The 72,089-nt window shown below is 43.5% G+C and overlaps 1 protein-coding gene, 2 non-coding genes and 1 pseudogene across 3 annotated transcripts; 1 reads left to right on the forward strand and 3 right to left on the reverse strand.

Moving 5' to 3' along the window:
• Positions 1–20,845: 20,845 nt before the first annotated feature.
• Positions 20,846–21,489, reverse strand: LOC114429897 (coiled-coil domain-containing protein 39-like). Its single transcript, XM_028398507.1, has 4 exons — positions 21,437–21,489; positions 21,158–21,349; positions 20,976–21,079; positions 20,846–20,882 (listed from the first exon to the last, which is right to left on the reverse strand). Exons 1-4 carry the CDS (start codon positions 21,473–21,475, stop codon positions 20,846–20,848), a joined length of 372 nt encoding a protein of 123 aa, XP_028254308.1. The 5' UTR covers positions 21,476–21,489.
• A 7,449-nt stretch (positions 21,490–28,938) lies between these two features.
• Positions 28,939–49,890, reverse strand: LOC114429898 (dihydroxyacetone phosphate acyltransferase-like; annotated as a pseudogene).
• On the forward strand, positions 43,024–43,095 carry trnat-ugu (transfer RNA threonine (anticodon UGU)). Its single transcript has one exon. It is a non-coding gene; the product is annotated as a tRNA-Thr (tRNA).
• A 379-nt stretch (positions 49,891–50,269) lies between the features above and the next one.
• trnas-gcu (transfer RNA serine (anticodon GCU)) lies at positions 50,270–50,351 on the reverse strand. Its single transcript has one exon. It is a non-coding gene; the product is annotated as a tRNA-Ser (tRNA).
• Between the last annotated feature and the right edge of the window lie 21,738 nt (positions 50,352–72,089).

Consider the following 72,089-nt stretch of genomic DNA (forward strand, 5'->3'; position numbering starts at 1 on the left):
CCATCCTGAGTATGCATCAACACACATCAGAATGTATCTGAATCCCCTCACAGAGTTAATCATGTCAGTGTAGTCAATGATGATTTCTTTGCCCGTCTTGGCCTCTAGTGGGTAGTGTCCTGCTTCTGGTTTGATGGTTGGTCTCGGATTGTATTTATTACACTGATCACATGTTCAAATTACATACTGAGCCATGTCTTTCATGTAGGGGTGCCACCAGTGCTCCAGATTTCTTAACATCTGAGCTACCCCCACATGGCCTAGCCCATGTGCTTCTTCCATGGCAGTTTGTCTCAATCCAGGTGGCAGTATGGGTCGTCCATCCGGTCCCCTCCATACGCCTCCTGTGTCAGTGGGGTGAGTGTGAATGTCTCTGAGTTTACATATGCGACTACACTATGTGTTGTGAGTACATACAGCTGGTGTCCCATGACCATGTGTTCAGTTTTCTGAATTAGCTTAGCTATTCCTGCATGTTGTGTGCACTGCGGGTGTCTTTTTTCCATGTTGTCTAAGAGGACACTGATGTACATCAGTATTACTCTCTCTCCCCCTTTTCTCTGGAACTCCTTCTGCAAACTTCCTCTATCTTTCACCATCAACTTTCACAACATCTTTCTGCCAACAACTTATCTACAGCATCCTTCATAAGAATCACTTCTGCCGCTGCAGTCTTAGAGTCATAAGTCTGGTTCAGTATTCCGCCTAAGACCGTCAGCTGTTCTTCTACCGTCTTTAGTGGGCTGTGCGGACCCCACCCGTCGTCAGTCATGTCTCGGTGCACACTTAAGTCCATGTCGTCAGTCATTAAAGTCTTAATCTCGTGCTCACGTAGGAATTACAAAACTATAGTTTAAGTTCAAATTTACAAAACTGCAGTTACAATGTTTCTATGTCCTCTACCAAACTATGTACACATCAGAAGAAACAACTAATCCAGTTCGTGAGTGAACCTACTTCAACAGACCACTGCTTTACATTAGCACCAGTTAGGTTTCCAGCAGTGCTGCTGCTTCAGCTCACACGTCCCTGGCACTCATCCACATTTCTCATTCATGCATTACCCGTAATATGAGCGCTCAATATGTGTGTGTGTGTTACAGCTTCACTCTCAGCTGTGTGTCTCAGTAAGGGGTGCTTTTGAACTCACAGGACTTTCCTCTGTTCTTGTAGCCGGTCCGACTACTCACAGTTCATCTGTTCTTGCCGTCTCTCTTTTAGACGGCTCACAGTTATAACAGTGTTCTTCACTGTCTAGATTCAGGCCGACTGAGAAATATGGCACGCTATGTCCCTAGTACTCAGTCCAGTGGATTTGAGACTAGCCTCTCTTCCACGACACCAGAATCTTATATGTCTGTAATTTGGAAGCCTGCAGACTTACTACAACTTCCGCCTAACTAGTGCGGTCGTTGTTTCAGTTTCCAGTCATTCCAACATCCATACCATGTGTTTGCCTGTTGTTCTTTTCCTCTCTCTTTTTTTAGTGATTTAGGGTTCCTCAAGCCCCGGGACTCAAACCCAGCTTTTCCGGCCTCTCGTCAGAGCACCGGTGGAGTCGCCACACTCAGGATTTTGCAACCCCTTTTTCCTTTTCCTTTCTCTTATTCTTTATCTTTACTCTTACAAGAATTCTTTAACCTCTTTTTTTTTTTTGTTTCAGTCAATGTTCGTATAATTTACAGGCAGATTACTACTAAGACTCGGGACATGTTACACTTTAGAGTAGTCAGTGCAGATATAAAAGGTCTGCTCACCTTATTGTGTTCAATTGACGGATCTGAGAAGAATATAATTACCTTCTATCCTGGACGGGCCCCCAAAATGTCGTGATCTTCCCTGGTCACCCCGGATTGTCAGACTCCGTCTTCTGTAATCAGAACATTGAGTGAAAGAAAATACCCTGGGTGTTGTAGTTTCACCTTTTGCAAAAGGGAGAACACCTAGTGACCACAGGCCTCTCAGTCTGCTTCACTCCCGTCCATAAGTGTTCTGCCCCTCCCTGGACACAGGCTCGTTTTATTGAAAAGTGGAGGTACATTTGCATAATATATAAACAGTTTTTCAAGACCTTCGTTGGTATTCCCATATTGGGACATGTTGCCCTGTTATTCCCACCTACCAATTATAATACTTGGTCTAACTGTTATTTATGACTGTGAAACACTCTCTATCCCCCCTCTGTTGGATGCTTTATCTTACGTCCACCTTCACCATAACAAAAGGGCTCCAGTAATGTAAACATCCTCCCTAACTCTCTGTAAGGGTGTATGTGTGTGTAAAAACTCCCTTTTTCTCTGAGTGTAAGCATATACAATCGAGTACATATGTGCTCTATATCATGTCAGTGCGTAGGTACCCTTATATAATTCCACAGCTGCTAACTAATTAAACAAACTAAACAGCCTTATGTTATTTATGCTAACTGACGGTAACTTCAACGGTAAATAAACAAAGCACAGAGCTCTGAGGAGCTAAAGCAGAGAGAGAACAGCTGGAGGGACACATTTGTAGCTCCAAGTCATGAAGTCAGTGTCCTCCTGTCAGAAACACTATGTGCTGAATGTCACTCTTTTCACACAGAGCCGTTGTTGTTCCGTGACATTGTCATGTTTACATACCTGTTCTGTGTAGCTTGATCTCAGGCTTCAGGAGCAGATCCAGCAGTTTGCGCTGACGGTCCAGCTCTCCCTCGTACTGGACGATAGTTTGTTCAAACACTCCCAATATTTCAGCAGCAGCAGCAGTTAGCCGCTCGCTGATAAAAGCTCTCAGAGACTCCGCAGCAGCCATTCAGATGTAATAAAACACTTACAGCGGAAAACTTCTGTTGAACTTCTGCTGTCACTGTGCTCGTCTTTCTAGTTCCTCTTCCCCCTCCTTCTCCTTGTTCAGTTCATTTGTTTGATTGCCGTTGCTAGGCAATAAAACACTTGTTATTCACCCTCTTTCATCTTTTTTGTTTGATTTCCGTTGCTAGGCAACTTGCCGTTGCTAGGCAATCAACTCTTGTTATTCACCCTCTTTCTTCTTCTTCTTTGTTTGATTGCCGTTGCTCATCTGTTGTTCATCTCCCAGAGGACATTCCGGGTCAACTTCACGTTTTTTCCAATATTAAGCAATTTCGGTGTCATCTGCCAAATGTATCTCCTCCTAGAAATTTCAAGCTGCAGACTCCATTTTAGTCTTAAAACGCTCATTAGATGCTGCTCTATCAAACTTGTATTCAGAATTTTCTAATTCCGAATCGTTTCCACACGCCAGGCGCAGCCACAAATTCTGAGTGCTGTGTTTACTTGTTTTTGCTCCTTGCTTTATAGTTTTTTTACAAACCATACATTTTGTATGACTTACAAATGCCAATATTTCCTTCAGACTAGGTTTCTATTTGCTTTATATTTCATTATATTTCCATTTGAATGACTTAATTGGAATTGTGAAAAGTCTCCTACCCTGAAATGACTGAGCTGTTTCTGAGGTATGCCGTCTCCTTCCTCCTCTCTGGCGCTTACTGTTTGTAAATGGCAGATTTCAAGCCCAGGAGACTGGTGGGAGTGCATGCAGCCTGTGGGAGTCAAATGAAAAAAACTGGAAGATTGTAAACAAGAAATGTATATAAGAAATGTGAATAGCTGGTTCATAGAGTGGAGGCTGACCACCATTTTAAATCTGTCCTAAAGTGCATATTGTGCAGAATCAGAAAAACCTCATTAATCCCTGCAGATGCTGCTTTGTTCAGTCACTCAACATCATAAATTATCCTGGATAGTATGAGAGATGGATTGATTTGTCATGTTCACAGTCCTCCCAACATCAACAGACAAGTGCCTCATAATGCACCTGTAAGGGCTACTGCTGTAATAAAAGGAATGACGCAAAAATGTGTGACATCATCTTTCACACACACATTTCCAAGAATCCGTCTGTATGTTATAATACAATAGGCATATTTTATAAATGCTGTTGCCCAGAACATATACATTGGTTTGTGATGAAACGGTACCCTAGCTTCTATATCGTATGCTCACTCAGACTTGATACGGGGCAGAATCTTGTATTCGTATATGTACTTCCAATATGAGGCGCCCTCACATTTAGGCTTTAGCTAGTTCTGTGTCTGAGTAAACGCTCTTACTTGACACACATATATGCATCAAATACAGCAAGCCATTGCCATCACACAAGGACATCTGGCATTCAGCACACCAGCTGTTTGTACTTTTATAAAATATAAGCGTTGTTGTTTTTCAGTGTTCTCAGGCACTGATGTGACATGAATAAGCATGTTTCTCACAAATGATGGTCTTGTTCCGCCTGCTATTGAGGAAACTGACAGTTAAGGTTGGTCAGAGATGGGAGACAAAGCCTTATGTAGCCTTATGCCTTCGACCCTCAGATTGCCTCCTCTGCTGAGGCTTATTAACACAGACCTGTATCCATAGTAGTTCACATGTACAAGTGGCTTGGATGACGTCCCTGAAACTATGACAGGTGGAGAAATAAATTCAACTCTGAAGAAGATAATTGTGTTGTTACAAAGCTTGTTGTCAGTATAGACTTTCAGGTATTTTCTGTCTTATGTTTTGTCACAGAACATGTGTTTACTGCAGATGTATTTATGAGAGAAGTTAAAGGAGTTAGCTCTTTTTTATGCTGCTGTAAACTAATATAAGGTTCATTTCATCATAAAAATGCAATTGGGCCACTTTACAGATATTCACACAAACTCAGATAACTTGTCTTCCACCTGATACGTTCTTTTGGTTTCATAAGAGAAGAATATTGAGAAAGAGGTCAGCTGTAGTTCCTCCTCTCAGTTCCATTGCAGTGTATTATTTTGTGTCTGTCTCCTTATTTCATTTCCACTGTGTTTGGGGACTGCCAGGTGAATGCCTGTTTTTTCCATCTCCTGGTGTTGTATGTTACTAACAGTGTTGGGAAGAATACTTTTAATAAGTATTCAGTTACTGAATACAGATTACAGGCCCTACAACTTAACATTGCTCAGTCTAAGTAACATATTCTGAATACTTGGATTACTCACACATTAATTTGTGTAGCATGTGTATGATATACTCTACAAATCTGGATGTATTGAGTTGGACTAGTGCAGGGGTCGGCAACCTTCAGCATTAAAAGAGCCATTTGGGCCGGTTTCCCACTGAATAAAGCACACTCGGAGCCACAAACCCCTAACTACTAATCTACACCTATTTGACTAAATTAAAGGCAAAATGAATCTATATATAGGCCTAATATAGATAGATATAGATAATATTTATCTGAACAAAAAATGCCAGTTTATATGTTATTTTGATTTCAGTGTGCCGTCATAGTACAGTAGTCAACCTGAATATGAAACACGTTAGTTCAGGGTCCGATATAAAAATATGTATTTTCAGAATAACAGCTTGTTAAATTATTTCTTTCACCTGGTTAATGTGAGTTCTGCTCTGGAACTTCACTGCACAGCGTATCGTATCCACTTCAGGGCTGGAAGACGTCGCTTTGATTTTCACGAAGGACTGAGCTCTGATCTGTGAGGCTGGAGCGATGTTTACTTTTAATGTAGTTCATGATGGAAAACACCAGCTCGCTCAAGTATGAGGATCCAAAGATTGACAGGACTCAAAATGCAAACTTTTCCATGTTCATATAAGTGTCGGGAATGTCATTGCATGCAGGCTGTCGAACACCAGTTTGTCCGGTGTCACAGGTGCTGCGCACAGGACGCGACCGTGACGCATATTTTGACAAAATATTAAAAGTTTTATTTTAATCACGACAGCATCTCAATCTCCAAAGAAACAACTATTACTATGAAAAAACTAAATGAATAAAATAAAATACATTTAAATTAAACGGCCATTATTTATTCATATTATTATTATTTTTTTCCAAAAATGAGCTCGCTGCCTGGGAGCCACAACAGAGGGATGAAAGAGCCTCATGCAGCTCCGGAGCCGCAGGTTGCCGACCCCTGGACTAGTGGCTCAGAAGTGTAGGAGCAGCTCTGGGAATGAGTAAAAGAGAGACAGGGAGATGAAGATTTGCTGAAGTACCATATATATTTAAATGACACACAGTTAACAAACCCAGCAATGGGGGGCCACACGCAGCGAGGGGACAAAAGTTCAAAATAAAGGGGGCTGCAGGAGCCTCCTACCACTCCTCCAACCAGCAGAGATCTGGGCCAGATCCAGACGTTGAGCTGAATCGTATTCTTCGAGCCTAAGCAGAGCTCAATCCTAGCTCGCCATCAACCCTGGCCTGCACACAGCACAGGACCAATTAATGTGCACACAGTCCATCTATCTAATAATAATACAGTACAAATCGTATCATACATAGTTCTAAATTAGAGTTCTCATATCATCAAATATATACATACAAATATAGATATTCTATTATTAGTCAAATTGGGAAAATAAATGCTATATTATAATATCAATTCTGCTAGTGTAGCAATATCAAACATGATCAAACATTAAAGGTCAGACAGAAATACTTTACAGACCTCTCACATTGATTCAATGTAGCACAGTTAAGGATAGTCAGAGAGACCTGGCTTTTTTCTGGACTCAGTGCAGGAGGTGGGTGACAGGAGGGTCCTGACAAAACTGACTCCCATGATGCACCACTGAGACACAGGAAGTCATTCCTGCCTGTCTCAATCAAACTACTGAACTCTGAACTGGAAGATAAGACAAGATAAGACTTTATTAATCCCGAAGGAAATTCCTGTGCCAGAGGTATCAAGTTACATTAAATGCAGTTAAGTACAGAGTATAAGAGTAGAAGTGTCACTCAGACACTGTACATTCATACTGGTGCATTCATGTCCTGCTCTTTACTATGGAAAGGTTTTATACAGTAGTGAATATGTTCTTTAGATACAACTCAGGGATTTAAATGCTATCTAGGTATTTAGATATTTATTATATATTTCAATGTATCTTTAATTTCTAATGTCTGTAACAAAAAAGAATTTCCCCTCGGGGACAAATAAAGTCATTCTGATTCTGATTCTGATTCTGATGCTGGACAATGAGTCCACCCCCTGCAGGACGCCCTGTCAGCTCTGCAGAGCAGCTTCAGTGGCAGACTGCTCCACCCTCGGTGTGTGAAGGAGAGATACAGAAGGTCTTTCCTTCCTGCTGCTGTCAGACTGTATAATAACCACTTCTGATAGGAGCAATATTCACACACCACAGTGTACAACACATTATTTATTTAGTTTCTGATGCACTATGTACAGTTTTCTTACAGACCACTTCTCCCTCCACTCACCTGTGCAATAACTGTTCCTATGTAAACTGTTTTTTTATTCTATTCTATTCTATATTTATTGGTAGTTTATTTTATCATATATATCTTTTCTTAACTTATCCTTTGCTGTCTGTATCTGCTGTTGCAAAAATGCAATTTCCCCATTGTGGGACTAATAAAGGTTTCTTAATTCTTAATATCCTGTGCTGACCGCTCCATATAAACCAATGGAAGCGGCTAGGCTAAATTACCCAATGGGAATGAATGAGCAGCTGAGCTAACAGTAGTGAGACTCACCAGTTCTGTAGTTTAAGATTAGTTCAGACGATCCACTCGACACATAAAGACTTTGGTAGTTGGCTCCTATAGATCGACATTCAGTACATTTAATTTGAAGAGATGACAACATGAATTACAGCAAACTTTTCCTACTCGTGTCCCAGCGATCAGTCCCTGTTTACTACAGAGGACGCTATAAAACATTCAGTCAAACCTGTCCAGACTGTTCCAACTGACTGCATCACATCAATGTTATTCTACTTAAAGAAACAGGAAAAAAAACGTAATGATGACAGAACGCTCCTCCTACAGCTTTAAAGCTACAAACATGCTTTCAAAACTAAAGTGTCTAAATGTGATGACACCCTTGCTATGACTTTGGGACAATCTGAGAACATTGTAATTAAAAATGTGCAACTCAGAAAGTAGCCATGCTATACAGCTGAAACTTTGAACATATTTTAAAAGATGTATTTACTTAAATATAGTTAAACCTGTCAATCATAGCGCCACCATGTGGTGAGATATAAAGTGTCAAAAACTTCGGACAAAACATTAGTGGACAACTTTAAATAGTGTAAGATTTTTTATTTTGGAATATCTAATAGCGTTTCATTTCTATTGGCTAATAAACTTTTGTGGGCGTGGCCATGTGTACTTAATGTACTATAACTGATGCATACTGTAACATATAGCTGCCAAATTTGTAGGCTAGTACTAAGATTTAGTGTACCAAGTTTCATGCGGTTTGGCCACTGGGGGGCGCTATAGTGAAAACATATGTATTACTCAACATAAATCCATCCTGTTTTTCAAATGCTTCTGTGAAATACCTGATATGACTTCAACAGCACAGCTTTCAGGTGTGAAATGGTCGCCTGTAATAGCTGATATCCCAACCCAACACTATAAAGCTTTACAGCCTCTGTACTGCCTCATGCTTTGTGATGTGCCCGTGCTTCTGGTTCTCAGCTACTCAGCGTGCTGCAGCTCTTTTAAAGCTTCATCTGCAGCATGCTGTATGTGCTGCTAGCTGCAGCAAACAGCTCTGCAATCACACTCGCAGTTTCTTCAGGAACTGCCATTCTAGTTAAATTAAGAGATCATCATTTTTAACCACACAAAATTATTGGCTACTGCACCAACAAAAACTCTTATCAAAACACTATGCCAATAACATTCTGACAAAGAATGTTATTGGCATGGTCTATGGGACAAACACACTAGACCGCGTGGGCATTGGAAAAGGCGTCTGACTTCGGATCAGAAGATTGAGGGTTCGAGTCCCTTTGTGGTTGAGGTTTTATACAGGTAGGAAACCAGCCAACTTCTATCTGTGGTTTATCCGCAATTCACTTCCACTGCTACAACCTAGTGGGTCTACTACGCCAGTTTGGAGTCGCCCTCGGAACCTGAGACCTGACTATTTATTTATTTATTCAACATCTGTCCAGTCAGCAGTCTTCCCCATAATTGTGTCTGCTTTGCAGGTGTTTTGAGTTCATCATCTGATCACAGTGTGACATCATTAGTTTATAATATTGAACTTTTCCACAATATTCTCATTTATGGAGATGCACCTGTACATGGTGGCTGATTACGATAACAAACTGAATGAAGTGCTGTGAAAAAGAGTAAAATATACAAACATGAGACAGTGGGGACGTGATTTTGGATTCAATCGCGTCCATGACTCTCAAGCCTGTAAGGCTGCAGAAAGAGCCTTGGCTGAACGAGTCCACTCGTGCGCTCAGACGCGCATCTAGGCAGGCAGAGAGATGGAAAAAGGACAAACCTAAAATTTGTGGGATCTCCTCCAAAACGATCTCACATCATACCAGCAGGCTGTTAAAGCTGCAAAGACAGAATATTTCTCCGCATTGGTGCCTGCAAATGCTCATAAGCCTCAGGTTCTTTTTAATGTGTTTGATTCTCTGGTGAATCCATGTGATGCTGTCTGTATTGAGCCGTCTCCTACTCTGTGCAAGGCTTTTAATGAATTTTGTATTGGTAAAATTTTAGCATTTAGACACCTGCTCTCTCAGTCTGCCCAGGACCCCTCAGCTCTTCTCCCAGCTCCGCTGTCTTTGACAAATTTGAGCCTGTCTCACTATCTCACCTCACTGAGATTGTTAAAAATTTACGGCCTGCCACTTGCCAATCTGACAGCATTCCATCCTGTCTTTTTAAAGAGGTCTTCTGCACAGTTGACACTTTTAGCTTACAATTTATAAATCTGTGTCTGAGCTCTGGATCTGTTCCATCCTCTTTTAAACATGCCACGGTGCAGCCTCTTTAAAAAAAAGAAAGGCCTAGACCCCTCGGTTTTAACCAATTTCCAAGCTCCCTTTTATCTCAAAGGTTTTAGAGAAAGCTGTTCTTACTCAAATCCAAGAATTTTTAAAAACAGCAAATGTCTGTGAACCGTTTCAATCTGGTTTTAGGCCTCTCCACAGCACTGAAACTACTCTTTTAAAAGTTTTTAATGATCTCTTGCTCACCCGTGACTCTGGCAACTGTGCCATTCTCTTGGCTCGCTTAGAGCACCGTGTTGGCATAAAAGGCACTGCCCTAAAGTGGTTTGAATCGTATCTAACAGACAGATCCTTTTCAGTTCAGATAGGGCAGTTTTCTTCTTCAGTGGCCCCTCTGACCTGCGGGGTGCCCCAGGGGTCGGTTCTGGGCCCGCTGTTGTTCTCTCTCTACATGCTACCCCTGGGGTCCATATTCAGGAAGCACAGCATCCCCTTCCATTGTTTTGCTGACGATGTGCAGGTGTATTTGCCGCTTAGAGTTTCTGCCAAAGATTCCCTCCAATCACTGCTAAACTGCATGAGTGATATTAAGAAATGGATGGACCTAAACTTTCTAAAATTAAACGAAAACAAAACTGAGGTTGTCTTGTTTGGTCGCCCCGACCTAGTCCAGGTCCTTGCCAGCTCCCTTGGCCCACTGGTGCCAAACATACAAACTCAAATGATTCAATCTAGGCCACCTGCATTGCTGCATTAATTTCAGATTGCAACCTTTCTCCCAGTTTTTGTCTGATGTCAACAGGTATCAAGTAGAAGCAGACATATGAGCTATGGTATGATGATAATATATGATGATAATATATGATGATAGATATATTAATGCTGAATGAATCTTGAACCTCTTTTTTCTTTCAGATGACAAAGCCAAAGCAAATGCTCACCTGTCCTGTATGTGGTGGGAACTTTTGGTATGTGTCCAGGCACCTCATCAAGGCCCACCACATACTAAACCCACAGGAGCGAAACTTGCTTAATGGCCTGGCCACAGGCCATATATCAATCGGCTGTGTGCAGTGTCCCGTGGCTGGCTGCACACAGCTGGTGAAAGACATAAAAACACACCTTTCCAGGCAGCACATTGACAAGTGTAGACTGCATGAAGCCCTGATACACCGGCTTGTGAGGGCGAAGGTGGTGGAGAAGGTACTGAGATGCTTGATTCTATTCTTAGTTGTTTTTTTCATGCCTATTCTGCCATGTATAATCCCCCCCCCCCCGCCCCCGGATAAATAAAGTTGTTTAATTTGATTTGATTTGAAGCTCTCGGCACTGAGGGCGACCAACCCACAACCGCCTATGGTGTCAGAGCTGGACCTGCAGGCCAGGGAGGATGAGGCGGGGACGACCTGCACCAACTGCCGGGAAATGGCAGCCAAAAACCGGGCCCTTCGCGAGAAAGTGGCACAGCTGGAGGTGAGTGAATGGTAACAGTACGGCTTCACTTCTACATAAATTGTACTCACATACAATGCACAAAACTGCAGGGGGCTGGAAAAGTAGGCCCCAAAAATAAACCTACTGCTCCAGCCACTGAGGCAAGTTGTTCCCGAGCAAGAATTTCACTTTCAGCGGCAGGAAAATGCCAGGCTCTGATCTAATGTTTCTTTTACAGACTCAGCCGTCATCTAATGAGGGTGTGGCGGTGCCGGCAGAGGTCGAGGTGGAGGTGCCTGAGTTTCATGATGGTGAGTTCAAGGAATAGGAGCAGGCCAGGAAGCCCAAAGCCGGTGACGACAGGGCAAGCCTGCCGGCATTCCTGGCCCAGCTCATAATGGAGGACAGGGAGGAAAGGGTGAGTGAGCTCACTGCACAGCTCACAGTGTACATTCAGAAGGTTGAAGCGAAGCACAGGAAAAAAGCGAGGCATCTGGACGTGTGGCGCTATCCAGATGCCTCGCTTCAACCTTGTGCCTGGCCAGCATCTTTAAAGGCCGCAGCAAGGGGTCAGCCCGCCGGCATTTGACATTCCCGAGCTCAATTGGTGAGTAGCAAAAGGCTGTGGCATAAGATAAGAGACATTTACTGCTGCTCTACACATTTTTTTCCTGTGTGTCTTCACAGAGAGCTACATAGAGTCATATTCTATGTTTATATTCTGTCCGGAGGGCACCCCAAAAATGCAGGAAAACTCAGTATCGAAGATGAGCAGAACCAGGGTGTTCTGCTCATTTATGGCCCTGGGCGGGTCCAGCAAGAACACCTGGACGTGGGAGTTTCTGGGCAACCTGGCGCACCTTGCTGCGTGAGCTTGAATTTCTTCTAGTATAAACATAGTACTACTTTTGCAGTGTAACTCCAGCTAAATCAATTTTCTTTTGCTTATATTTTTCACAGTTACCTGGCTGTGGTGCGGAGGATGGCCATGTCGCCAGTGACCGTGGCACTCTACATCGGCCAGGCCACTGGCTTTGTGGAGTGCTTGCGAGACACCCCTCCGCAGCACAGCCGGCTCAAGGCACAGGATGTGGTCGTCCTGTTCAGGTACCTCAAAAAAATGTACAGGGACCTGAACAGGACGATCCTGGGGCACCAGATTGTGAAGGCTCGGAAACAACAGCAGCTGGTGAGCCAGGAGGCGCTCGGGACCTGCATCCGCCTGGCCAGAGACAGGATTCCCTCACTGCTGGGTAATGCTAGACTCCACACACACAATCCCAGCTTCACATACTACACATACTTCATCAGTCTAATCGTATGAACTGAAAGTTAGCCTTACTAATGCATCTCTCTCTCTTCTTTTCACAGACGATGTGGAGAAGGCCGCACCCAACGATCCGGTGACAAGATACCGGTTCTTTGGGTACATGGCCGCCTTCCTGACCTGCATATATGTAGTAAGTAATAAGATCATTATTTTGCATGTATAAAAGGTATGCCTGTGCGAATATGAGTGAATTAAGTGTTATAATGGTAAGTGGAACCTTTGGCATTGTCATTGTCACTCCTCAGTTGTCTACTGCGGACCAACTTCCTGTTTCCTGTTAGAAGCAACCCGGAGAACGAAGCGAGTGCTACTGTGTTTCTTTTGCTAACATTCTATTATTCTCAGGTCAGTATTTGGTTAAAAATGGTCACGAATGAAAGCCTTAAGCTTCGAATTGATTCTGTATTCGCTGACAGTGATTTCATAATGATTTGGGTAACTTTGAGTAACTTTAAAAGTAGTTTGTAGAAGCTAACGATGCAGCTAATTGGAAGGTAGTAGCGGTATAGCCGAGCTGTGGGTAATCTCGCGCTACTTCGAGTAATTATCGCGCTGAAATGCTCCGCTGTAATTTGTATCAAGTATATGTATATAGCACACTTACGTCACTCCAATTGAATGTATGTCTCCTGATGTGTTGATGTGTGATTATAAGATAGAGCTGCATTATTTGTTCAGTGTTAAATGTAATGTTTGATGAAAGAATGCAAATATTATTGGGTTTATTTTGGTGCAATGTCCAAGTCTGTGTAAACTTGTATGTTTATTTAGTGAGAAATACTGTTATACTGTTTGGTGGGGAAACATGGTTTATATGTGGTTACAGACCTGCTGGAAAAACGGAGGTGGTGGCCTCAGACATCATCTTTCTACCACATACAATGCAGTGGTTCCATCCATTCCAGGAAGTTTGCACATACTCACAGCAAGAACTGTGTCAACCAGAAGAAGGACTGTCAACCAGTCCCCCTCCGGCAGTCTCACAGTCGTTAGCCAGTCGTTAGACACACCTGGCCCAGGCAGCCAGAACATCACAGGTAACTATGGAAACATTTAGTGCTATTGTTTTTTTAAGTTTTACCCAGACCCACCCACTGAGGTCCTCCACCACATATAAACCATGTTTCCCACCAAACAGTTAGAACTGATGAAGCTGCTTGGATGAGCAGCGAAACGTCTTCACGAAAACTCTACAAGTCCAGACGCCTTGTGTGGAAATATATGGTCAAACCTGGTCAAAATATATGTTTGTTTGCACATATGGTAAAAGTGTATGGTTGCTCATAGATCGAGACCTCTGACTGAGGCCATAAAGCATTCTGATGTTTAATGGTTAGTCTAGAAATTCGAACTGCAAACCCCTTAGTTGACCCCAAAGATGAAAACACAAGCTTGCCAAAGAGATAAGATATACTCAAGGTCATGTAGCAGGAGGACCTGTGAGAATACACACACACACTCACATCAAAGATGTGAGTGGAGAACTTCAATGTCTTTTAAGTTTCGTATACGCCCTCCACCTTGTGATTATTGAATATGCATGTTTCACTGAAAAACATTACCTTTTATGCCTTTCTATGTAAATGTAACCACACCTTGTTGTAAGATTAATAAAACGAGCCTAATGCATGGGACGGACAGAATGCAAATGGTCAGCTGCTGGAGCAGATCGAGGGGTCTGTATTGAGCTGTGCATTCTCCCTTTATAAAGGCGAAACTGAAACTGATCAGTACTGGTTTTCATTCAATGTTCTGTGCATCGGGGACGGAGTCTGGGAATCCGGGGTGACCAGATCAGGTCACAACACTTGCTTCAATCTTCTCTACGTATGATGACCTGGATGACTGAGAATCTTCATCAACAGGAAACATGACCCACAGCCTGAACAAAATGTGCTTAAAAATACACATTATGAGGCTGGAAAAAGAGAAAGACTTCATGAGGATGTTTTAATGGAGATGTATCTCACCCAGTCTCTCATGAAGGAATGTGATTTTAAGTTTCACAAGGTGCCTGGATATATACAGCATTACCAGGTTGATCCATTTGGAGTACATATGTACACAGAGACTGGAGTAAGCATCCTCATGCGGGAAAAAATGTGGCTGTATATCTAGATGCTACAGGGAATGTGGTATCCAAGGTCCCTAATCAAAGTAAACGACTGCTATACTATGCCCTAACCCTTCCAGGTTGTGGTCAAAATGCACCCCCCTCCCAGTCTGTGAAATGATGACCAATGAACACTCCATCCTACTTTCTGGCTACAGTAGGATGGAGTGAAAAGTATCACAATACACTCAGAAAAGTATCACAATACACAACCCTGAAAGTAAAACAGGTTGAAACAGAGAGGGAGAGCATTGACAGCTATTTAGACAGAGCTTTTGCAATGTGTTCTAAATGGAAGACAGAGAAGGACATACAAACATTCACAGTCTTGTGCATATGCTCTGCACATGTGATTAAAGCTGTCAGTAAGGCAATTGGGAAAAAAAACTGCAGATAAGAACTTGAAAAGTTTTGCCACATTTGCATTTGCTAGGTTGCAAAACAGTACTTCAATGGCTGCAGTACTCACCATCTTCCGTTCTCTCTGCCGTGTGTTAAAAGCCAAACACAAGAGCAGTTGTGTCCAGAAACATCTTGAGACATTGCATGACTTGATTAAAACAAACATCATTCCAGACATGGAACAAACAGGAAATGCTGACACACCCCTAGCTCTGGAAGATGACAAACAAAGAAGAAATGTCAACACCATTGTTGGAGGATCTCCCTTTACACATGTGTTTAAGAGCATCTTGGAGGAAGTACAGACAGAAATGGAAGAGGATTCAGAGACCTCACTTCCTGAAGACATTCCCTACTTCTGTCCTGCCGTCCTTGATGTTCTCTTTGACAACTGCCTTGGCATATTTCCCCTTTGGAGTGGTCTCATGTTGAGACGTGTGAAAAGGGATGCATGTGACCAAACAACAAATCACAACCAAAACCAGAGAGACAAACTGCCACGTGGAGAGATGGTTTGGAATAGTTAAACATTGTATTTTGAAAAAGCAGAGGTGCCTGAGGCCAGCAGCATTTGTTAGAATAATGTATGGGTCCTTACAGGGAAGATACAGAGAGCATATCATGTATCATAACTCTGAAAACCTGCTCATTGAAACTATGCTCAATTATGCTATGCTTATATATCATAGCATAAAACACAGGACAGGAGAAGAGCAAGCAGAGCAGAGAGCAGCAACAGAGAATTTGGGTGTAGCTGTTTTTCCTCTGTCCCCTTGGAGCTGTGACTTGTGCAATATGTCACACTAAATAAAGACATTTTTGTGACTGTATTTATGTATTTGTTTCTATTTGTTGTATAAATGTTGTACATTATATACATAAGCTGCATATACACAATACACCCAGTAGGCATATTATGTCAGATTTGGAGCACCTCACCTATGGATACAGGGATAGGCTCCAGCCCCCAGTGATAATCATCACTGTACATGTCTTTGTGTTTGGGGCGGCATTTCTATAGAATCTAGTAGCCCGTAGGGCCCCAGTGTTACCTTCTCGCCTAGGGCCCCTATAGTGTCAAGCAATGGCTCTGTTCAAGAGTTAACAAGACACAGGTGACAACAATCAAACCCTTTGCAGTGCGCAGTGCAGACTTTGCAGTGCGGACTTTGCAGTGCACAGTGCGGACCAGTGCAGCCTTTGCAGTGTGCAGTGCGGCCTTTGCAGTGCGGACTCTGCAGTGTGCAGTGCGGCCTTTGCAGTGCGCAGTGCGGACTTTGCAGTGTACCCTTTGCAGTGCGCAGTGCGGACTTTGCAGTGCACCCTTTGCAGTGCGGACTTTGCAGTGCGCAGTGCGGACTTTGCAGCGCAGCCTTTGCAGTGCGGACTTTACAGTGCGGACTTTGCAGTGCGCAGTGCGGACTTTGCAGTGCGGACTTTGCAGTGCGCAGTGCAGACTTTGCAGTGCGCAGTGCGGACCAGTGCAGCCTTTGCAGTGTGCAGTGCGGCCTTTGCAGTGCGCAGTGCGGACTTTGCAGTGTACCCTTTGCAGTGCGCAGTGCGGACTTTGCACTGCACATGCAAAGTCCGCACTGCACACTGCAAAGGCCGCACTGCACATGCAAAGGCCGCACTGCACACTGCAAAGGCTGCACTGGTCCGCACTGCACGAGCCGATATTTTGTGGCCCCCCACTTGACATCAAAGTTTAGAGTTAGTGCGGCCCGCACATTTTTCTCACATGCACTTATTTACTGAGTCCGCACTGCGCACCTCAAAGTCCGCACTTCACACTGCAAAGGCTGCACTGGTCCACACTGCGCACAGCAAAGTCCGCACTGCAAAGTCTGCACTGCGCACTGCAAAGTCCGCACTGCAAAGGCTGCACTGGTCCTATTTTTACTACTTTTACTATTAAACTCGGACAAGACTGAGGTCATTGTTTTTGGACCGAAACATCTCAGAACTAGTTTATCAGATAATACTTTCTCTCTGGATGGAATTACTCTGGCCTCCAGTACGACTGTGAGGAACCTTGGAGTTATCTTTGATCAAGACATGTCGTTTGTCTCTCATATTAAGCAGGTCTCCAAGACCGCTTTCTTTCACCTGCGTAATATTACTAAGATCAGGAGCATCCTCTCTCAGAGTGATGCTGAAAAGCTCATCCATGCTTTTGTCACTTCAAGACTGGACTACTGCAACTCTTTATTGTCAGGATGTCCACATTACTCCATCAACAGTCTGCAGCTGATCCAGAACGCAGCAGCTAGAGTTCTGACAGGAAGCAGCCAAAGGGATCATATCTCTCCTGTTCTAGCGTCTCTTCACTGGCTCCCAGTGGACTCAAGAATACACTTCAAGATCCTTCTTCTAACCTACAAGGCTCTTCATGGACTTGCTCCATTGTATCTGCAGGACCTGATTGTACCATATGTTCCTAATAGGACACTCAGATCTCTGAGTGCAGGTTTACTAGTAGTTCCTAGGATTCATAGAAGCAGAATGGGAGGACGAGCTTTCAGCTATCAGGCACCGCTATTATGGAACCAGTTACCAATCTGGGTCCGAGAGGCAGACACTGCCTCCACCTTTAAGACTAGACTTAAAACTTTTCTGTTTAGTAAGGCGTACAGTTAGCCTTAGACCTAGTGTGTAGCACAGCTATGCTGCTCTAGGCCTACGTTGTCGGGGGGCACAAACATGATCCACTGAGCAGTTTCCCTCTCACCCTCTAACCTCTCCTTTTCTCTCCTTAGTCTGGCTCACACTGGTCTCAAGACCTGGATGATGACCTGCAGTCCGGCCCGTGAAGTCTCTCTTGCTCTACGTTGTCGGGTGGCACAAACACGATCCTCTGAGCACCCTCTGACCTCTCCTCCACTCTCCTTAGTCTGGATCATACTGGGTAATATCGTCTCATAATCTGTGTTTACTGTCTTCCTTGTAGTTCTGTGCCTCGCTCTCGCTCTCTCTCTTTGCAGGTCTCAAGACCTGCATGATGACCTGCAGTCTGGTCCCTGATCTCTCCTGTGCTCATCGACTTCACTAGCCCCTGCTGCTCATCCTTGCTATCAAATTACTATTCCTACTTATGGACTGACGATATATATAGATCACAATATAATCACTGTTTCATCTTGCTGTCATGTTTGCTCTGTACTGTATCATGTTTGTATCATGTTTGCTCCTCTCTCTCTCTCTCTCTCCTTCATCCTCTCTCTCCTCTCTCTCTCTCCTTCATCCTCTCTCTCTCTCTCTCTCTCTCTCCCTCATCCTCTCTGACTAGCAGCAGGACTGGTTCCCCCTTAAGTTGACGGGTCCTGCTCAAGGTTTCTTCCTCTTAAAGGGAGTTTTTCCTTGCCACAGTGCTCTTAGGGGGGTTCCTGTGAAGCGCTTTGAGACAATGTCTGATTGTAATATGCGCTATATAAATAAAACTGAATTGAATTGAATTGGTCCGCACTGCAAAGTCCGCACTGCGCACTGCAAAGGCCGCACTGCACACTGCAAAGGCTGCACTGGTCCGCACTGCGCACTGCAAAGGCCGCACTGCACACTGCAAAGGCTGCACTGGTCCACACTGCGCACTGCAAAGTCTGATTCGTTATACTCTGTTTATAGTCGTATTCATCTTGTGCATTTTTATCACCAACACCTTGCAGCTGTGGAGCTGACTGACTGTTAAAGGTGAACTGTTATCAGTGTAGTATTCTAGTGTGACCCATTTCAGGGTAAGTCTGACCTGGAAGTGGTCGAGCTGTGGGCAGAGTTTGTCCTGAAGCTCCGCTGGGTGGAAGGAGTTGAAGGAGGAGGTGGAAGAGACACATTGGCCTGTGAGGGGTAATAGAGAGGAGCATTAAAGGGTACGCTGCTGTGGCTGCATTAGTCCTGCTGTTTGAGCTGTTTGAGCTGTTCTGCACCTGCAGGAAGTATTTCTCCAGCGCCGGTCTGACGTCTGGGTTTTTCTCCATGGCCTCATTCAGCATCTTGTCAATAACCTTGTTAAATTCCTTCATCTCTGTCACTTTAATGTCCTTCTCTTCAAAAGGAGAAGAGCACTTGGAGCACTGGAAAACAGCAGGACATTACAGAATTAAACAGGTGGTGTTCTGTATACACACACAACACCCCCTGTGTTTACTGCCGCGTCATGAAATGAGCAGTTGATTTTAAACCTGTTTTGTGGCTCTGTCGAGTTTCTCCTTCTGAAATGTGATGTCTTTGTTCAGTTTCTCCAGGAGTGTCTGATTTATTCTCATCTTTTCTCCCTCCTCTAGTCTTGTTCCTTTCCTGGAAACAGACACACACCCATGAATACACTAAAGCTGAACATGCACATACACAGAGATTCATACGAGATCAATGTCAGGCAGATAGTTTAAACAAGTTTATTTTTGGTCTAAAGCTTTCACAGGGGCGCTACATAATACACCCTCTGTATTCCCTGTAGTATTGTGCAGTGATGGCTGCACAAAAGAGATGCAGCTTTAGGCCACATGGTCTGTGGGCGACTTCTACAAAGGAGGGATCTGTGTGCTCCATGGGTGCTGGACTAAGTGTGTAAATGATTGATTCTCTAACTTGGCCCAAAGCATATCCATCACTGTGTTGCAGTGATAATACACTGACTTCCAACAAAAAAACAGTAATTTAACTATTACTGCCTGCTGAATGTTGACCATTATGCTAATGATATATGAGCTAACAAAGTATTTGCATGGTTAAGATCCAGTTAATCCAGAATCAGTCTGAATGTAACCTGAGCCGTCGAAGACTAATTGCTTCGTTCTCAGTGATCTGCTCTACACTGGCTATAAACAACAATAACCTGCATGTCCTGTTGGAGCTCTTGGATCGTTTGTTATCCTTCAGCTTCACTTCAGCAGCTCTCAGCTGCTCCTCCAGCTTCAACTTCTCCTGATAGTCCGGACCTAAAACGAAAACAAATTACATTGTGGCCAATTAAAGCTGCCACCATCATTTAACAATCAATCAATCAACAAGTATACAGTTGAAGAGGGCTGTGGCTGGTTTACATACTGGATTCTTCAGCTTTGTTGAAAGATTTGCGGTATACAGAGTTAGAGTTGCTGAACAGCTGGTTGGTGTTCTCCAGAGCTCTCTTTTCCTGCTCCAGCTTGTGGATTTTAGCATCCAGCTCATCACCCTTCTGCTTAAGTTCCCCTTTCTCTTGTGCAACCTGGTGAAAAGCACACACAGATGATGCAAAAGTCTGGAACCATGGTGTGTGCTTCAGTAGACTATGTGTGAAGAGCTCCGACCTTAGTGATGTAGTAAGCCTGTGACTGCTCCCCCTCTGCCTCAGGACCTGCCTTGGTCAGGGTCACAACCTCAAAATGTTTCTTAATGGTTTCAGTCTTGGACAGTTTCTCATTGAGTTCAGCACTGAGACACAATGATTGACATTGAGTGATGTGACAAACCTTTGAGAACTGAGTGATTTGTTTTTTTTTTACCTGAGTCTCTGCCTCTCCTGTTCACCGAGCTTCAGCTGCTGGCTGAGCATTTCTTTGTACACCTTGATCTCATCCTCCCTCTCTGTCATAGCTTTCTGCAGGTTCAGCTTCCTCTTCTCCAAAGACAGCACGCCGTCTGCCTTGTTGTACAGCAGATCCCTCATACGCTCCACCTCTAGCTTCATAAACTTGTGCTCCACCATGCTGTCCTGATAGGGAACCCATGAGTTTAAAATCACAGTGCATACAGCCTTTCTGTCAGGTCCATTCTTAGCTTTGAGGATTAGCTTTGAGCATTGTGGATCTTGGCTTCCTTCAGTCTAAAATACACAGAAACATAAAACAGACATTGTGTAGTACATTACCACAGCTCCAGTCAATACACACACAGAGCCCTGCTGTGATACACTGACTTGTCATTGTAGTCCTGGATGTCCTTCTTCATCGTGGATATGTGGGACGTCAGCATCTTCACATCAGAGGTTGTTCTCTCTAGGTTGCCTTTGCAGCTTTTCAGCTGCGGGACACACGAGAGTCAGTTCACTTATAATAATATCAATATGAAGGCAGTTTATTATTAGTCCACATTCAGCACCTCATCCTGCAGCCTGCCACAGTCACTCTCCTGCTCCTTCAGCTCCTGCTGCAGTTTTACTGCCTGTTTGTTGGCCACCGCTGACTTCCTCTCGGTTTCTTTCCTGTTGTTCCTCTGGATCTCCATCAGGTGCTTCTTCTCTGCAATGGCGGCCCTGTTTTCCCTCAGCTTCTGGTTGGCTTTTGCAAGTTGCTGCAATAATAATTTAAAAGAAAAGACTCCTGTGTGAATTCACTCTAGAATGAATGACCAGGAGATGTTTAATGTCCCATGCTTTACCAGTGCACACTGCTGCATCTCAGCATCTTGTTGCTTCATGTACTTGATAGTGTTTTCCCACAGGTGGGTAAGCTGCTGTGTCTCCAGGTGAGCCTGCTGCAGATTCTCTGTCACCTTATCCAATGCAAGCTGGTACGACAGCAGAGGGATTTCAATGGGAAACCACAACTGCCTACACATACTGTTAGTAATAACACCATGGATGTGCTGTTTTTACACATTACCTGGGCTAATTTTGTCTCAGTCTTCTCTTTATCGAGTGCTTTGAGCTTTTCATTGGCCTCCACAGACTTCTTCTCTATCGCCAGAATGAGCGACTGCACCAGGGGAGGTTAGACAGCTGTTAGCTGATGATAACTCAAAGCTGTAAGTGCTGCAGAAGAGAGATGTTTTCATCTCTTTACCTTGATCCTCTGCTCATCTTGCTGAGCGTATTTGTTGATGGCCATCGTGTCCTCATATTTGCCTGCTGACTCCTCCAAAATGCAATCCATTGTCTGCTGGTCCCAGTTCATCTGCTGCCTGAACTCCTCCAGCTTCTGTTTGGCCTTGAAAATGTTGTTCTGGGGATACAGATACATGTTATTGTGGCATCACAATCTATAGCTACTTCTCTTTTCTATTTTTTATTTATGAAAGGCTCGGACCTCCAGCGTGTTTTTCCTCTCTCCTAAGGAGCTTCTTAGCCGTGTCCTGAGTCAGACGGCTAGTTTCTCTCTCCGCGAGGGCTGTCAGGTGTTTCTCTAACTCTATCTCTCTCCTTTGCCTCACACAGAGCCTAGACAACACAAATAACACACACTGCATAACCCACCACAAAACAAACATATCACAACTCATAGATACTGACCTCAGTGTTTTCCAGCTCTTCTTTAATATTCTTTAGGTAATTGGCCATGTTCTTCTTTTGTTCCTTGTTTTTCTCCAGTTTGTCTTCCAGTTGTGTCCGCTCTATCTCTTTTCTACAAATCTGTTGACATCATCATGACACAGCACACAGTGAATCAAAATTCAGATACCGAAAACCGATGTGCAATAACATTAAGAAAACACAATCTAAAGTGTAAAGTGAGGACCTTTTGTCCATACATACATATCTGACACTTAACAAGAAAAAAAGATTCAAATGTTACATTTTATTTGGAAATTTCAGCTGCTTTTAAATATTTAAAATAATGAATTGAACAGTGACCCTGGTGTCACTGCAGGAGGACCGTGTGCACAACCTGCACTCAGTCAAAACAAACCTCATCAACGGTTTGTGTTACAACATTATTCTTCAGTGAGTAATTTTAAACGACCCACATGATGACACCCAAAAACAAACAGAGAAAAGGAAGCTAAACACGTCTGTGCCATTAAACATGTTAATAATAAGTTTCCTCACCTCCTCCAGTAAGGCTTTGTTTTCAGCGTTGAGCTCGGGGACAGCATAACGGCTACCCCACCCCACTTCAGCCAAAACTGGGTCGAGAACTTCAGACATAGATTCCATTTTAACACCGCGCCTAACAAATGCTATGGAAAGCAACAACGCAGTAATTCTCAGCAATATCTCTTGACTCCGGCTTTATACAGCGTCTCTCTGCCGGTTGCTAGGGCTCAGGTCTGTTGTCAGTCGCCCCTAGCAAACCCCCCGTTCGGCATGTCGCCACAAGGAGGCAGCGCGAGACCAGAAGTAATGCTTCCGGTCAGCTTGTAAAATACATTTAAGAAGTAATTTCATAGTGTGTCATATAACTTTGTTTTCTGCAGTTCAGGCTGTGGCAGATGAGATCAGTTGTTTTTCTGCTCTCTGGAGCTCCGGTTGGTACGAGATGGTCATAAATTCAGACTAAGGACAGCAACACCTCTGACCTGATAAAAGCCAGATTCTAAAGGAATGTGTTTTTCTCCTGAGTGCCCCATGTTATGGTCATCCCTAGATCAGACTCACAACCTATGAGTATTGAATTATTGAATGAGTACTATCAGTACTTTATCAGTATTTAAAATACTTTTTATGTAACTGTGTTCATTATACAAGGTCCAAACTCATTTTAAGATGATATGTATGTACAAAATGTACTGATGCGTACAAAAATATATGGAAGTGTGATGCGGTGCACCTAAATTTTGTGCCGGTGCACCTAAGAAAAAAAGTTAGGCGCACCAGTGCAACCAGTGCAAAAAGTTAGTCTAGAGCCCTGTCCTCCCCGCCGTCAAAGTCAGGCACCTCCACCTCTGCCGGCACCGCCACACCCCCATTGGATGACGGCTGAGGCTGTAAAAGAAACATTAGATCAGAGCCTGGCATTTTCCTGCCGGTGACAGTGAAATTCTTGCTGGGGAACAATTTGTCTCAGTGGCTGAAGCAGAGGGTTGGTTCTTCAGGAGGCATGGCTCCACCTCCACCGGTGCCTGCACAGCCTCCAGATGTGCTAACTCTGCCTCCTGCTGCACCTGATCCCACCACCCCTCCTCTACCATATAATCTTCACCAGAGCTGGATGATGACTGAGGCTGTAAAAGAAACATTAGATCAGAGCCTGGCATTTTCCTGCTGGTGAAATTCTTGCTGGGGAACAACTTGCCTCAGTGGCTGGAGCAGAGGGTTTCTTCTTTTCCAGCCCCCTGCAGCTTTCTCTGTAGAGAGAGAAGATGAAGTGCATTGTATGTGAATACAATTTACGTAGAAGTGAAGCCATACTGTTACCCTTCACTCACCTCCAGCTGTGCCAGCTTCTCCCGAAGAGCCCGGTTTTTGGCCACCAGCTCCCTGCAATTGGTGCAGGCCGTCCCCACTGGCACTGCACACAGCCAAGGGCTATATGGCCTGTGGCCAGACCATTGACCAGGGTGCACTCCTGTGTGTTCTGTATGTGGTGGGCCTTCATTAGGTGCCTGGAGACGTACCAGAAGGTCCCACCACATACAGGACATGTCAGCATCTGCTTAGGCTTTGTCATCTGAAAGAAAAAGGGGTTCAAGATTGATTCAGCATTAATATATCAGCTCTGGTTCTACTTGATGCCTGTTGACATCAAAGAAAAACTGGGAGAAAGGCTGCAATCTGAAATTAATGCAGCAATGCAGGTGGCCTAGATTGAATCCTTTGACTTTTTCTGCTACAGAAAAGTTTTTCAGCTGTAATTTTACAGCTACAGATCCTGCAGAATCAAATCACTGAAGCTGTATAAAAGTACATGCATCAACACTGGTAATATGAGCTGTTTTGACCTGCACAGGGATCTATGCTAAGCTATTAGCATGAAGAAGAACCTAGCTTAACTTACAGTTGCTGGAGCTCTCTCAGAATGGTCTGCTCTCTCCCTCTGCAGCAGAATGAGCTGCTGCACTGTCTTTCCCTCCACCTGGCCCCTCCCTCTCCCCCGGCCAGATGTCCTGCCTGTCCCCTTTGAGAGGGGGGCCTGTCTGCACTGTGGGACTCTCTGTCCTCTGGGTCCTACAGAGACCCTGTAGGGATCCAAACATGATTTCCAGCACTAACTCAGCAATTCTGTGACACACCTCAGGCCTCCTTCCAATGAAGAAACATTCTCTTCTTCTAGGAATGTCAGGCTGATATTTGACTATGTTGTTCAACTCCCACCACTGAGTGACAAAATGTTTGTTCCAGCTCATTAGCCACTTGCTAAAGCTAAGTAGCTAACTGAGTGGCACACATGTCCAGGGCCCAGAGCTAATGTTCTGAGCCAATTTTGGAGGTTTGGCCATTCTGTGTCTGAATGGCACAGGCTTGAATGTGGAAAAGCCAAACCTGATTTACCGTATTTCCAGCAATTTCTCAGCAATACTTTGACACACAGGCACCAAATTCACAGGACTCAATCGCAGGAAGGCCTTATACATGTGTGCCAAGTTTGAAGGATTTTTTTAGGCCTGAATATCACCTAACTTGCTGCTGATGAGTCTGTGGTTGCCAGTGCCATTTTGTTTGCTGTTGTGTGCTGGGGCAGCAGACTGAAAGCAGTGGACACAAACAGACTCAATAAACTGATCAGAAGGACATGATGGTCTGCTGTGGGTCATGTCTTTGTTCTGCACACGTACAGCTAACATCTCCAGTGTTACACAAACACATCATGTGCTGCTTGACTTGTTCCATTCATGGTAGGAAAGCATGTGGAAGTCACACATGTCAAATCTGTGCTAGTCTCCCTTCATTCAGCCCATATGAAGACAAAGAGTCTGCAGGTCCAGGAAGTTATAATTAACTATCATTAAATAACAAGAACTTATGATGCAGCCAGCACATTTATACCACGAAGACCCCTTTAAAAGAATAAACCTCAAAAACTGGTGTTTTCATCAAAAAGGGACTGTGGCCCCACAGTGAGTCCAGGGGCTTATTTCTGCCTCAAAAGGACTTGATTTCACTCTGGTCTGTGATATTTAACAGATTATTGTTTAATCCAGGAACACTTCAGACCGGTGCTGTAGGTGGACTGACTTGCAGCCACCCTTTGAAATATCTTAGAAATAAAGGTGAGGTTGGAGATCACAGCAGTTTAACCCTCATGCATTGTTCGCAAACACTACCCTAATGTGTTGTTCGGGGACAAAAACGTCCCCTAACTTTAACGGTTTTAAAAATATATTAGATAAATATTTTTTTGAAATTTTTTTGCATAGACCTTTTAATTAACTTCAGTTCTAATCAACAGTAGTGAAAAAATCATTTTCCCCCAGGATTTTAACCCTTTAATCACCAATTTTATAAGGGGTGGTGCTGAAGATTGAAAAAAAAACACACAAAATGGCTCATTTTTAATAGAAAAGGTGAATGTGGACTGGATTCTTTTGAACCTTTATTACAGTCTTGGTCATGTCAAACATCAGTTAAAAAATTGACTTGATTGCATTATTAGTTTTTGCACAGCACTGGATTTTCTTTTTTTCTCCCTAATGTGTTGTTCGGGGACAAAAACGTCCCCTAACTTTAACGGTTTTAAAAATATATTAGATAAATATTCTTTTGAAATTTTTTTGCATAGACCTTTTAATTAACTTCAGTTCTAATCAACAGTAGTGAAAAAATCATTTTCCCCCAGGATTTTAACCCTTTAATCACCAATTTTATAAGGGGTGGTGCTGAAAATTGAAAAAAAAAACACACAAAATGGCTCATTTTTAATAGAAAAGGTGAATGTGGACTGGATTCTTTTGAACCTTTATTACAGTCTTGGTCATGTCAAACATCAGTAAAAAAATTGACTTTATTGCATTATTAGTTTTTGCACAGCACTGGATTTTCTTTTTTTCTCCCATTTTGTCCCATAGACTTACATTATAAACACACTTTTTTTGACTGCACAGCCATGGCACTACATAATCATGCATTCTTGATTGTTGGTGGTTTACCCTGTTGGTAGGAGGTAAAATTTGTGATTTTTACAGTTAACAACTTAATTACCATATTAACCCTTTACCTGCAGGCCTGTGCTCATGTAGTGTAGTTTCTGGCTTGTATATGGAGTTATAGGGAGTATTTTAGCACATAATTGTGTGTCTACACACTGTGTGTGTATGTTAGAGAGGAAGAGAGCCATTTGCACACTGATCTTGTTGTCTGTGAGTACACACAACCACAGAGTCTTCATAGTAAACAAAAACAAAGAAAGTGTTGCTATGCACGTGTGGCCCTTTGATGTCTACAAGTGCAGACTAAACAAAACAAAAAGGCAAGTGGTCTTACATGTGACCTTGTGGTCATTTGATGGTGAGAAGAGCAGAAAGCAACATGAAGAGAGGATTCACTTGTGCACAATCTCTGGAAATGATTGTGCAGCCTGGCTCTATGAAGGGCCAGGCTGTGAAGCTGTGAAGGCTGCACAAGTAGATCCGTCACTTGTTCACAAGCGAATCCTTCATTCGTTCACAAGTGAATCCTTCACTCATGCACAAGTGAATCCTCTCTTCATGCTGCTTGCTGCTCTTGTCACCATTAAATGACCAGGAGGATGCATGCAAGTCCACTAGTGTTTTTGTTTTGTTTAGTCTGAACCTCTCAGCATCAAAGGGCCCGGCACTTACTTTTAGGGCTGCAACAAATTTACTTTACTTTACTTTACTAAACTACTTTTAATACTAATTTTAGTAGGGGACTAAACTGTAGATTAGATTTGGTTAGTCAATGATTATTTATTATGTTATCAAGTTATCTATCTATGGTGTCTATTTAGTAACATGCACATGTACGTATGGTCGTGTGGAGCGCAACACACCATGGAAAAGGGGCACTTAGACTTCACTTAGACTAATTCAGTGATCTCAACTGAGACACTAACCTAAAAGTAAAGTCACTACTGGAGGACGTGTTTTCCGAAAGCTAAAAAAAAAAAAAAAAACAGCTATTTTACCCATCCACAACTTCAGACGCCAGAACTCCTGGATGTTTTCATTTTACATGCTTATGCATTGCCGTTGTACGTCTGAATTAGGTACACTTCACTTACTTAGTAACTTTATTTTCCTGACTTTCCTTCCCTGACAGTGTGCAAATGGCTCTCTTCCTCTCTAACATACACACACAGTGTGTAGACACACAATTATGTGCTAAAATACTCCCTATAACTCCATATACTTAAGCCAGAAACTACAGTACATGAGCACAGGCCTGCAGGTAAAGGGTTAATATGGTAATTAAGTTGTTAACTGTAAAAATCACAAATGTTACCTCCTACCAACAGGGTAAACCACCAACAATCAAGAATGCATGATTATGTAGTGCCATGGCTGTGCAGTCAAAAAAAGTGTGTTTATAATGTAAGTCTATGGGACAAAATGGGAGAAAAAAAGAAAATCCAGTGCTGTGCAAAAACTAATAATGCAATAAAGTCAATTTTTTTACTGATGTTTGACATGACCAAGACTATAATAAAGGTTAAAAAGAATCCAGTCCACATTCACCTTTTCTATTAAAAATGAGCCATTTTGTGTGTTTTTTTTTTCAATTTTCAGCACCACCCCTTATAAAATTGGTGATTAAAGGGTTAAAATCCTGGGGGAAAATGATTTTTTCACTACTGTTGATTAGAACTGAAGTTAATTAAAAGGGCTATGCAAAAAAATTTCAAAAAAATATTTATCTAATATATTTTTAAAACCGTTAAAGTTAGGGGACGTTTTTGTCCCCGAACAACACATTAGGGGTAAAATTTGCCCACAGTGTACCGTTGACCTATGAAAAATTTTAAAATCATATTAACAAAATTTATGTAAAATTAAGCTTATTGAGGAAAAATGATTCAATTTGTCCACATATTGACAAAGTTATGGCCAAAATAAACAGAAAAATTTCTCTCAGAGGACAAAAATGTCCCGAACAACGCATGAGGGTTAAAGTGCTCAAAGGGTGATAAGAGAAGCTAACGGCTAATGGCGGAGATGAAGGAACAGACTGAAAGGCTGTGTATTAAACGCCTGGATGGGGAGCGGGCGCCACTCTGGAGTGGAGCTGGCACATTGAGAAGCTTTCGTTAAAAAAGGCTCTTAAGAAGAAGCAGTTCTGAATAAAGGGGAAAAAATGAAAGAGGCGCCGACTCATCTCAAGATGGCGGTTGAGCTGAGGGGCTGCCTTACTGGTAAACCGTAGCTCAGTCTTCTTCTTCTTGACTCTTTGGCTGGAGAGGTCGCCGAGTGTTAGAGGCGAGCGGCGGCGGCTTTCTGAGTGGGCAGTTTTCCTCCTGGACAAACGCACAAATCAGGTCAGTAATGGCGGCAGCAGCTTGTTTCTTTTTTAATTTTACCCAGAGTGTCTTCCAGGGAGTTCACCATCACCTTGTTGACTTTCAGAGTGCCCTGCTCAGCTCCTCTGAAAGAGAAAGAAGCTGTTAGCATGAGAGACGCTACGTTTCCACCGCTCACTCTGACAGCTGTTTCTGTTTTGACACCAAACTCATTGTTCACAATAACAAGATAACATAATAAATCTAAATCTTAAATACCATTAATACATTCATTCAAATGTGAGTAATGTTAACTTTCTTTTTTAATCATAGCAGGATTATGGTCGTTTGCATAAAGCAAACAAACAAACAAACAAACGTGCCAACAGTGTTTTTACAGACTTGCTGTTTCGCTGAGGGTCACCTCACAGACTGAAAGGGTTAAGTGGCAACACAAGTTCTCAATAAACCAGACAGGGCTTAGACTATAGAAAAGTTAACCCATAATGAAACCACACATTTTTTCCCTTTTAATCTCAAACACTTTACAAGATTAGTAATCTGTAATTTAATCCATGCCTAATCCCTATCCTGGATTATCAGACAGTTCAATATGAATGCATTAAGAATTTGATTCATAAAGATGGTGTACCCTTTTACTCTCCGCACGGCTCCGAGCCTCAGCAAAGCTGCCAGGCTGTTCTTCTGCAGGTCCGACGACAGCGCCTCGGCGTACCTCAGCGTGCCTGGATCACACACAGCTCACGTTGTACAGGGGGACTTGATTTACAGTCGCACAACACTGACAAAGACTTAGTGCCAGACAAACCTGTCAGCAGGTGTTTGATGATGAACTTCCTGACGGCAGGAACGAACTGTTTGTCTGTCAGAGCCTCCGTCGCCTCTTCACACAGGAACCTGCACACAACCTGGACACACACAACTGTTGAGACTGTGGCTGTGTGCCGACAGCTCCCTCTAGTGGCCGTCTTGTATGCTACACTATGGCCTCACCTGGTATCCTTGTAAGAAGGGATCCAGGATGCTGGTGAGGAAAGCCAGCGTCCTGTGTCCTCTCTCTGTGATCAGCACCTCCTGCTGGGGGATCTGCAGAGCTCCGGTCTTCACCAGCAGGTAGCAGGCCTCCTCAAAGTCCTGGAATCACAACAGGACATGAACACGTCTCTAGTATTCATCCTGACCGGACTGAAATGTCCTCTACCTGCACTGTAGCTCCGGGACAGAGGATGAACTCGTTGGAGAACATGTTTCTCAGGAAGCTGAAGCTGTTGTAGACCTCCTCTGTAAAAAACACACGTGATTTACAGACATGTATATAGAAGCTGGAAGTGTGATGACGTCCTCTTACGTCTGTTGTTGGAGGAAGAGGTGACGATGGCCAAGGCGAGCAGCGCCGGGCGGAGGAAGACGTGGAGCGCCTGGTTCCTGTAGGAGGCGCAGGACAGCACGACCACAGCCTGGTTCAAGAGCTTCTCTTCTGGTCCCTCCTGTCCTCCTGCTGCAGGCGAATAGAATTACTGCTGCTGATGAAGATTCATTGCTGAAACACTACCAGGATTTCAGATGCACGTCTATACAAGGTGTTACGGTAGAGGGGTGTTCAGGGCAGATTTCAGTGAATTATTCATCAGCTTTGATAAAAACAACTTGAACACTGTATCAAGTCCAATTCCATGATACTATGAACAGATTTTTCTTTTTTTGTTTTCTTAGTATTTTAATGAATCTGTCAGAAAATGTCCTTTGCATTAATGATTCGACCTGTTTTTCCTGACAGATGCAACATATTAGTTATTATTATGTTATAAATGCTCTGAACAGTGTGTAATAACAAGAAGAGCGCCCAGCACACACGCTACGTGTCATTACCGTAATGTTTTTAAAAGGGAAGTTAAAATGAACACAGACCTTGTTCCAACGCCAGCTGGACTCGCCCCTCAGAGATGCTCACCAGACCTTGATGGAGGGAAAGACTGGACGAAACGACCTCAGAGGGAGGAGCGTGCTCTGAAAGGAGAAGGAGGATCCGTCAGCTCAACAACAAAAACGGCGTCTTCTGCATCAGTGGTGCTTCTGTACCCGGCCAGTGGAGAAAGGCTCCGCACTGACGGGACAGGTCCCTGAGCCACACGGCTTGTTCCGTCAGCTCCTCCAGGGCCGTCCCCCCTTTCTGTCCGTGGTGGTGGTTCTGGAGCAGCAGGGATGCCAGAAGGACCCACGGCTTCAGGACCATGTTCTCCTCCTGGGCCCGCACCAGCCTGAAGGCCGAGTCGTTGACGAAGTGGTTGATTTCCTCGCCGGGCCTCTGCGGGATGTGTCTGGAGATGAAAAGTCAGACCATGATGAGAGGAAACATGCACTGTAGACAGACGGGGTGGAGACTGCCCCCTGTTGGTGTGGAGAGGTATTAGAGGACGCTTGATGTTTGTTACCGTGGTGTGAGGTTGAACTGGCAGCGGTTCACTCTGCCCTCAGCCAAACTTCGGACAGACACAGGCTGACCGAAGTAAACGTGGATGCTGCCGTAGTCCTCACTGAGGACCTTTCTGGCTTTAAAGAGACCCTGAAGAAAGAATAGATAACATGTGTTTGTGTTAAATAATTATTTAAACATCCTTTCACACACATACAAGTTCTTAAAGAGCCTTCAAAATCTGGTCATCAACAACGGTCTCTTAGGCCCCGTCCACACTGGAGAAAGTCAGTCCAGCTAGAGTAGGATTGAATCCAGATAGCCTTGAAGCTGGGTACGTTCAGACCTATTTTCAAATCTGGCTATCACACACACGTCCGTGCTCAATCCAGCTTAACCCGGCTTGTTTGTTGTCCTCCAAACCACTAGGTGGCGCCTCGGGGGTCTTAGATGCTCTTATATTAGAGTTTATATTACATCTAAACTCACCGATGTGGACTCTTTAGGCTTTGGTACACCCAGCAGTTCTCTGGCATAGAGGGACTCCTCCAAGATCCTCTCATAGCTGATACTGACCGGCACCAAGGTGACATCAAACACTTCCCCTTTAAGGAACGGATCCATCACTATATTCAATAGACCTGGAAAAAGACACATGAAACAGGGTGAGTGGCCGAAAATCTTACCTTCAATATTATCAAGAAAAAACAATCATAAATTCTTTCTACCTAACTTTGGAGTCAAAGACTTGGCCGTCCGGCTTCTGGTCCCCTCTAGGAAAAACTCCACTGGTGCAAATCCAGTCTAAATAAATAAATAAATAAATGAGGAGAAGAATGATAATACAAACCAATTTCAACCAATAAAACAGCGTTCACACCTTCAGCATGGTCCTGACGTACTCGGAGAACACGGCCCAGTACAGCTTGTCTCCGCCGAACGACCTCCGGATGAAGAAAGCTCCAGACATCCTCAACATCTCTCCAACAAACCTCATCCCCATGAAGTCTGCAGGGAAACACACAGCAGCTTTACACTTCCCGTCCACACACACCCTGCTACGTTATCTTCCTCGGCTTACCCATGCCGGCGGCGATGACCGGTAGAGCCAGGTCATATGTATACAGGATGTATGACATCAGCAGGAAGTCCATGTAACTACGGTGGCTCGGTAAGAGAACTACTGGGTGTTCATGAATGGCCTGCTGGAGCTAAGAACATCCACGGAAACCCATGTTAGATATGTGTGTGTGTGTGAGTGTGTGTGTGTGTGTGTGTGTGTATGTGTGTGTGTATATATATATGTGTGTGTGTGTGTGTGTGTGTGTGTGTGTGTGAGTGTGTATATATATATGTGTGTGTGTGTGTGTGTGTGTGTGTGTGTGTGTATATATACAGTGGGGAAAAAAAGTATTTAGTCAGCCACCAATTGTGCAAGTTCTCCCACTTAAAAAGATGAGAGAGGCCTGTAATTTTCATCATATGTATACCTGAACTATGAGAGACAAAATAAGAAAAGAAAATGTAGAAAATCACATTGTAGGATTTTTAATGAATTAATTGGTAAATTCCTCAGTAAAAGAAGTATTTGGTCACCTACAAACAAGCAAGATTTCTGGCTCTCACAGACCTGTAACTTTTTCTTTAAGAGGCTCCTCTGTCCTCCACTCATTACCTGTATTAATGGCATCTGTTTGGAGTCGTTATCAGTATAAAAGACACCTGTCCACAACCTCAAACAGTCACACTCCAAACTCCACTATGGCCAAGACCAAAGAGCTGTCAAAGGACACCAGAAACAAAATTGTAGACCTGCACCAGGCTGGGAAGACTGAATCTGCAATAGGTAAGCAGCTTGGTGTGAAGAAATCAACTGTGGGAGCAATTATTAGAAAATGGAAGACATACAAGACCACTGATAATCTCCCTCGATCTGGGGCTCCACGCAAGATATCACCCCGTGGGGTCAAAATGATCACCAGAACTGTGAGCAAAAATCCCAGAACCACACGGGGGGACCTAGTGAATGACCTCCGGAGAGCTGGGACCAAAGTAACAAAAGCTACCATCAGTAACACACTGCGCCGCCAGGGACTCAAATCCTGCAGTGCCAGACGTGTCCCCCTGCTTAAACCAGTACATATCCAGGCCCGTTTGAAGTTTGCTAGAGAGCATTTGGATGATCCAGAAGAGGATTGGGAGAATGTCATATGGTCAGATGAAACCAAAATAGAACTTTTTGGTAAAAACTCAACTTGTCGTGTTTGGAGGAGAAAGAATGCTGAGTTGCATCCGAAGAACACCATACCTACTGTGAAGCATGGGGGTGGAAACATCATGCTTTGGGGCTGTTTTTCTGCAAAGGGACCTGGACGACTGATCCGTGTAAATGAAAGAATGAATGGGGCCATGTATCGTGAGATTTTGAGTGAAAACCTCCTTCCATCAGCAAGGGCATTGAAGATGAAACGTGGCTGGGTCTTTCAACATGACAATGATCCCAAACACACCGCCCGGGCAACAAAGGAGTGGCTTCGTAAGAAGCATTTCAAGGTCCTGGAGTGGCCTAGCCAGTCTCCAGAGCTCAACCCCATAGAAAATCTTTGGAGGGAGTTGAAAGTCCGTGTTACCCAGCGTCAGCCCCAAAACATTACTGCTCTAGAGGAGATCTGCATGGAGGAATGGGCCAAAATACCAGCAAAAGTGTGTGAAAACCTTGTGAGGACTTACAGAAAACGTTTGACCTCTGTCATTGCCAACAAAGGGTATATAACAAAGTATTGAGATGACATTTTGTTATTGACCAAATACTTATTTTCCACCATAATTTGCAAATAAATTCTTTAAAAATCCTACAATGTGATTTTCTGGATTTTGTCTCTCATAGTTGAGGTATACCTGTGATGAAAATTACAGGGCTCTCTCATCTTTTTAAATAGGAGAACTTGCACAATTGGTGGCTGACTAAATACTTTTTTTCCCCACTGTATATACTTTTCTGTTTTTTATTTGTTAAAAAAGTTTGAAATATCCAATAAATTTCGTTCCACTTCATGATTGTGTCCCACTTGTTGTTGATTCTTCACAAAAAATTACAGTTTTATATCTTTATGTTTGAAGCCTGAAATGTGGCAAAAGGTCACAAAGTTCAAGGGGGCCAAATACTTTCGCAAGGCACTGTATATATATATATATATATATATATATATATATATATATATATATATATATATCTTTCCTAATTTATTCTTTGCTGTCTGTATCTGCTGTTGCAAAAATGCAATTTCCCCATTGTGGGACTAATAAAGGTTTCTTAATTCTTAATATCCTGTGCTGACCGCTCCATATAAACCAATGGAAGCGGCCAGGCTAAATTACCCAATGGGAATGAATGAGCGGCGGAGCTAACAGTAATGAGACTCACCAGTTCTGTAGTTTAAGATTAGTTCAGACGATCCACTCGACACATAAAGACTTTGGTAGTTGGCTCCTATAGATCGACATTCAGTACATTTAATTTGAAGTGATGACAACATGAATTACAGCAAACTTTTCCTACTCGTGTCCCACTCGCATCTAGACTGGCACTGCCAGGTTACAGTGATGCGATTGGTCTGAGTCGGACGTCATTACGTAGAAATACAACACGGCCCACAATACAATATATGGGAGCAGTAGCTGGAGTTTTTCACCCGGGTTACAATTTTAAGCGAGTGAATGCAGCGATCAGTCCCTGTTTACTACAGAGGACGCTATAAAACATTCAGTCAAACCTGTCCAGACTGTTCCAACTGACTGCATCACATCAATGTTATTCTACTTAAAGAAACAGGAAAAAAAACGTAATGATGACAGAACGCTCCTCCTACAGCTTTAAAGCTACAAACATTAATTAAAAAAGTACAACTCAGAAAGTAGCCATGCTATACAGCTGAAACTTTGAACATATTTTAAAACATGTATTTACTTAAATATAGTTAAAACTGTAGTCATAGCGCCACCATATGGTCAGATATAAAGTGTCAAAAACATCAGACAAAACATTAGTGGACAACTTTAAATAGTGTAAGATTTTTTATTTTGGAATATCTAATAGCGTTTCATTTCTATTGGCTAATAAACTTTTGTGGGCGTGGCCATGTGTACTTAATGTACTATAACTGATGCATACTGTAACATACAGCTGCAAAATGTGGGTCACCTATGTAGGCTAGTACTAAGACTTAGTGTACCAAGTTTCATGGTTTGGCCTCTGGGGGGCGCTATAGTGAAAACATATGTATTACTCAACATAAATCCATCCTGTTTTTCAAATGCTTCTGTGAAATACCTGATATGACTTCAACAGCACAGCTTTCAGGTGTGAAATGGTCGCCTGTAATAGCTGATATCTGTTACACTGCTAACAGCTCTGCAATCACAGTTTCTTCAGGAACTGCCATTCTAGTTAAATTAAGAGATCAACATTTTTAACCACCCAAAATTATTATTATTATTATTATTATTATAACGATTATATTATCAAAGGATTTTGAAAACCAACACAGTGCTATGACATAGTAATACTATATTATACTGCACCACTACAGTAATCAAAGTCCATTGAAAGTTATGCTAACTGAAGATAGAGAGGCTCAGAAACAAGTTAAATATTGTCCATTTATTGTTTACAAAGACATCTACAGTGCCCATGTTAGTCAGAATATGTCTATGTGTTTGCGCTGGCTACTGCACCAACAAAAACTCTTATCATAAACACTATGCCAATAACATTCTGACAAAAGTTTATGTGACAAACACACTAGACCACGTGGCCTAATGGATGGAGTGAGGCCACCGCTGTGTGTTTTGGTTGCGTACCGGAGCTCGGCTACGTTAGGAGCGGCTGGATAAACGGCGTTAGTCCGCGCGGGCTCGGTGCTTAGTTCTCAGGGAGGACATTTAAACGCAGCCATTGCGTCATGCTCGGCAGAGAGGCGGACAGGTAAAGCAGCTGCTTGACAATCCAGGTTTTCTTTGCAGTGTAGTTTAATTTAAGATTAAAATATCAGCAAAACCGTAACATTAAGCCGCATATACGCATTGCAAGTTGCAGAGACACCGCGCACGTCTCATTTTAATTCAGCTGCTGCAGCCGACACTTCACGGCAGGTAAAGTGCATTTTAAACTGCCTGAAACATGACAAGCGATCTTTTTCACTTAATATAGTTTTTATTGAGGCCATTTAAAAACGCATATAGCGAACGGACCGCGGTATTAAACTGCTGAGCCCGTCCCGATGTGTTTCTGTTTGTTTTTGTAATTTTACCATGTTAAGAGCGCAGCATTGTGCAGTCTTTATGTTAGAAGTTACGCATGGTAATAAAAACACTCTTTTTACACTTTTTTATTGCCGGTATTAAAATGATACCGTCGCTACCTGTGTGCCCCGCCGTATACCTTAATGCCGCCCCACCCTATTTCTGGCTGAGATGGTTCATACATTTAGTAGCATTTAACATTTAAGATGCAGTTATGAGCACAGCATCCTGCTTCTGTTTGTCTTTTTACTAGATTACTTATAGATTACTGTGTGTTGCTCATGCTTGTCATGCAATGAACACAATCCTGATTTATTTTTTGTTTTGCATGTTTTTGACACATATCAGACAGAATGCGAAGACGAAGACGGCTCGATCCAAAGCAGGATGCACAGTTTAATGCTAGTGCTGAAAGGGACAAAGTAGGATTTGACATCAAATTCATCAATGCCTTCAAAGGTAAGTTGAATCCCTTGATTTAATTATGATTAAATACATCACCCTACTTTTTGTCATTTTGTCACTTTTGCAAAAAGTAAGGTGATGTATTTAATCATGTATTAAATACATGTACATGTATTTAATCAACAATGTAGAAAGTCATAAAAACAAAGACAAACCACTGAGTGACTTTTGACTGGTACATTTAAAATGTCATCATATGTCCTAACCAGCAGGGGGAGCACTGATCATAAACTCTCTGTCTCACATGTTATTGTCATGTGTTTTTATGGACGATGATGCTGACTGTTGTTTTCTTGTTTCTCTCTGTAAACAGCTTGTAAACAACAGCTTCCCTGAGGGGAAACTCAGCTAATAAATGATGCTGTAACCTCTGGGACTTGATCTGCTGGGTGGGAGTCCACTACATTATCCATCCATCCTCATCCATCCTCATCCATCCAGCTACACCCTCCCTCCTAAAATGCAGGCTGGAGGATGCAGGCATCGATCCCGCTACCTCTCGCATGCTAAGCGAGCGCTCTACCATTTGAGCTAATCCCCCTTGTACAAAGGGTCAATTGCAAGTCAATCAGGACTCACTGCACTACATGAAGTGTACTAGTGAAGTATTGGAAGCATCAGACTTTTAATCTGAGGGTCCAGGGTTCAAGTCCCTGTTTGGGCAGAACACTTTGTACTCCCTCTTGCTTGTACTCCCCTTCCCTCTCTGTTAATGTGCTTGGACAGAGCTCTGTGAACAGCCAGCCTCTTTGTGTCTTGCCCTCCTTGTGCAAGGTGTCAATGGTCGTCTTTTGGGCAACTGTCAAGTCAGCAGTCTTCCTGTGGTTGTGCAGCCTACAGAACTAGACTGAGACCATTTAAAGGCCTTTGCAGGTGTTTTGTTCATTATCTGGTTAGAGTGGCTCCAGGTGTCTTCAATATTGAACCTTTTCACATATTCTCATTTCCTGACCTACTGAATGTGGGTTTTCATTGGTTGTCAGTTATAACCATCAAAACTAAAAGAAATAAACACTTGAAAGTAGAATATCATGAAAAGGTTGATTTATTTCAGTAATTAATGACTACAGCTGGACCAATGAACAGACTGTGGACTTCTCCATAGACTGATCTGTGTAGATAGGACACCAGGATTACTGTCCAAACAAAAGGTTCCACTGAGATTTGAACTCAGATTGCTGGAGTCAGAGTCCAGAGTGCCTCTCAGTGTGACAGTGGAAAACACGCCCCCCTGCATTACTTGCTGCTGCTTCTTCTTCTTCTTTTAGGTATTTAGCTGGCGGTTGGACTGGACTGGACTTGACATTACTTGCTGCGCATGTACAGAACCGAACAAAACACACGCCCCGAACCAAAACACATTTACCGAACGGTTCTGATTTTTTTCCTGAACAGTCCCATCCCTACTTAGGACCATGTCATATTTCACTTTGTCTTTTTAATACATCTGCAAACATGTCAACAACTATGTGTGTTTCTGTCAGTATGGGGTGCTGTGTGGACATTAATGAGGAAAAACGAACTTCAATGATTTTAGCAAATCGCTGCAATATAACATTTAAGGGGGTCTGAATACTTCCTGCACCCACTGCACATTTTTCCATCCATGAGATCGCACGTTTCTCCCTCGTCAACGATCCTGAACTGCTCGACTTCTTCTACATAATAGCTGTCAAGGAAACAATAGCTTAGCATTATACAGTGAGATTGTGTGGATGTGTTATGTTTTTTGTCATTGTTAAAAATGACTCTAATTTGTATCACATATTTTGTGTGAAACCATATACCTGCCATTACCAAGAGTCAAGGATGCAGATATGAAGGAGAGCATCAAGTTCTCTCACTATCAGATCATCAATGGGAACCTTGTCCTCCCATAAACTTTAAAAAAAAACAATGTCATATATACTATACTTTTATATAAATATTTTTTAATTTCACTGCATCAAATTGTTTTTTAAATAACTTCAGACGTAATTAGACATTGAACATTTTTTTTCTTCTTTTGAAATATTTTTTAACATTTAAGGCAATCACTGCAGATGACATCATGACGCATTTTGCAGACATGGGCCCCACATTTGGCACAGTGTGCCCCACATTTGGCACAGTGGCTCCACACACGTCTGCGCTGGAAGCACAAAGTGCACTGCTTGCGGCTTTTAGATGGCCCTGGCCCTTCTTTTTCTTCCTCTTCTTCTTCTTCTTCTTTTCCTTCTTCCTTCTTCCTGAAGGACCAGGTTTTCTGGCTGTTCCATGCAGGATCGACAGCCACAAAGAGTACAAAAGCATTGAAGCAAGACATGTCCAGCACTGAGATTTGAACTCAGATAGCTGGAGTCAAAGTCCAAAGTGCTAACCATTACACCATGGAACCTGCTTCACATGGATCCTCTTCTCCTCCTCTACCCGGCGAGACTGTCCTCCATGAGGAGTCTGTCCTCCATGTCTAGATAAGGCTTGTCCTGTCCTGTGATTTTTGTGACTTTTTATTCCCTGAACACCCTGCTTTGCTATCCTTGGGATAATTTTTTGACATGGAGCTAATAAATTGGTCGCTCAGTGCATTGGACAACATTTTCTCACAAAGAAAGACATCACCGGGAGAACCCCTCTGCCCTGAAGGGACCCTAGAAGATGTGGAGGATCTATTCATCTATTGGACATTGATAGTAGGCATACTTCTGAATTGCGTGGGAGCTGTCCTGCTATACCGAAAAGTTGGAAAAGCCGCTGCTGGCAAATTGGCACTACCACTAAGCATGGACACAAAACAAGACCCTGGGCTCATGGGACCTCGGATCTCAGAATTACATCAGAAGATGGACCGGATGGAAGGGCTGATCTGCAACATTTCAGCCCGCTCCGGAGAGGGCTGGAAGCGGGTGGATAACATCGGAAGACAGTCCGACCATTTGAGGATCTCAATGGAAGGAATATCTGTCAAGCTGGAAGAGATGTCGAAGGTTCTCCATGCACCTGCAAGGGACGAATGCGCACTGAGGCCGGACTGACCTATCGATCACTGATCTGGGCAAATTAATTACAGATCGAAAATTGTTGTTATGATTTTGGTTGATTTTCTGTCTGCCCCCCCCCCCCCCCCCCTCCTGAGGCCCTGAAGAATTGCCCAGCAGCTGTGCTCCTATCTGACTCCTGTGCAACTCCTATCTCCCGTCAAGGACAACTGGTAAACTGCCTGTAAACATCTTGGCGGTCTCAGTCATACTATCGCACACACTTCTCATGGAACTGACGCACATACATTCCCCTCCCTACCCCTCCCTTCCTTCTCGTCTGCCTCCGTATCTGTTGTTTTCTCCCCCCATCGTCTGTGTCCATGAAAAAATTCCATCACGTTGCCACGTGTACTGTAATCAAGGGTCAATGTCATTATGTGATTATATTGTTTGTATGTACCGCAATCTGCATATTTATTTTTGAGAGCCAAAAGGGTCGCCCTGGTGCTTTCAGTGCACTCTTGCACTAGACACCACAATAGCTTTAATTTGCACATACAAATACTACTGTTTACTGCTTACTTTTGCACTTCAGCCACTTTACAGTCTGTTTACATTGTTCATGGACATTTGGATAGTCATAGCATTTATGACTTGATAACCTGTACATACTTAATATTTTATATTTTATTTGTATCTATTCTCTATTCTATTTTACTGTGTCTTATATTTCAAGCTGCTCACTTAGAGACAAATAAAATTTTCTGAATCTGAATCTGAACAATATGTGAGAGCCCAGAACTGTGGGTCTTCAGAAACAACACTGACGGCTGTGTGCTGCAGAAGTTCTCTAACAACACTGCGATTGTTGGTTTCATCACTGACAACGTCGACGCAGAGTACAGAGGACTGATGCAGAACTCTGTGGACTGGTATCAGCGAAACCACCTCCTGATCAATGCAGGACTTCCTGTGCGTTTTAGAGGATACCTCCAAGAGACTTTTTTTCTCGTCTAGAGGTGATACGTATGTGTACCAATTTTCATGTCTGTAGGTCAAACGGGGACTCAGATCTCATTCCAGGGGGCGCTGCTGAGCCATGTGGCCACGCCCACATATGACGATTTGGGGGTTTTAAAAGGTGCACAGGGGCTGATGTCATGATAGAGTAAGAGGCAGGTAGGATGAACAAATCAAGAAACACAGCAGCTTTCTCTATGGTGGCGAAGGGTCAACTTCATGACGTTGCCCCGCCCACACGGTGTAACATGCATTTATGCTTGCATTTCAGAATCAGAATCAGAAATACTTTATTGATCCCAGGGGGAAATTGCTTTCATTCCAGGTGCTCCATGTATACTCAAAAAACAGGTTAGAAATATAAAAAAAGGTAAAGTAGCAAGTGTAAAATAAAAATAAAACCTAATAAATTCTAAACATTAATAAACATTCAGTTTAAATCCAGGCTCTCGCATGTTTCGTGCTCGGGCCCTAATAAAGTAAAATAAAATCTTAATCACAGCTTCCTTAATACGAGCTGAACTTCATAGCTATAGCTTCATAGCTGTAGTTTCAGCAGCCAGTTTAATACCGTTCATGTCTATATTTGATATAACAGACACGATGACCATCCTTTAATGCTTTTGTTGCTTTATTACTTGAACTTTTGTCGCTGAGCTCCGATGCTGTTTGATGAAGCATTTTAGCAACAGACTGTTGCACTGTGTCCGTCTTTATTGTGATGACAGCTCCTATTTCTTCACACTTTAGATGTTCCTAAAAGTAGAGTGTGCATCACACACTGTACAGTATTTATCAAGTATTATTGTTCCTCCAGTGCACCATTTCTTCTGTATAATTATTATTAGCAGTTATTACTGAAGATCGATGCCCCTACAAATATTCAGTTGTAGGCTGATTCATCACTCTGTCATTTCTCCAGTGTTGTTGATGGATAACCAACTTTAGATATTTTTAATGAACAATAAATGCCCTGAAGCTCTGAAGTGTATTGTTTTTACACTGCACACCTGGTTTGGATCTTACAATGGTAACCTAAACATCACAGGAACTATACAAGAACAACCTCATGGAGGCTTCAGTGGTGTTTGTAATAAAACACTATCCTTCTTTTTTCACAAACAGTACAATACAGCACATGTGACGCCACAATGAGCAAAGCAGAGACCGCAGACCACGTAACACGGCGTTACTATGCTGGAAAAAACGTGTCTGTGTGTGAGCTTCTGTTATGTACTGTAGCATCCTAACTTCCATCCTTACAAACCACCTGTCCTCTGTTTAAAATGTGGACATTATTGTCCTCAAAAGACTGACTGTCCTTTCTCTTTGAGGTGAAGATGGACTGCTGAGTGTTGTCCTGTGGATGTGTCTCTTCTGTCCTGTGCTCTTTACCTGTGGGGTGGCTGTGGGTTTTTATTGACTAATAACATATCAGTTCTAGAATGATGTGTGTGTGTTTGATGTGATTTGATGTGTGTGTTTATCTGGTTTTAGGGGTCAGTGTGTGTTCATCCATACGCGGCCGCCTGTGTGTGTTGATGTAAATGTGTGTGTCCTGTCAGCCATGATCATGCTGAGACAGAATAATGCTGGAAAAAGCTCCCAGCTGTTAGACCTGAAGGTAAAGCTGCATGCTGTTGTGGTTTCTCTGAGTGTAGGATCACAAGACTTCTGCTGTTTTATGTTGTGTGTGTTGATCACGATCAGTGATCAATTCAGAAGTTAAAAGATAAAGGCGTGGTGGCCAAGTGGTAAGGCGTTGGTCTTGTAAACCAAAGATCATGGGTTCAATTCCCATTCATGCCTTCAAAGATCTGTAGGAGGTTCCTTTTAAAGAAAGACAAAACCCATTGAGAGTAAAAACTATAGACAGAGCTTCCGTGATGTCACCCATTTGTTTCTGAAGAGCTGTTCTGAGCAAGCGGCAACCTTCGGGAAGTGGAAGCCCATGCGGAAGTGTCAAAACTTGTAATTCACGCTGCAACAGCTGGGGGTTGGCTCCAAAAGCGAGTAATTTCCCATAGACTCCCATGTTAAAATGGCCGATTTCACAGAAAAAAAAAATCGCTGTGGTCTCAGATGATAGGTTCTCTTCTAGTGTCAATTGTAGGGGGGGTGAATTTTTTTACAACTCACTCGTTTCAATTGTATTCGGACTTAAAATTACGCATAATTATGGGTGTTGCCGCTTGAGTGACAGACGTAGAGAGTTGACGTATCACAGCGTGAGTTTCCTGCTTCCACGATCGCCCGCCCCCCTAAACCCCGCTCGTGCTCCCCCTCTTTGTCCATATTCGGAGTTTTAGTTGACGTGACGCTGCCAACATGGCGGCGGTCATCACGTCCCGGAACCTCCCACTGAGACTCAAAACCGCTCTTCAGAAACAAACGGGTGACGTCACGGAAGCTCTGTCCATAGTTTTTACTGTCAATGGTTCTGAGGCTCGTGGGAGCCGCCATGTTGGAAGCATCACGTCCGCCAAAAACTCCAAATATGTACAAAGAGGGGGAGCGCGAGTGGAGTTTTGGGGGCGGGCCATCGTGAAAGCAGGAAACTCGCGCTGTTATACGTCAGCCGTCTGCCGCTCAAGTGGCAACGCCTTTAATTATGCATAATTTTAAGTCCGAATACAATTGAAACGAGTAAGTTATATAAAAAAAATCACCCCCATACAATTGACACTAGAAGAGAACCTATCATCTGAGACCAGAATGTTTTTTGTACCAGGCTGTAAACATGTTCATTCCTGCTGTGAAGTCGGACATTTTAACATGGGGGTCTATGGGAAATGACTCGCTTTTGGAGCCAGCCCCCAGTGGTTGCGGCATGAATTACAAGTTTTGACACTTCCGCATGGGCTTCAAGTTTGAACCCCGAAGGTTGCCGCCTGACAACACCACACAAAACAAAGACGTGTTAAACTGTGTGATCGTTGGCTGGAAGCACTGCTTCATGAACCTGTGTTTACTGTTCATTAAGCTTAGAGAAGTTTCAGGAGTATGTTTGAGGAGTAAACTGATTCAAGTCCTCACAACAAGTGTATTTCACTGCACAAACACACACTCAGCTGATGTGTCCCAGGAAATGTCTTTTTGTCTGACGTATTAGAAGATTCTAGATTCTAGATTCAACAACTAGACAATTAACCCCTGCTGAGACCCCCACAGGGTTTCTGTGGCTGTATCTCCCTCATTCTTCATCCTATGTGGATGAAACCTTACAGTCATGCTGAACATTTGACTCTGCACAGCTGATATGCTGAAATGCTACAGACACTGCGCCACCTACTGGCCAGAGGACCTGTCTTTTGTTTAGGGGCCTTAAACAATTTCCCTCTGGGATTACTAAAGTACCTAAAATAAAAAAAAAATGTAAAAAAATTTCCCAGAATGCGTAATTTAATCCAAGTCTTCAAAATGGTGGAACAAACATTTCACACATTTCATTTCAGATCCTTTATTGTTCTGGAAAGAAAACCAAAACAAAGTCCTGACGTCCCATTACAAATATCATGGCAGCTGTTCATCCCTCTCCTGACGGTTCTCTTCCACCTCCAGCTTGTCCACACTTTCCGAGCTTTCCGAGCACATGTGACACGCGTGGTAGATAGGTCGCTAATTCCAGACAGCTATAGCGCACAGTAGTCTTTTATTCATTTACATTTCAGTTTCAGCTGCTGACACATGAAGATCAGAGGGCACACATGGCTCGTTGGTCTAGGGGTATGATTCTCGCTTAGGGTGCGACAGGTCCCGGGTTCAAATCCCGGACGAGCCCTGATGTTTAACTGTATTCCTTGTAGTTGACTCTTTTCAGTTCCTCTCTAACTACCACACAGCTTTACAAAGCTAACAAAGTTCTATTCAGACTCATCCCAATCCAGAGCAGTTGTTCCACAGTAACACCTGCAGGAGGACGTCATCACCCAGTATGTGACCTGCACTGTGAGCTGTAAGGTCTTATACAGACAGGTGTGTGTCTGTCCTCATCAAGTCCAATCAGTATCATCAAAGACAGCTGGACTCAGATGAAGGTGTAGAACCATCTGAAGGACGATCAGAAGAAATGGACGCACCTGAGTTCAATATATGAGAGTCACAGCAAAGGCTCTGATACTTAGGACCATGTCATATTTCACTTTGGCTTTTTAATACATCTGCAAACATGTCAACAACTCTGTGTGTTTCTGTCAGTATGGGGAGCTGTGTGGACATTAATGAGGAAAAATGAACTTCAATGATTTTAGCAAATGGCTGCAATATAACAAAGTGAAACATTTAAGGGGGTCTGAATACTTCCTGCACCCACTGTACACATAACAAATGAATGTGACTGAAACAACAGCTCTGTGTGTAATATAAATATACAAACTAATGTGATTTGATCAGAACATTTTAAAAGACAGTGATGATCTGTTCTTATTGTCTAAACAGGAACAGTTGAAGCTCAGCTTGCAGCCCCTGTATCTCAGGCTTCTCAGCTTCTCTTCAGATGTTTGGACGTTTCTGCTGGAACCTCTCATTTAATGACTCACATTTAGAACTTCTGACTTTATGTGGAGGAGGGATTGATTTTGGAATGAGGAGGCTGCAGCCTGCGATTCCACCACTAGATGTAAGCATTGCACAGCATTGGTGGTTCAGTTCAGATTGAGAGAATGCAAAGAGTGTGCAAAGCTGTCATCAAAGCAAAAGCTGGCTGCTTGGAAGAATGTCAAACATCAAACATATTCTGCTTGGTTTAACACTGTTTGTTCACTGCGTCATTCCACATGTGTTCCTTCATAGCTCTGATGTCTTCCGGATGAATCTACAATGTAGAAAGTCATAAAAACAAAGACAAACCACTGAGTGACTTTTGACTGGTACATTTAAAATGTCATCATATGTCCAAACCAGCAGGGGGAGCACTGATCATAAACTCTCTGTCTCACATGTTATTGTCATGTGTTTTTTTGGACGATGATGCTGACTGTTGTTTTCTTGCTTCTTTCTGTAAACAGCTTGTAAACAGCAGCTTCCCTGAGGGGAAACTCAGCTAATAAATGATGCTGTAACCTCTGGGACCTGATCTGCTGGGTGGGAGTCCACTACATCAGTGGTCCCCAACCACCGGGCCGGGGACCGGTACCGGTCCGCGGGTCATTTGGAACCAGGCCGCACAGAAAGACTGAGCAAAACATATATTATTCATTATCTGAGTCTGAAAGCTGTTTCATTTATAAATCGATCAGATTCATCCGCCTGTGCCTTTAAGCACCTGTCCAGACGCTTGTCTCGGTCACGGGATACGGCACCCCAAAATTAAGCCCACAAGCTAGCACAAATGAATAAAAAACAAACGTCTTTGGAGAGCTTCTTCGGAAAGGGGAAAAGGCCTAACGAGGAGACAGGAGAAGAGGAGCCTACCCCTTCAAAGAAAAAGAAACCCGCATTTAAAAGACTATATCAGGAGTCCTATTTAAAATACGGATTTATTGCAACAGGTGATTCTCACACACCAAGTCCGCTCTGAGTGATGTGGCGACAGACTCGCAAATGAGGCAACGAAGCCTTCAAAACTGCGAGACCGAGCACCCTGCATTAAAAGACAAGCCATGGAAGAAAACATGAACAAGAACGACTGAAGCAATTAATGACGGCCAAAACTAAATTACGGAGTGGACTGGACATAAGAAACACACGGGTGTCATGTCTCCCATTATCCCTAGATGGGACCGCCTCATTGCTGAGAAAGCTCAAAGGCTCCCACTAATTAAGCATAAGAGTAAGTTGTCTCTTTATGCACTTTTTTTTCTGTGCCGGTCCGTGAAAGTATTGTTTTACATGATACCGGTCCGTGGTGCAAAAAAGGTTGGGGACCGCTGCACTACATCATCCATCCATCCTCATCCATCCAGCTACACCCTCCCTCATAAAACGCAGGCTGGAGGATGCGGGCATCGATCCCGCTACCTCTCGCATGCTAAGCAAGCGCTCTACCATTTGAGCTAATCCCCCTTGTATAAAGGGTCAATTGCAAGTCAATCAGGACTCACTGCACTACATGAAGTGTACTAGTGAAGTATTGGAAGCATCAGACTTTTGATCTGAGGGTCCAGGGTTCAAGTCCCTGTTTGGGCGGAACACTTTGTACTCCCTCTTGCTTGTACTCCCCTTCCCTCTCTGTTAATGTGCAAAAGTGGTGATCCCGGTGGGCAGAAATTCCCTGTAGTATACACGGCGCTACAGTGGCTCGAACCTCACGTGAAACACCGGGAAACATCAACCAACTTGGACCTGGATACACTAGACGAGGTAAGCGTTACTTTTAAACATGTGTGTGATGTAAAATTAATATCAGTTGTGTGTCTTGGGTTGTAACACCGGTGTTATTAATTTGCTTCTCAGCAATCTGTAGCGGACCCGGAAGAGGGGGGATCATACACCACAGATGTATGCAGCATAGCAGAGCTGGAGTACACAGTACTGGATGCTGCGCCGCCTGTGGCATCCACTCCGCTGCATGGGCGCACAGTTCCTCTGCCCGCAACTCCACCATCTCCACGGCGAACAGGGAGGTAGCGAATGCGAGGCAATCAGACATGTCTGGATTTCGAAGGTGCTCTTGCAATCCTTGACAAACGAAGGGCAGAACGGGAAGAATTGATGCAGGCAGGACGGAGGGACGCCGTACAGCAGCTGATGGACCCCTGTGCAAGATATATGCTTCATGTTACCGATTTCATGAGGGCACTACCACCACAGGCGCTCAGAAACTTCAAGTGGCAGTTGCAGAACCTCATGCACAAGACTGAGCAAGAGGTCGAACAAGGCAATCTTGAAGGTTATTCAAGGTTATCTTGAATGTGTCCCTGTATACCCCCCCCCCTTTTTTTTAATCAATAAAGCGTGTGTTTTCAGTACCAAAGTGCATCTTTGCATTTTATAAGACCATACTGGTTTCGCATGATGAGCAATACAAAAGAAAGGCAAGTAAAGGGTGATTTGTCACCAATAACTCCAGACAGCCATTCACACATATCAGATGGTGACTGTTATTACCATTCTATATACTCCTACATACCCGGGCACAAGCACTGAATCTTTGCTATTGTTACTTTTAATGTCGCATCTTCACAGCTCATCACCGGACAGTTTGAAATATTGCAGGCACATTGGAACGCAGTAGATGTGCAAATGCGGTCATAAAGGCAAGCACAAACACTGAATCTGCTATTGTTACTTTTAATCGCGCATCTCATGCTGTTGCAGGCACCCTCTCTGTATAATGCCCTCTTGCCACGGCACAAGTCCTTGTGGGGTGTTAAAAAACTCAGTAAAGTCTTTCCTTATAGTTTGGGCAGCCCGGGATGCTCTGGCTCCTGACAGTCTCCCTGTGTCCTGGAGATTGCAGTCTGCTTCCACCTGTCTCCTCCACTCTCCCCGCAGCATCCCCCCATTAGCAGAAGTCGAGTCGGCAAAGTTTTCCGGGAGGTATCTCACTGCTGGATCATTTGCTGCGTCTGTGCAGGAAAGGTAGTTGTGGAGGGCAATACTGGCCTTGACAATATCCACGGCCTTATCAGGCCTGCATTCCATCGGCCGACCAAGAATTCGCCATCTTGCTGTAAGGATGCCAAATGCGTTGTCAATAACTCGCCGGGCACGGCAGTGGCGGTAATTGTAGATCCGCTCCTTCATCGTGAGGTTGCGATCTAAGCAGATACACAAAAATTATTACTATTATTATTGTTTACCGTCACTATCAAGTTTCATTTACTGCATACAGAGACACTTACCTGGAAATGGACGCGAGAGGTTCACAAGCAGGGGGAATGCAGCATCTCCCACAAACACATGTGGAGTCTTGATGGTCGTGCCGGGAAGACAAGCAGGTGGTGGTAAAGGAAGCTGGCCATTCTTGAGAGCGGACCCAAAGTTGCTCTTATCAAAAACTCCTCCATCGCTCTCTTTGCCATAGGCACCCACGTCGACCATGGTAAATCTATGTCGCGCGTCACACACAGCCAACAAAACAATGGAGTGCTGACCTTTGTAATTAAAGTAGTCACTTCCTGCTCTTGGAGGTGCTTTGATTTTCACATGTTTTCCATCTATAGCCCCAACACAATTTGGAAAATTCCACAGCCTCCAAAAGTCCACAGCTATGTCGGCCATCTGTGTCGGTGATGGAAAGGCCACAAACTCGTTGTGCAGGGCAAGCCAGATGGCCTTGGACACTTCGGAAACAATATTACAAACTGTTGTCAGTCCCAATTTGTAGCTGGCGACACTGGCCTGTGAGCTCCCAGAAGCTAATATGCGCAGTGTGACTGCCAATCTCTCCTGGATAGAGATGGGAATGCTGTGTGTGGGTGCATGCTGGATGAACGGCGTGATCCGACGGACAAGGTCGTCAAAACGTCCGGCCGACATCCTGAAATAGCTAAAGTGCCTCTTGTCATCCATCTGCCGCATCTGTTGCACCAGGACTCTGTACTCTCCCTGCTCGACTCTTGTTGCATTGAGTGGCCGGACGTGCCACCTACGTTGCCTTTTTCTCGCAAACTCCGTGCATAGCAGCAACAACTCCTCTTCTTCTTCATCCTCTTTATGCATGTTCGTCTCCTCGTCCATCTGCATTAACAAAGCTGCAAAATCCATAATGTCAACTGCTGTACCTTCCTCTGTTCCTCTGTTCGCAAACACTGGAGGTGGGCTGTGTGTGATGTTGTTCCTGTTTGGTGTCTGGTGACGTGCGCTGCAGTGGGCGGGCCGTATGAGGAGTTCTGCAGACACACGTCTCGCGGAGTATGGTACCTCAGTGCGGAAAAGACTTTTTTTTTTTGTGTCTCTTACCACCCGTGGAGTGCGCTCTCCGCCCTTTGTCTCGCAGAGTATGGATCCAGCTTTACTGTCCAAACTGTCTTAAGTTGGAATGTTTATGACACCATCAACTGATGATGCTGTGTCAGGACGTTGACCTTAAAAACTGAAACGACGAGGATGGGATTCGAACCCACGCATGCAGAGCACAATGGATTAGCAGTCCATCGCCTTAACCACTCGGCCACCTCGTCTATCTGATTAACACGTTGTGGAAATATATGGTCAAACATGGTTGTGCATAGATCCAGACCTCTGGCTGAGGTCATAAAGCATTCTGATGTTTAATGATGTGTTTAGATATTCGAACTGCAAACCCCTAGTTGACCCAGAGATGTAACCAAAGAGACAAGATATACTCAAGGCCGTAACAGGAGGATCTGTGAGAATACACACACACCCTCACATCTGAGATGTGAGTGGGAGAACTTCAATGTCTTTTAGTTTCGTATACGCCTTCCACCTTGTGATTATTGAATATGCATGTTTCACTGAAAAACATTACCTTTTATGCCTTTCTATGTAAATGTAACCACACCTTGTTGTAAGATTAATAAAACGAGCCTAATGCATGGGACGGACAGAATGCAAATGGTCAGCTGCAGGAGCAGATCGAGGGGTCTGTATTGAGCTGTGCATTCTCCCTTTATAAAGGCGAAACTGAAACTGATCAGTACTGGTTTTCATTCAATGTTCTGTGCTTTGGGGACGGAGTCTGGGAATCCGGGGTGACCAGATCAGGTCACAACAATTGGGGGCTCGTCCAGGGGATCAAAGGGCAAAAAATCATCCTCAGATCCGTCAATTGAACACAAGGGCCGATTACGAACAGACAGAGGACACGTGGCGCCAACAATAAGGTAAGCAGACCTTTTATATCTGCATTGACTACTCTAAAATGTAACGTGTCCCGAGTCTTAGTAGTAATCTGTCTGTAAAAGCAAAAAGAACATTGACTGAATGAATTTAACTGTAAGTGAATGAATATGACTACAGTGAAATAACCGTAAGTGAATGTATATGACTACGGTAAATGAGTAATGACTACAGCTGTTTAAGAGATAAGTAAATGATGCCTGCAGAGGAATAATGCCTGCAGAGGAATAATGCCTGCAGAGGGATAATGCCTGCAGAGGAATAATGCCTGCAGAGGGATAATGCCTGCAGAGGAATAAGAGAAAAAGGGGTAGCAGAAAATCCTGAGTGTGGCGACTCCACCGGTGCTCTGACGAGGGGCCGGAAAAGCTGGGTTTGAGGCCCGGGGCTTGAGGAACCCTAAATCACTACAAAAAAGAGAGAAAAAGGAACAAGACCAGGCAAAACACATGGTATGCATGTTGGACAGACTGGAAACTGAAACAATGACCGCACTAGTTAGGCGGGAGTTGAAGTAAGTCAACAGGCTTCCAAATTACAGATATATAAGATTCTGGTGTCACGGACAGAGGCTAGTCTCGAATCCATTGGACTGAGTACCAGGGACACAGCGTGCCATATTTCTCAGTCGGCCAGAATCTAGAAAAGAAAGGAACTCTGAGACTCATAAACTGTGAGTCGTCTGAGATAAAGACGACAAGACCAGAGAGTAGAGAGTAATTAATGAAATAACTGTGAGCCGTTCTTACACTGAACGGCAAGACCAGAGAATAAGTCCTGTGAGTTCATGAAGCACCCCTAAAGAGAAACAAAGAGAAGTGAAGATACAGTACTGACACACACACACCGAGCTCGCAGTATAAATGGGTAAAGCATGAGTGTGGAATGTGTATGAATGCCAGAGACGAGGTGAACTGAAGCAGCAGCACTGCTGGAAACCTTAATCGGTGTAAACGTAAAGCAGTGGCCTGTTGAAGTAGGTTCACTCACGAACTGGATTAGTGTTTTGTTGTGCACATACTTTTGTATATATTTCTGATGTGAACATAGTTTCTGAACTTTTCTAACATCATAGTTTTGTTAACTCTTCTGAGCACAGTTTTGCAAATAACACATTATTATTAAGCTTTAGTTTTAATTTTCACGTAATCACATGACTGAGACTTTGATGACTGACGACATGGACGGAGAATTTAACAGAGACACTGTTGATGATGGGTGGGGTCCGAACAGCCCACTAAAAACAGTAGAAGCTCAACTGATTATTTTAGAGAAAGCGCTGCATCAGGCTTTTGACTCTAAAACCACATCTGAAGAGATGACTCAGATGAGGGAGGCAGTCATTAATTTGTTGGGAGAAATAGGCCGTGGCATGAAAGATAGAGGTTGTTTACAGAAGGAGTTTTGGAGAAAGGAGGGTGAAGCGAAGGCAGAGAGGGAGAAGGCCAGGAGTGCAGAGCAGTGTGGCTGGTCTAAGAAAGGGAGATTTAAGAGGGAGCAGGAAAAAGCAGAGGAGAAGAGAGTTCAGTGGGCGCGATGGGCTTTAATAGGTCAGGGTGTAACTCACCTCATGACTGAGAAGCCCAAAACACAGGATGCCAAAGCAGAAAAACCTAAGGATCCCCCACCGTATACACCACCCCCTCCTACTGCACCACCATCCTCTCATTCACCTGCTGGATTATATCCAGTTTTACAAATAACTCAAGGCACACTGGCCATAACAGACATGCCTGATTCCTCTGAGGCGTGGTCTGATGACAGCTCTCACACGTCCCAAGTGAGTAGTGTGTCTGCTTTACCCTCGGGAGTTAGCACCCGTGAAGGGCCTCCAGAGGCCCCTGACCTCTCACCTTTCCAGCTGCGAAAGGACAGAGAACTGAGCTGCGACGGAGCACTATGTGTTGCAGCTGAAGCCCCGCTGTCACACAGAACACAGACACCAGACATTGTGAACACAAAGCAGGGAGAAATAGACAAGGTGCAACAGTTGCAGGAAGAATTAAAGGAGTTGCGGGCTGCTATGGCCCAGGACTTAACACCACACACATACGCACACGCTAACTCCCAATTTGGAGACGCTACACTTCAGGTGGGAGGCGTGTGGAAAGACGGATCACAGGAAGGGAGGACAGCTGGAGTTCAGATGCAGGTCGAGGGTGTTTGGTCCGCGGAGCAGGGAGACATGTTTGATTTATTACAGAGACAGGCCAAGGCTACTGAGGAGTGGTTGAAAACACATGAAGCTGAACACTTAGCACACAGAAGCAGACCACACCGCATGACAACTAGATCTCAAGGACATGATAATACACAGACACTCAACCATCAGTTACCACTGATTCAAACTGAACACCAGATCAAATATCGTCCATTCCCACTAGGTGATGTACAGGCACTAGTGGATAAATTACCTCCAGTGGCCGAAGGTGGAGCAATGTGGCTGAGTCAACTTGACAGTCTGACAGCAGGCCACAGACTCGCTCTAGGTGATTTTCGGGCCGTTATTTCTAGGTGTCTTACAGCTTCAGAAGTCAGGGACATAGAGGAGGACGCCGCCACTACTAGACAGAGAGATGACACACCTTTCACTCAGGTCAGCACTGAAATAGGCAGAGCACTAAGACATAAATATCCTCTGCCTGCTGGAGCCGCCGTTCCCACTTTGAGATGGGACCCCAAACAGAGTCCAAGAGAATATCTTAATCAAAGCAAAGACACATGGATCAAACACACCGGGTGCCACCCTGGTAACCCAGGCATTCAGAGGGTGTGGTACAGGACCGCCGTCCTAAAACGGGGTTCCTGAGACCGTAAAAACTGCCATGGATAATAACCCAGACATGGCAGGGTGTGATTCCAGTGTGTGGGAGAGACATCTAGTGCATCATTTGGCTCGTGCCCAAGAGGCAGCACAAGCTGACAGTAAGGATGTCCAGGATTTGCAAACACAATTATTGAAAATGCAATTGACTGAGGCCAGACAGAAGGCCAATGACAAAAAGAAAGATAAAAATAATAAAGTCATGGTTGTCACTGAAAGCTCTGACGCACCTCCTAGCACACCTTGGGTGCCTCCACCACCTTATTCTCCTGATTATCAGCAGCCTACGGGGTCCTACAGGGGGTACGGATCAGGGAGGGGCAGATGGAGAGACAGGCGCGGAAGGGGTGGAACACTTAGGGGACAGCCGAGGGGAGACCCAAGTCGTGACCGCTGCTATTACTGTGAGGAGTTGGGACACTGGGCCAAAGACTGTCCACACAGACAGGGACAGTATGCCCGAGGACGTGCAGCGTCTGGTCCACGGAGGGCTTCCTCCCGCCCCCCAGGACCTCCATTCACTGGACAGTTTCCTGTTTCCGGCTGGGAACAGTGGGATTGTGACTTCTCACAACAATGACACACCCCACAGAGCAGCTCAGATTACATCGTTACGGCAGATCCGATGTTATCTATGCAAGTAGAGGATGAGACACTGCCTTTTCTGGTGGATACTGGCGCCACCTGTTCTACATTGTTTCAATCATCTTCTATGGAATTGTCCAGCAACTCTATCACTGTGATGGGCTTCTCTGGGGATAAACAGACTCTGCCTATAACCACTCCCATGACTGCTCAGCTGGGACATCAGACTGTTTCACACTGTTTTGCACACTCACCTCTTCTGCCTCTGAATATACTGGGGAGAGACTTGCTGATTAAGTTTGGAGCATCTATTTTGTGCGGCCCAGACGGGCTGACAGTGACACTGCCGGACGGCACCATGTTCCACTGTAATGTTGCAGACACAGGCGGACAATATCTGATGAGACCTGTGACTGACCCATGTGCTGACATCTACTGGGGCATGTTACATCCTGAAACTCCCCAGAACCCAGGAATCCTTTCTGCCTACCTGCAGTGGAAGCCCTGGATAGCGCAGGTCGAACCATATGTTTCTCCCCCTGACCCCCCTCATGTGACTCTATTTTATGACAGGCAGCAAACTGATTGGTACCATGAGAAGTTTGCGCACTCCCTAGAGGGACAGGACTGGTCTATTACAGTCCGAGACATTTTTGTGGCACCTGAGGGCGTGGCAGCCGGTGTGGACCTCACTCCAGAACAAATGTCTTGGTACATGATGAGTGACGAAGGGCATCCCCACGTCTCATTAGCTGTACATCCAAACCATCAGGCCAAAGAACTAGGTGGCATGGTTAAACGTGCCATGGGGCAATCAGACTGGCAACCCACACCTTTACCTCAAATCATGTATTCTCCATCTGCTAAAGCATACAAAATAACTGTTTCAACTATGAACACTGTCACTCTGGCACATGAACTGCTTGCTAGACATCATGGTAGAGAGAAAACTGATCATCCTCTGGCACAGGCTGTGATTGACAGCTTGCCACCACATTTATGGGCAGACGGCTTTCTTTTGTCTCCCTCTGGCACCTGAATGCAGAGACATTTTCTCATTCACATATCAGGGAACACAGTATCGCTACACCAGGCTACCTCAAGGTTTTGCGCTCTCCCCCGGTATTTTTAATCAGGTTTTGAAACAGATACTCAGTCACTGCACCCTCCCAGAAAACACTACACTCATTCAGTACGTTGATGACCTTCTTATCGCAGCTCCAACGGCAGCAATCTGCCTGGATGCCACGCAGGCTGTTTTGCAACATCTGGCCACAGCTGGTTTTAAGGTCAGCAAATCTAAACTCCAATTAGTCAGGAAACAAGTTGCTTTCTTAGGACGCATTGTTTCACAAAAGGGGGTCAGCATATCGCCTTCACACAAATCTACCATTTTGCATCATCCGCGTCCTGATAAAGTGAAGGACATGCTCTCATTTCTCGGTCTGACTGGCTACAGTAGAAACTTTGTTGCTAACTACACTGGCCTCACACAACCTCTCAGAGACCTTGTCAAAGAACATGGCATGCGTAATGTGTCAGCTCGCCTAAATTGGACGCAGGCCGCGGAACAAGCATTCATTGCTCTTAAACAATCTTTGGCCACTGCAGCAGAACTAGCCTCACCTGACTACACTTTACCTTTCTATTTGGATGTCTCTGGAACGGATGCCTGCATCAATGGCATCCTGTTCCAGAGAAAAGGGGGAGAGAGAGTAATACTGATGTACATCGGTGCCCCCCTGGACAACATGGAGAAAAGACACCCTCAATGCACACAACACGCAGCAGGAATAGCTAAGCTAATTCAAAAAACCGCACACATGGTCATGGGACACCAGCTGTATGTACTGACAACACATAGTGTAGTGGCATACGTGAACTCAGAGACATTCACACTCACCTCATTGAGACAGAGGAGGTTGAGCAAGATTTTAGAAGCACCAAACATCACCTTCACACATGAGGGCATCAACATGGCAGACCAGATAGGAGCTGGAGAGCCACACACATGTGTAGAGAGGGTAACCAGAGAAGAAAAAGTCAGAATGGATTTACAAGCCACACCTCTTTCAGAGGCCAGAAATCTGTTCACAGATGGGTGCTGTTTTAGACATGACACAGAAGGACTCAGAGCAGCATACGCGGTTGTTGAAGACACAGGGGAAGAAATGAGAACACTGAAAGCAGAAAGATTAGAGGGACAGCAGTCAGCGCAGAGAGCCGAGGTGAGGGCAGTGATTGAGGCACTAAAGATAGGTCAAGGACAGGACATCAATGTTTTTACTGACTCAGCATACGCGGCAGGAGCAGTGCATGTGGAATTAGGACAATGGCTGAGAGCAGGTTTTCTCACTGCAACTAACAAACCTATACGGCATGAGGCTGAAATGAGAGAGCTTGCTGAAGCTCTGTTGTTGCCTAGCAAAGTGGCTGTGATTAAGTGCAAAGGTCATGGAGCAGGAACTGACAGGGTCACAAGAGGAAACAATGCAGCAGATCAGGCAGCAAAACAGGCAGCAGGCTATGTGGAGCGAATGATTTTTATGTGTTCAGAAACAGACTTGCCTCCCCCTGTTGATTGGACTGATTTGATGCAATTGCAAAACAAAGCCTCTCCACAGGAAAAAAACACTGTGGAAAGCTAGAGGGGCGACTGACACAGGAGGAGTATGGAGAGGGCCTGACGGACGCCCCATACTGCCACCTGGACTGAGACAGACTGCCATGGAGGAAGCGCATGGGGTAGGCCATGTGGGAGTGGCACAGATGATGAAAAATCTTGAGCACTGGTGGCACCCCTACATGAAAGACATGGCTCAGTATTTGATCAGAACATGTGACCAATGTTGTAAATACAACCCCAGACCGACTATCAAACCAGAAATTGGAAAATATCCTCTAGAGACCAAGACAGGTAGAGAAATAATCATTGACTACACTGACATGGTTGACTCCGTGAGAGGATACAGATACATTTTGATGTGTGTTGATGCATACTCAGGATGGCCAGAAGCCTGTCCTGCAAAAAGAGAGGACAGTAAAACAGTCATTAAGTTCCTGTTTAACACCTACATCCCTAGACATGGTTTTCCTGAAAAAAAAATCAGATCTGACAATGGAACACATTTCAAAAATAAATACCTCCAGCAGGTGGAGGCTATGTTGGGACTTAAACATGCTTTTGGTACAGTTTACCACCCACAGTCTCAAGGCAAAGTTGAGAGAATGAATCAAACCTAAAACAAAAATTGGCTAAAATCTGTGCACAGACCAAATTTATATGGGTTCAAGTATTATCTATTGTATTGATGTTCTGGTAATAACGCCATATAATCTACACCCTATGAGCTTCTTACAGGTCGACAGTTTCCTGGACCAGCTGGCCGGCTGAGACTGAAGAAGCATGCAGTATGGTATTAATATTAACCATAATATAATGAATTTGAAGCTTTGGTGTTAGAATTTGTATTACAGGACAAAGGAGAGATGGTGAGTCCAGAAGGAGCCACACACAGCCGAGTGGGTCCTCCTGAAGGTGATAAAAGGAAGTGGTCGGAGCCGAGGTGGACCGGTCCCTACCAAGTGACGGAACGCACCTCTCACGCGGTTCGGCTGAGAGGAAAGGGGGACACCTGGTATCACTGGAGCCAGTGCGCAGGCGCAGAGGAGCCTCAATGATCTCTACAGGACGTCCAAACTGATCTGAGGGCACAGAAGTCTGAATCGGCTGATTCAGACACAGATCCTGTCACAAAAGGGGCAGAATAATCCCCTGACAGAGATCAAGGATCCCGGGTAGTCTAACCCCAGGGATCCGAAGAAAGAAGACACATCCTGAGGACGAGAGGACCAGAGGACCTGACGGGGGCTGGATGGACGAGGCAGACGGACAGGAACACATACATGAACTTATAAAATTTTGAACAATTTCGTACATTCTAACTGACAATTGTCATTATATTTGAGCTGTTAGGAGTATCTGGGGGCGGGAACGGTGAAAGACCGACCGATTAAAATACCCCCACATACTATGATGTATAACATGTATTTGTTTTCTTGTTAGGATAACCATATTAGGGTTGTTCATAATTTTTTTGATCTATTGGTTACACTGCGAGTTCCCTGGACAGAGGTGTAATACTACATATTCATTTTTATATTAATCTTTATACTGTTCTACTTGTTACTTATATTATTCTTATATTATCCCATTGTTGGCAGAGGACTTGGAGGACGATCTGATTTTCAATGCAGGGATTTAAACGTTGCCATCACGTTTCGTTTTATGCACTCACATGATATGTTTTTTAATACACTACCTTTTTCACAGAGTTTTTTCTTTTTGCACCTTCATTAATGGTTTTGACACGCATACACACACACCGGGTGTTTGGACATTTACTCACAGTGTTGTTATATATAGATGTCACTTTTACCCATAGTTTTGTTTGATTACACACAGTGTTTTCTATTTGCTGATGTGACCGTTTGTTGTTTCTTTTTGCTTATTTTGTGTTGGACTCTTAGTAGAGTCCAAAAGGGGGAATTGTGGAAATATATGGTCAAACTTGGTCAAAATATATGTTTGTCTGCACATATGGTAAAAGTGTATGGTTGCTCATAGATCGTGACCTCTGACTGAGGTCATAAAGCATTCTGATGTTTAATGGTTAGTTTAGAAATTCGAACTGCAAACCCCTAGTTGACCCAGAGATGTAACCAAAGAGACAAGATATACTCAAGGCCGTAACAGGAGGATCTGTGAAATACACACACACCCTCACATCAAGATGTGAGTGGGAGAACTTCAATGTCTTTTAGTTTCGTATACGCCTTCCACCTTGTGATTATTGAATATGCATGTTTCACTGAAAAACATTACCTTTTATGCCTTTCTATGTAAATGTAACCACACCTTGTTGTGAGATTAATAAAACGAGCCTAATGCATGGGACGGACAGAATGCAAATGGTCAGCTGCAGGAGCAGATCGAGGGGTCTGTATTGAGCTGTGCATTCTCCCTTTATAAAGGCGAAACTGAAACTGATCAGTACTGGTTTTCATTCAATGTTCTGTGCATCGGGGACGGAGTCTGGGAATCCGGGGTGACCAGATTAGGTCACAACACCTGCAGCGCTGTGACGCACCGTGGCGACGCAGACAGCGAGCTGACCGTGGTCTGCTCAGATCATCCCGTAAACGGCACACAATGAATTAAAAAATAAGAACTACCTGTTGATTTGACACATTTTAAGACAGAAGCCGCGGGACATTTTAAATCTGACGGCCGGACATTAAGCACTTTATACGCTACGACGCACCGGAGTGACGCTGTCATCCAGTCTATTTGGCAGAGAGAGAGAGAGAGAGAGAGAGAGAGAGAGAACAGAGAGAGAGAGAGAGAGAGAGGGAGAGAGAGAGAGAGAGAGAGAAACAGAGAGAGAGAGAGAGAAACAGAGAGAGAGAGAGAGAGAGAGAGAGAGAAACAGAGAGAGAGAGAGAGAGGGAGAGAGAGAGAGAGAGAGAGAAACAGAGAGAGAGAGAGAGAAACAGAGAGAGAGAGAGAGAAACAGAGAGAGAGAGAGAGAGAGAAACAGAGAGAGAGAGAGAGAAACAGAGAGAGAAACAGAGAGAGAGAGAGAGAGAGAGAAACAGAGAGAGAAACAGAGAGAGAGAGAGAGAGAGAGGGAGAGAGAGAAACAGAGAGAGAGAGAGAGAAACAGAGAGAGAGAGAGAGAGAGAGAGAGAAACAGAGAGAGAGAGAGAGAGAGAGAGAGAGAAACAGAGAGAGAGAGAGAGAGAGGGAGAGAGAGAGAGAGAGAAACAGAGAGAGAGAGAGAGAAACAGAGAGAGAGAGAGAGAGAGAGAGCATGCTAAAGTGTTTTAAATTCAATATACTCAGAAGCAGCTACACATCAATTTGCTCGCTTAGTTTTTGAAGAGACAAATTCCATACCCAGACTAACTATACACATACAGTAAACCTCTGTTGAAGTCTCACGGTAAACTCGACATGACCCCCAGCATATGGTAGCTAGCAAGAGGTTGTGAGCCTGTTAGCAAGGATTAGCACGCTAAAAAGTCTGGAATCTATATAAACAGGAACGTGATGAATGCCGGACTGTTGCATTACATACAGTTCAAATGTCGCGTATATCATTGAATAATCATCATTAATAAACTTACTGTTTCACTAATCAGGTCTTTGATAGAGCCACAGGAGACTGCTGAATCTTCTTGACAGAAAGGCTTCCTCTGTTGCTGCTGCTGAAATTAGGGCTTCTTCTTCTTTTATTACCCAATAACAGCTGTTTTGTTTCAGGCGCAGTTTTTGAATACATTCCATTTCCGGGTGTGAGGAAACTTAAATGCATCACGTTTCTTATTTAATTGAATCACTTTCAGTCAACACAAGAGAATCTAGCACATTTAACAATGTGTGCAAATACATGGAGATTACTTGTGTGTTATGTTAACAGAGGAAATATGAATGATTTGTGTTGGATATACTAGTATTGTTTTTGTAGATTCACAGTGTTTCCATTTTCTTCAGTGTAGTGGCTCAGAAGTGTAGGAGCAGCTCTGGGAATGAGTAAAAGAGAGACAGGGCGATGAAGATTTGCTGAAGTACCATATATATTTAAATGACACACAGTTAACAAACCCAGCAATGGGGGGGCCACACGCAGCGAGGGGACAAAAGTTCAAAATAAAGGGGGCTGCAGGAGCCTCCTACCACTCCTCCAACCAGAAGAGATCTGGGCCAGATCCAGACGTTGAGCTGAATCGTATTCTTCGAGCCTAAGCAGAGCTCAATCCTAGCTCGCCATCAGCCCTGGCCTGCACACAGCACAGGACCAATTAATGTGCACACAGTCCATCTATCTAATAATAATGCAGTACAAATCGTATCATACATAGTTCTAAATTAGAGTTCTCATATCATCAAATATATACATACAAATATAGATATTCTATTAGTCAAATTGGGAAATAAATGTTTGCTATATTATAATATCAATTCTGCTAGTGTAGCAATATCAAACATGATCAAACATTAAAGGTCAGACAGAAATACTTTACAGACCTCTCACATTGATTCAATGTAGCACAGTTAAGGATAGTCAGAGAGACCTGGCTTTTTTCTGGACTCAGTGCAGGAGGTGGGTGACAGGAGGGTCCTGACAAAACTGACTCCCATGATGCACCACTGAGACACAGGAAGTCATTCCTGCCTGTCTCAATCAAACTACTGAACTCTGAACTGTAAGATAAGACAAGACAAGACTTTATTAATCCCGAAGGAAATTCCTGTGCCAGAGGTATCAAGTTACATTAAATGCAGTTAAGTACAGAGTATAAGAGTAGAAGTGTCACTCAGACACTGTACATTCATACTGGTGCATTCATGTCCTGCTCTTTACTATGGAAAGGTTTTATACAGTAGTGAATATGTTCTTTAGATACAACTCAGGGATTTAAATGCTATCTAGGTATTTAGATATTTATTATATATTTCAATGTATCTTTAATTCCTTACACTCTAGCATACACACACAGTGTGTAGACACACAGTTATGTGCTAAAATACTCCCTATAACTCCATATACAAGCCAGAAACTACACTACATGAGCACAGGCCTGCAGGTAAAGGGTTAATATGGTAATTAAGTTGTTAACTGTAAAAATCACAAGTGTTACCTCCTACCAACAGGGTAAACCACCAACAATCAAGAATGCATGATTATTTAGTGCCATGGCTGTGCAGTCAAAAAAAGTGTGTTTATAATGTAAGTCTATGGGACAAAATGGGAGAAAAAAAGAAAATCCAGTGCTGTGCAAAAACTAATAATGCAATAAAGTCAATTTTTTTACTGATGTTTGACATGACCAAGACTGTAATAAAGGTTCAAAAGAATCCAGTCCACATTCACCTTTTCTATTAAAAATGAGCCATTTTGTGTGTTTTTTTTTCAATTTTCAGCACCACCCCTTATAAAATTGGTGATTAAAGGGTTAAAATCTTGGGGGAAAATGATTTTTTCACTACTGTTGATTAGAACTGAAGTTAATTAAAAGGTCTATGCAAAAAAAATTCAAAAAAATATTTATCTAATATATTTTTAAAACCGTTAAAGTTAGGGGACGTTTTTGTCCCCGAACAACACATTAGGGGGTAAAATTTGCCCACAGTGTACCATTGACCTATGAAAAATTTTAAAATCATATTAACAAAATTTATGTAAAATTAAGCTTATTGAGGAAAAATGATTCAATTTGTCCACATATTGACAAAGTTATGGCCAAAATAAACAGAAAAATTCTCTCAGAGGACAAAAATGTCCCGAACAACACATGAGGGTTAATTCATAATATCCTGTGCTAACCGCTCCATATAAACCAATGGAAGCGGCTAGGCTAACTTACCCAATGGGAATGAATGAGCGGCTGAGCTAACAGTAATGAGACTCACCAGTTCTGTAGTTTAAGATCAATTCAGATGATCCACTCGACACATAAAGACTTTGGTAGTTGGCTCCTATAGATCGACATTCAGTACATTTAATTTGAAGAGATGACAACATGAATTACAGCAAACTTTTCCTACTCGTGTCCCACTCGCATCTAGACTGGCACTGCCAGGTTACAGTGATGCGATTGGTCTGAGTCGGATGTCATTACGTAGAAATACAACACGGCCCACAATACAATATATGGGAGCAGTAGCAGAGTTACTGCTACAATTGCATTTTAAGCGAGTGAATGCAGCGATCAGTCCCTGTTTACTACAGAGGACGCTATAAAACATTCAATCAAACTTTGAACATATTTTAAAAGATGTATTTACTTAAATATAGTTAAAACTGTAGTCATAGCGCCACCATGTGGTGAGATATAAAGTGTCAAAAACTTTGGACAAAACATTAGTGGACTTTAAATAGTGTAAGATTTTTTATTTTGGAATATCTAATAGCGTTTCATTGCTATTGGCTAATAAACTTTTGTGGGCGTGGCCATGTGTACTTAATGTACTATAACTGATGCATACTATAACATATAGCTGCCAAATTTGGGTCACCTATGTAGGCTAGTACTAAGACTTAGTGTACCAAGTTTCATGCGGTTTGGCCTCTGGGGGGGCGCTATAGTGAAAACATATGTATTACTCAACATAAATCCATCCTGTTTTTCAAATGCTTCTGTGAAATACCTGATATGACTTCAACAGCACAGCTTTCAGGTGTGAAATGGTCGCCTGTAATAGCTGATATCTGTTACACTGTACAGGCTTCAGAAGTGAGACCTGGCAGCCAGTCCAGCCTTGGTGACATGCTTCTGATAGAAAGTCACAACACTATAAAGCTTTACAGCCTCTGTACTGCCTCATGCTTTGTGATGTGCTCGTGCTTCTGGTTCTCAGCTACTCAGCATGCTGCAGCAATTTTAAAGCTTCATCTGCAGCATGCTGCATGTGCTGCTAGCTGCAGCAAACAGCTCTGCAATCACACTCACAGTTTCTTCAGGAACTGCCATTCTAGTTAAATTAAGAGATCGACATTTTTAACCACACAAAATTATTATTATTATTATTATAACGATTATATTATCAAAGGATATTGAAAACCAACACAGTGCTATGACATAGTAATACTATATTATACTGCACCACTACAGTAATCAAAGTCCATTGAAAGTTATGCTAACTGAAGATAGAGAGGCTCAGAAACAAGTTAAATATTGTCCATTTATTGTTTACAAAGACATCTACAGTGCCCATGTTAGTGAGAATATGTCTATGTGTTTGCGCTGGCTACTGCACCAACAAAAACTCTTACTATGAACACTATGCGGGGTTCGAGTCCCTTCGTGGTTGAGGTTTTATACAGGTATGGAACCAGCCAACTTCTGTTGTTTTATCCGCAACTCACTTCCACTGCTACAACCTTTAGTGGGTCTACTACACTACTACGCCAGTTTCCTTCTCTCCTGATAACTGTCTGTCTTGATGGGTTCCCTCAGTGTGCAGGGGTGATGGATGGGAGTCATATTCCCATTATTGCTCCTGAGGATAACCATGCTGACTATTTTTTATTTATTCAACATCTGTCCAGTCAGCAGTCTTCCCCATGATTGTGTCTGCTTTGCAGGTGTTTTGAGTTCATCATCTGATCACAGTGTGACATCATTAGTTTATAATATTGAACTTTTCCACAATATTCTCATTTATGGAGATGCACCTGTACATGGTGGCTGATTACGATAACAAACTAATGAAGTGCTGTGAAAATGAGTCAAATATAAAAACATGAGACAGTGGGGACCTTGGGTGTCTCCTTCAGCCACAGACCTTTGTCCAGACAGGGGTCAGACTGTATAACATCAGTCCATCTGTACTCTAACCTCTGTACTTTATCACCATGTTTACACCCAGTGACACTGATGGGGAAACAGTACAGTGTTTTTTCTCTTAGTGCAATAACATCCTCACCTACAGCGTAATACTCTGAGTTTTTCATGATATCATAACAGGACATAATACATCTCTGTACATTTCTCATCTGTATATCTGCATGTCTTATGGTTGCTCTGTACATAGTCTTTATTTCTACTTTATCTATTGGTATGCTGCTCAGGACCTTGTTTTCATGCTGCTGTAATGGAATGGAAGGAACGCTGACAACCAACATAGGTCATAGCAGCAGTCACCTGGTGCGGTCATGTATCAGCTGGGGTGTGACGCAGTGGCTCCGTCAGTAACTATGGGCAGTGTGTACGCACCCAGACACACATCATTGGAAACCAACTTTAATGAGAGGTGAGGGTTGCAAAAGTCAGAACAAGAGCCTGTTGACAGAAAACTCTAAAGGAGAAGGTTGCCATGTTAGAAAACGAACGAGACTTTCTGCAGAAAACCATGACCATGACATCCACTGGTAGGTCATCTGTTCTTTCAACTCAAACGTTTGAACTAGTGCCGTCACATGATTAAAATTTTAATCACATTCATCACTGCATTGCTGTATATTTATTGTGATTAAATATCACTCATTTGTTTAACCTATACTCATTGGATGAACTCAATTAAATTGAATTTTTCCATCCAATAAATGCAGCAGAAATAGAAACAGTAAGGTGCATAACATTCCTCCAGGACATAAACCTTTGCATTTCAATATACCAAATTAAGTTGGATGAAACCCCCACATCGCTGGGCTCCTGTCTTCAGAACATGTAAGCTGCCCTCCTATAGGGTTAAAAAACACAAACACACAACACTCATGTTGATCCTGAGCATCACATAAACATGTGAATCTTTCATTAATATTGAAGTTCCTCCTTTGTTCTGGGAAACTTACAGAAGCTTCTTTGAGAAGTGGTTCAGCTGGGCCATGAACTTCAATGCAGCGGCTTTATATTCCTAACCAGAAATCTTTGTTCATAACTTTACCAATGTCAAACTAAGAAGAACATTGTGTTGTTCTTCCACTGACTGAAACATGAAAAAAGAGATGTCACACATGGCTCATTGGTCTAGAGTCTGATCTCACCGTTTATAGGAACTACACTGCAGTTTTGGGCGGATTGTCTTCAGTCGATTATTTGATGATTTGGCAGGTCTGGTTTTAGATCTGCAGATTGCACCCCCTCCTACATTAGCACAGGCCACTGGTGCAGCTTTGACACCTACTGCTAGGAGGGTTTTTTTAATGCACTAAAATTGGAAAGCAGTTTTTGTGACTGGGGGACAGGACACAGAAAAGCAGGGCTCTCTGATAAGGTGGACCAATGTGACCTCTAGTGTGACATGTGGCGCCCTCAGTGACACCATGAGCTTCTTTTGGGTGTCGCCTCTTTAACCGGGGTCAGATTTAATGTGGCAACGGCGCCCTTAGCAACGCGGCGGGTCCATGGAGACAAACAACAGTCCGAGTAGTGAGGGAATGCTGGGCTGCACGGTTAACAGACACGAAGAAAGAAATCTGATTAAACTGCATGTTTGAGGACTTTTTATGGGCTCACTTCATACCGCTGCTGTGAGGTGAAGATGGGATGCCTAAGCTCGACGCACACGGCGGTTGAGCCGCTGGTAGCCGCGGAGGTGCAGGAGGTAGGCTCGGTGTGTGGAGACGTGTTACAGAGATTTACGTACTGTATCCTACCAATGATTTAGCTGCTGATTCTCATTCATTATTAACCAAAACTAGCAACTCTAAGTGAGAAACTTCTGCTAACTCATACAACACTATCAATAAAATCAGTCAATCAAATTACAGGATGGAACATAAATGTGAATAAATGGCCCTTAAAATGATCACATCATAGTGCTAATATTTATGTTTTAAAACATGTCACTAACAAAAGGATAAGTTGAATGAAACAATTTAATACTTAATAATCTTGGCCTTTGCCTGAGTATTGGCAGCTCTTGGGGATTTTATGCTTCATGATTGTATCTTTGTTTTATTGTATTTTACTGCAGTTTGTCTCTTTTATGTATTTTATTAGTTTGAGTTTATTTCATGTATTTTAATGTTAAGCACTTTGGTGGGCAATGCCCTTATAAATGTGATATATAAATAAAACGGGCATTGACATAATAATAAACCTTAAAATGTTTGTAGACTAACCTGAATTAAAAAAACTACAAATGAATTTAGTGTTAGATTTAGTTAAATATAAATTATACCTGTCCTCTGAAATGAAAGCGTGACAGATTTTCTCTGGTTCTACATTTACACCAGCAAAAATTGGCAAAATTTACTTCAATCTCTTTGTAGTGTATCATTGTTGTCGCTGAGTTACTGTATTCATGACAATATGTCAACACAATGATGATGTCACCATGACAACGTCACGTCTGGGATTCAGGATGCTGTCAAATTGTGATAATGTGTGTGTGTGTGTGTGCTGCCAGGAGGAAACTAAAAGTAAATTCAGCGGTCGTAGGGACTCTGCTGTGTCGAAGGGCACTGCGGACAGCGGGGTGGTGATGGAGAACACAGAGATCCCCAACTTACCCGACACAGTGCCCAGTAACCTTCCTCCTCTAACATCAGTGAGCGTCACAGAAAGTGAGGGAAACAAAGAAACACAGCACAGTGAGGATGTGCTCCACACAGGCTGGAGAGAGAAAACATGTGTCTTAAAATGTGTTTATGTTCTGTCTGCTGCTCCAGGTCAGCTGCTGCAAAATGGCACAGAACAGAACCGTCCAAAGGCCAGAGAGATCCTGGAGGAACTGATGCAGCAGGGAATCATCATAGAAGGGCAAAGAGAGGCCGGCAGTGGCGCAGGAGAGGCCTACAGCATCATGGTGGGCACCTGGTTAGCATGCTTCATTCACAATATCAATGCTATGATAAAATATGTAACATTGTGTGTGTGTGTGTCAGCTGGATGACAGTGAAGGGTTCCGGCGAAGGTACCCTGCCAGACTTAAGTCTCTGAGGGGCAAAAAAGCTCCCTGCACCAGAGAACAGATTGATGAGAAGATGAGGCTCGCTGATGAGAGACGCAAGGTAGTGTGTGGGTGTGTGTGTACTAACCACCTTCTTCTAATGTCTTCTCTCTCACATGCTTGATATTTCAGTCAAAGGAAGATACGCTCAAAACACGTTTAAGAGCCAAGTCTGCGCGTATTCGTGGCCCCGCTCCTGTCTGCACCACTGAGGAGGATGAAGATGCAACCATTACCCCTGTGGTGCCGCTGCAGTTACCTGTCAGTCCTGACAGACAGATTGGTCAAAAAGCTGGTGAGGAAGGAGAGTGGGTGAGAGACGCTGGAGGTGACGACAGGGAAAAAAGTGGCCCCGCTCCTGTCTGCACCACTGAGGGGGATGAAGATGCAACCATTACCCCTGTGGTGCCGCTGCAGTTACCTGTCAGTCCTGCCAGACAGATTGGTCAAAAAGCTGGTGAGGAAGGAGGGTGGGTGAGAGACGCTGGAGGTGACGACAGTGGCCTTCCTCCTGTCTGCATCACATAAACCCAATAGTGGATTGGGTTCATTCTCTGGAATGTTGAATTAAAATAAACGTTGTTCTCGGACCTGCAGGACTTTGTAGTCACTTCAGCTGGACACGCATCAGAAAGTCTCACCTACGCTTACTACGTGGCCGGTTGTGGTGAAACGGCCACTTCATAGGACGTGAGCCAAACTCAAACATTTTGCACTGTGAAGACTCCTCTTTAAGATATATATTGTTTGCAGGTAAATAGACAGGATGTCATTAAGCATCAGCACTTTAATGGAGGTAACATTATTATATATATTTGCATTTAGGAGGGATCAGTCTGGCACTGAAAGTACTCCTGCACCACGTGCTGCTGAGGAACAGGAGTACTTTCAGTAGCCAGACTGATCCCTCCTAAATGCACCACTGAGTGCCACTGGAGGTCATTCCTTTCTGTGGCCATCAAACTGTACAACTCCTCCCTCTGAGATCAGACAATCTAACGCACTGTCTTGTAGTTATACCCATATTGGATTTATAGTAGACAAGATTTTACTGCACACAGTTTTAGTTGTATTATATATGACTATCAGTCTTCACTTGCCTGGATTTTACTTGAATGTTTATTAACGTTTGGAATTTCTAACCTGTTTTATTTTTATTTTACTATTTTACTACTTTATCTTACTACTCCTGTTGGACTTGAGATGGCGCTGTTTCATTTCCCTGATGAGCTACTAGGAAAAGTCTGAGTAACATGAGGAAGTGCCTTATGTGAAAAGACATTAAAAACTTATTTATGAATAAAGTTCCAGCTTTTCTTTAACTGTAAGTGTGTACAGTGGCAGTGTGTGAAGATATATGTGCTACAAAAGGATGCTGAATATGAATGAAATGTGATAAATTAAGAGGGAAAGATTACTATTTTAGGGGATATAACAACTCATATTACACACTGCTCAGAGACTGACCCACTAGTGTAACCTGATCTTTTAATATTTGTTTTAACTTACGCTTAAAAGTAACTTTAAAGTTATACAAATATTGGGTAGAGTAACAGTATTTCCCTCTGAAATTTACGTGAACATAACAGAAAAATGGAGAAGTTCCTCTCCCTATATTGAACACACAGTGCATATTTGACCATTTATCTATGTCATCTATGTCTTCAGGTTGGTTGTAGCCACACACACACACAAGTGGAAGCTGTCAGGAAGCTGCACCTGTCTGTGGAGCATCTGTCCTCTGAGCTGCTGCCTGTCTGTTGGACAGGATGGATCTCAGTAACAGTTCAATCATGAGAGACTCAGCGAACTGAATGAGAAATATTTATTAAGTACAAAGTTTGAATGTGCATCGGCGTCCTAGACCCCGTCGTGAAGACCACATCCGAAAAGGGGGGAAAACGCAAGAAGAGAGGCCGCTGGATCAGAAGACGAAACGCACTTTTGACTACTTTTAATTTTTTCTTTATATTTCAGCTTAAAAATGGTTCACCTTGCTTTGTTTAGTGTCATTCTTTTCAGTACAACCCCACAAGTGTGACTATGGTGTTATTTTTTCATTTTGACATACTGTGTTAACACACTGGACCTAAAATCACACAAAAAATATAAAATCCGAGTGGGAAAAAGTTAGATTTTTTACTGTGCAAACCACAAACATGTTTAACAAACCATTTTTATAACTTAGAATGCTTATGCAAATTGTAAATGTCAAAAAATATGTACAAATGTAGCAAAAAACAAAATTATTTACAACTATTTACCCTTGAATGCAGAAATGCCTTATGGCGTTTTTTGTACAGCTATTTACAAGTATTATATACAGTTCAGGTGGCACACACATTATTTGTGCCACTTGAAAAAGCAGTTCCTGTCCACCACAACACAGAGGGGCACATCACAGCCTGACACTTCCAGGGTGTGTCACTCCTCTTTTTGTCCACCCGGAGGCAAAGTCTGCATTTTAGCCTTCCTTTGGTGGCTTTTTGGCCAGAATCTGTATAAATATGCAAAAAAAACCTTTGATGTCAAGTGGGGGGCCACAAAATATCGGCTATTTGAGACCCCCCTCCGCAGCACAGCCGGCTCAAGGCACAGGGTGTGGTTGTCCTGTTCAGTTACCTGAAAAAGATGTAACGGGACCTTAACAGGACGATCCTGGGGCACCAGATTGCCGTGAAGGCTCGGAAACAACAGCAGCTGGTGAGCCGGGAGGCGCTCGGGACCTGCATCCGCCTGGCCAGAGACAGGATTCCCTCACTGCTGGGTAATGCTAGACTCCACACACACAATCCCAGCTTCACATACTACACATACTTCATCAGTCTAATCCTATGAACTGAAACCATACTGTTACCCTTCACTCACCTCCAGCTGTGCCAGCTTCTCCCGAAGAGCCCGGCTTTTGGCCACCAGCTCCCTGCAATTGGTGCAGGCCGTCCCCACTGGCACTGCACACAGCCGAGGGCTATATGGCCTGTGGCCAGACCATTGACCAGGGTGCACTCCTGTGTGTTCTGTATGTGGTGGGCCTTCATTAGGTGCCTGGAGACGTACCAGAAGGTCCCACCACATACAGGACATGTAAGCATCTGCTTAGGCTTTGTCATCTGAAAGAAAAAGGGGTTCAAGATTGATTCAGCATTAATATATCATATATCTCTGGTTCTACTTGATGCCTGTTGATGTCAAAGAAAAACTGGGAGAAAGGTTGCAATCTGAAATTAATGCAGCAATGCAGGTGGCCTAGATTGAATCATTTGACTTTTTCTGCTACAGAAAAGTTTTTCAAATCTAATTTTACAGCTACAGATCCTGCAGAATCAAATCACTGAAGCTGTATAAAAGTACATGCATCAACACTGGTAATATGAGCTGTTTTGACCTGCACAGGGATCTATGCTAAGCTATTAGCATGAAGAAGAAACTAGCTTAACTTACAGTTGCTGGAGCTCTCTCAGAATGGTCTGCTCTCTCCCTCTGTCTGCAGCAGAATGAGCTGCTGCACTGTCTTTCCGTCCACCTGGCCCCTCCCTCTCCCCCGGCCAGATGTCCTGCCTGTCCCCTTTGAGAGGGGGGCCTGTCTGCACTGTGGGACTCTCTGTCCTCTGGGTCCTACAGAGACCCTGTAGGGATCCAAACATGATTTCCAGCACTAACTCAGCAATTCTGTGACACACCTCAGGCCTCCTTCCAATGAAGAAAACCTGATTTACCGTATTTCCAGCAATTTCTCAGCAATACTTTGACACACAGGCACCAAATTCACAGGACTCAATCGCAGGAATATACATGTACATACAGTACAATATACATACAGCCTTATACATGTGTGCCAAGTTTGAAGGATTTTTTTAGGCCTGAATATCACCTAACTTGCTGCTGATGAGTCTGTGGTTGCCAGTGCCATTTTGTTTGCTGTTGTGTGCTGGGGCAGCAGACTGAAAGCAGTGGACACAAACAGACTCAATAAACTGATCAGAAGGACATGATGGTCTGCTGTGGGTCATGTCTTTGTTCTGCACATGTACAGCTAACATCTCCAGTGTTACACAAACACATCATGTGCTGCTTGACTTGTTCCATTCATGGTAGGAAAGCATGCGGAAGTCACACATGTCAAATCTGTGCTAGTCTCCCTTCATTCAGCCCATATGAAGACAAAGAGTCTGCAGGTCCAGGAAG

Source organism: Parambassis ranga, unplaced genomic scaffold (assembly GCF_900634625.1).
Source record: "Parambassis ranga unplaced genomic scaffold, fParRan2.1 scaffold_21_arrow_ctg1, whole genome shotgun sequence".
NCBI lineage: Eukaryota > Metazoa > Chordata > Actinopteri > Ambassidae > Parambassis > Parambassis ranga.

Coding starts and splice junctions, on each gene's coding strand:
- LOC114429897 (XM_028398507.1), bottom strand. CDS start 21,475: ATGAAGCAACAAGATGCTGAGATGCAGCAGTGTGCACTG. Junction 21,080..21,157: donor GTGGCAGGCTGCAGGATGAG/GTGCTGAATGTG, acceptor TGTGTCCCGCAG/CTGAAAAGCTGCAAAGGCAA. Junction 20,883..20,975: donor ATCCAGGACTACAATGACAA/GTCAGTGTATCA, acceptor TGTGTATTTTAG/ACTGAAGGAAGCCAAGATCC.